Raw genomic sequence first — 72,089 nt, 5'->3', positions numbered from 1 at the left:
AAAAAAAGGGAAGAAAGCCTGAACAAAAAAATCAAGCCTAGTTTGTCTAGCCTTTTAGAGGGAACCTAGAATGGGTACCCTGGACCCAGTCCATGTCTCATGCTTCATGGCACAATACAAATAGTTGTAGAAAAGAAAGGGAGAGATATAGAAAGTTGGACATGATTAGCAGAGAGCAAAGAGATCCTGCAAGTGAACAGACTTCTTACCATTTACAATTGCAGAGGCAAAAATTGTCTAAATCTGAGAAAAGCATAAAAAATTAGGTGTTCTGGCTATCCAGGGAGCACAGGAGGCATTTCAGAGGGGCTTCATGGCTTGGGCATGACTCGTAGCACCCCGTTAAATGTGTAGGAGAGTCAGTCTGGTCAGTGAAGGACAGCTGACCAGACAGAAGCGATGACCCTACTTCCCCTAGAGCACTGTAGAGAGAAATGGCCAAGACCCCATAACCGAGCATCCTCGGGTTCAGAGGTGACCAGCCTTTCCGCTAAAGGACATAGGAGCTCTCTGACATGGTGCCACATCAGAACAGAGGTTGAGCAACAGAGAGCCATAGAGAGTAGTTTCACTCACCAGAGAAGAGAAGTGGTGTGGACGTGGATGTCAAGGCCAGCAATGGTATTGGTGAAAAGTCTTGCGTTGTGTCTCAATGCAGTTTAGTTCACAGAAAACAGGTGGTTAGGAAATTCTACCATTTCCAACTCAAAAACCCCATCTGAGTCACAGCATCATATGTAAGGAATATTAAATAGGTAGGTTTCATTCGGTAGCCTATGAAAAGTATACCACACACTATTAAGTCAGGAAAAGAAGTTTATTTACCGAACTGCTGCCCCCACCGTACATGGTGGAGAAGCAGGGCCAAAAAGGAAAGGAGGGATAGCAATTTGTATTTCTGTAGAAATTCATCCATCTCTGTTAGGTTTGCCTTCCTTTGTGAGTAGAGTCTGGAATTATTTCTTTATGATTGTTTGGATGTCTTGGATGTTTGTTGTAATTTTTCCTGTGGTAACTCTGATAATATTGATTTAGGTCTCCTCTCTTATTTTGTTAGTTACTCTTGCTATTGGTGCCTCAGTTTTATTGATTTTTTCTTAAAAACAGTTTTATGTTTTGTCAATTTTATTTATAATTTTCTCAGTCTCTATCTCATTAATTTCAGCTCTTATTTCGGTTATCTCTTTCTGTCTAGCAACTTTAGGTTTAATTGTTTTCTTGTTTCTGTAGCAGTTTTAGTTGTATCATAAGATTGTTTACTTGGTCTCTGTTTCTTGATATGTGCACTGAGAGCAATACATTTGCCCCTCAGGACTGCTTTCGCTGAGTCCCATAGGTTTCTTTGTGATGTTTCTTCATTTTCACTGAATTGTGGGAACTTTTTAATTTCTTCATTAACTTCTTCTCTGAACCATGTATTTTTCAACTTAGTGCAGTTTAATTTCCACGTGTTTAAGTTTTTTCTACTTTATGTCTTGTTATTGAGAACTAGTTTGATTCCACTATGGTCAGATAGAATACAGGGTATTATGTCAATCCTCTTGTATTTGCTTAAATTCCTTGTATGAACTAAGAAATTATCTATTGTAGAAAAAGTGAAGGGGCTGGCAAGAGTTAAACCCTGCTGGTGTGAATGCCTGTAATTGTAGCTACTCAGGAGGCTCAGATCTCTGTATTCAGGTTCAAAGCCAGACCAGGCAGGAGGGTTCATGACGCTTTTCTGGGGGTTTTCAGGACCACACCCTGCGTCATATCTGGGGTTGTTCACCATGGGCTGGGCTGGGATGCTTATGCAAGCCGGTATGGAGAGATGCTCCACCCCAACACGAGTCAGGTGTTAACCAGTGCTGCTGCCTCAGGCTGGGCTAGGCTGCTTATGTGGGTCAGTATGGAGAAACACAAACCGCCATGGGTCTGGAGTTGTTCACTGTAGCTGTCCCTGCAACAGTTATCACTGCCGCCCTGGGCTGGTCTGGGCTGATCCTGTGGGCTAGTGCCAAGAGGCATTGTGCCCAGAGTCTGGGTGGTTTGCCACTCCTGCCAGCTGCTGCTGCTGATCCAGGTTAGGCTATGCTATTTACACCAGCAGGACAGAGGTGCTACACTGCCAGTCTAGTGTTGTTTGCCACTGCTGACAGCTGCTGCTGCTCTTGACTGTGTTGGGCTGCTTGAACCAGCCAGGCATAGGTGCCATGCCAGGAGAGTGAGGGGAATCTTCATGCTGGCTCTGTCTTCTGAGATTTTGGTTTGTATTCTCTGGGCTGGCACTGGATTTGGGAGTCTTCTGTGAGCCTTGGAATGCTTGTGGGTGTGTGGTCCTCAGAGGGTCCAGAGCCAGGCCACTTAAGCAACCTGGCACAAAGCTCCACCACTTAAATTGCTTAGCGGGGAGCCCCATCACCAAAAAGGGGTGGTGCAAGGGTCTTCCCACTTTACTGTCTGTGCAGGTTTTTTCCCTTTCTTTTCTCACTTTCTGTATCTCTCTGAGTAATCGCCTTTTTTTTTTTTTTTTGTGGGTCACTTGCAGAAATGGAGCATTGAAATCCAAATTTTATTTCGTTGGGGAGAGCTGTGGTATATTCCTGCTGTTCCATCGCCATCTTGGCCCCTCCCCTTCAGGTGGAGTTTTTCTTAGATGGCTGGTGGGCCTTGGTTACCAAAGGATAGTTCCATAAAAGAATATGTTGTAAAGCCTGCAGATTGTAGTTAGACATTTCTGTTAATATAGCCTTCCCAAATTTAGGAACCAAAGGGGGTGGTCTACCCTAAATTATTTCAAAGGGATTAAATCCTTTAACATAAGGGCTACATCTTGCTCAAAAGAGAGCAAAGTGGAGGAGGCTCACCTAGCGATGGAAAGTCTCTGTATTTAATTTAGTTAGTTTCCTTTGAGGGCATATTCATTCTTTCTAATGCCTTGAACTCTGAGATCTATAAATGGATTGTAACTTCCAATTTATTCCTACAATGTTAGTTAATAATTGAAAACTTGTGCCATGAATGCAGGGCCATCTTTGGACCCCACAGCTAAGGGTAAGCCAAATCAAGGAATTATTACATGCCTCAGCTCAGCCTGAAAAAGTGTTCAGTATTACGAATAGATACCAATACCCATACTTTCCAGGCTTTACCTCTGTGAAGTCCACTTTTCCAAATTCACCATCTGAGGTTCCTCACATATGAATTCTTTCCATAGGTTCCAGCTTTTCAGCATTTACCTGTTGGAAATTGCCTACACACCTTACAAAGTATTGTCATGCTAAGGCCCCACTGGTTTTCAGAACAGTTTTAGGTAATGGCTTGGGAAATTTACCAGGGTGCAAATATCTACACGTAAACTGACAGAAACCTTGAGCCTGTATGGTTTTTTCACAAGTTCAGTGTTAACATTTGCACACTTATTACAACTGTTTTTGCTTCTTCCTTTAATTTTAACAACCAGTAGCTCTAGAAACCCCACTGGTTTTAGAGTGATCTCCCAAGCTACCTGATCAGCTAAGATGTTTCCCTGTATCTTAGGGTCTCTAGTTTCTTTAACTCCTGTACAGTACTCTGAACCTTGGACACTTCTTCCATTTTATTCTCCTCCTTTTCTCTCAAACTTGCTTTCAAAATCTCTCTCTCCTTCTCAATGTGCTCCTTAAACTGTAACTGTTTTGGCAGGGTCACAGGAGAGTTCCTTTGACTGGACAACTGCTGCTCCTTCTCACAACACGTTTGCTTGCTCTTCAACTGCTCCCTTAAGTTCACAAAGGTGCTATTGCGAGGTATTTTTCCCCACCTCCACCTATTCCATAGGGACACGATGCTTCTGCATTACATTTATGGCGAAGGTCTCAGCAGTCTTTTGGGGATTTTACTCTAGCAGTTTCTCTTTCTAGTTTTCCACTTCAGTGTATTTTTGTGACAGATCTTTCAACTGTTTGTTTAGCCCTTCTGTTTTTCTTCCTAATGCTCTTTCCCTTTCCCCAGCATTCTCTATCAGAGCATGTGGCCCTTTAACTTTTTCTGAAGAGTAACAATCTCTTTCTTGAGCTTGATATTTTTCTGTACACTTTTCTTGGCCTCATCTTCTATGACACAGCACTTACCCGTCTTCTCTACTAACTACTCTTTCCTTCTCTCTCTGTTGCTTTGAATTTCTGGTGACAACTTTCAAAGCTTATAATCGACATGTACTTCAGCCTTATACATTCTTAAATCAGGTCCAGCTCATTTTTCATGTCCACGATTTCTTAATGCAGCATGAGGATCTCTTCCTGGCCTCACATGAGGTTTGCAAGGATGACAGCATTGCTGTCTTGTGCTTCTGTCGGCCTGTGGTCCCCTAATTTGCTTCATATTCATCCAGGCTAATGTATTTGAATTTTATTTGATTCTGAGTGTTTTCTAGGTTCCTTTTGAGGATTTTCTTCTCATTTTTCACTCTCACAAGTTTATATCTTCAAATCTTTTCTTCATGTCAAATAATTCTCTCTTTTTCTCCAATGTGCTCTTCTATGTGCTTTTAACCTCTTGGTTGGTTTTGACTGGCACATAATGGAGATTCAGTCTGTTATAAGCCTGTGTTTTGAGATAGAAGTATATGAATTTTTCTTTTCCACATTTCTTCTTAAGTTCAGAGGGCTGCTTTTTAAATTGAACACAGTTTGAATTCAGAGCCCCAAGCTCCTTTGCATATCACTCCAGAGATATGAACACATTTTCCAGGTGTTTAATGTGATTACATAACCTGTCATTTTCTATCTTTCTCCTCCTTGGACATTCCTTTTCCCACTCATCTGGTCCTAGAGGTTCTCTACTGCCATTTGCAAATGAATTGTACTGTCTTTGCCAAGGGTTTCTTAATCCCTATTCTGGTGCTCCTATCAAAACTCAACCCCCTTTTTTATAGTCTTTTTTATGCAGGGTATCTCTGTTATCAAAAACCTACTGGGCAACCACTTCCAACTTAGAATACACCTTTCCCTAAAAAGCTAACTTTTGAAGCTTTTTTTTCTAATATCTAGGGCTGACTGGGTAACAAAGGCCATATTTAGGGTTCTTTGATTCTCCAGGGCTTCAAGATCTATAGGCCTATATGTAATATAGTCTTCTGGGGAAGTTCCAGAAAAGCATTAGGATACTCACTGAGGAACTGTACCATCTCACTCACCTTAGATTGATGACTTGGCTTTCTAGCAACTGAAGCATCCCTGCTAATCAAACTTAGCAATAATAGGAAGCACTTCCATACCTCGATCACTGTTAGTCTCAGCTTGGGTAAGCCTGTGGAAAGACTTTCTCCAAATGGTCTGGTTAATAGTGGGGCTACTGTGTGGTCCAAGGACTCTTTTCAAGTCACCGAGCAGGATTCACTCCCTTTTCTACCAGGTGAAAAGCACCTTTAAAATTTGCTGACACTCATTCCGGATGTGCTTGTGTGTGAAAATTACTGTCTCTAATGAAATAATGAGCCCCTGTTTTTTTTTCTTCTGTAAAGTATGGAGTTTGCTGTTTCCAGTTATACAGGTCACTACTTGTAAAGGGAACATATATTAAAAAGGGGGCCTGCCCCCCATCTCTTTCATGTTCCTGTCTCAAGGGTAATAATATTAACATACCACATTGTACCACCTCAGGCTGGTAAAAGTAACCCCTTTTGGTATGGGAGCACTTAACATTACAGGTGTTGATAGCAAAGAATAGGAGAGAGAGTACATCAATGCATCTTCTTCTGAGGGACTCTATAAACCTGCGGGAGAATATTTTTTGGATATAGGAACTTTAGGCCTTGTTCTCCCATCCTGAGAAAAGGAGTACACAGAGGTACATACAGGACACAGATAAAAGTATCAGCCTACACAAACAGACCAATAGCCACAGACACTTAACTTACATGTCCCATATCTCTCAATGTTGACCTCTACAGGAGGTCCCAGATGACAGAGAGAATGTCCCAGATTGCCTCTTGAGGAGGCTGCAGATGACCCCTGGAACATGTCACATATGTCCTCCCTATGAGACCCTAGATAATCTCTCATGGAGGTTCCAAATTGATCCCCAAGGAAGTGTCAGATGACCTCCAAAGGAGGTCCCAGATATCCTCTCAATGAGGCTGAGATTAACTCACGAATAGCTACCAGATGGCCACTCAGAGAGTCCATATATGAACCCCAGAGGAGGTTCCAGATAACTCTCTTGAGAAAGTCACAGATGATCTCCAGAGAAGGTCCTATATGGCTTCTCAATGAAGTCCCAGATTATGTCTGAAGACGGTCATACATTTCTCATCAAGGTAACCCAAGCTGACCTCCCAAAGAAGTTCCAGATGACCTCAGGAGGTGGTCCTAGATTGCTTCTAAAGGAAGCCCAAAGATTCAGGTCTCAGGCCTGAGGAAGCCCCAGATGACCTCTGGAGAAAGTCCAAGATGGCACCTGGAGAAGGCCCCAGATGACCTCCAAGGTAGGTTTCAGATGGCTGCTCAAGGAAGTCGCAGATGTACTCTTGATGAGGTTCCAGATGGATTCTCAAGGAAGCCCTACATGACGTTTCAAGGAGTTCCCAGAAGCTACAAATGACCTCCAGAGGGGGTCCCCAAAACAGGCTGGCAAGCTTTCCCAGATGCACCCTTAGAGGAACCTAAATGACTTGTCAATGTTGGTCCTCCGGAGGCAAACACTCGAGGTAGACTCTTAACCCTGAGGGTTGACACTTTCACCTATGGGGATTTTTCCCTGGGGCCAAGGTCTGATGCTATCCAAATTGATTATCTTGATGGGGTTTCTGAAAATTAGGAACTCTGTAGTTCAAGAGAATCCATCGAGACACATTTAATATAATAAATGTTCTCCAAACCACCAAACCCCAAAATTATGATATCCAAGGCTCCAAACATCAAAAGGCAAGCCTTTTTCTCCCTTCCCTTTGTCTCTCCTTGGATACAGAACTAAACATCCTTCGATGTCTTTCCATTGTTCCCTTCTACCAGTTCCTTCTTCTCTTCAGGTCTCTCCACTTTCCACAGGTCTGAACTGCTTTGCCTGGGTCGTCAGTTGCATCCTTCAACTCCTGCCCCCCTCAACTTCCTCTCCTCCAAGGTCTTTCCCCTTCTGCTATCACACCACTTCCTTCCTTCCCGGATTTTTCCCTTTTTCTCTTTCCTTTTATTGCTCTGAACAAGTACCCTATATAAAGTCTGTACCCCTTCTCTACACCAACTGCCTAACAATTTTCAACTGTCACATCCCAAGCTGCCCGCAGCCCAATCACTTCTTAACAGCTCAACATGTGGTGGTTAATGCACCAGCCCCTCCCACAGAATGCCCCACCTTCTTTGGTGGCATACTTTGTCCTCTCCAGCTAGCCAGGAGATGGTGCTTGGCTGATTATCGGACCCTATAGATTATTGGGGCCCTGCTGATTATTACAGTATCCTCCTTGTGAACTAGTAACAATTGAAATTGGAAATTTGATTGTAATATTACAAACTTGTTGTGACATCACAAACACATTTTGTCATCATTATCAGCACGACATCACAAACCCATTGTGATAATATTGCCATTGTGACATTCCATTGTGACATCTCCAATCTATTATGACCTCTTAGCTCCTTTGAAAAATCCATGCCCTTTTCAACAACACAGTCCCTTTGTGTACCCATACCCTTGTTGTTAACTGACAATTGAGATCAGACCTGCCATTATAACATCAAAAAGTGTTTGTGGCATCCTCAGTGTGACATCACATTTTCATTATGAGAGCATGAGCTCATTGTGATATCACCAAACTCAATGACATAATCGCATTATGACAACAATTCTCATTGTGACATCATAGACACATTGTGAATGCCTATTCTGTGATTTCATTGTATTTCAAGTGTGGCATGAGAGTTGATATCAGAAACACATTTTTGTGCCTATATAACCATTTTGACATCATAATCACTTTGTGATATCACAGTGCCATTGTGATATCACTAACACAATTTAATATCACAAACATCTCCTGTCTTCATAAATTTGTGACATGCTAATATTGTGATATCTTAGACCTTTTTGCCCTCATAATTTTTCAACATATTTCATGTATGACATGAGATACCAGAAATCCACTGACATCATGACCATTCTGACATCACACTGACAGATGTCATGATCATCATGTCACATTGTGACATCACAAAAATTTTGATGTCACAATTAGTTGGTGATGCCATACAGGTAAGGGGTCATAGTAGGTCTATGATGTCACAATTGGTTGGTGATTTCCAAATGGCATAAAGGTTCTCATTGTTCATGAAATCAGAATATATGGGTTCACGAATGGACTGTGGTATCTACAAAGGCATGTGTTGTTGCAAATATGTTGAAGTCGTAGGAGGATTATGATGCCACAGTGTGATGTTGTCTGTCAGTATGATGTCACAATGCTCATGATGTCACAGTGGATTTCTGATATCACAAATCAGAACTGAAAAATTATAAAGTTGAAAAAGTTTATGAGCTCATAAGGGGCCTAAAACATCACAATTGGAGCACGTCACAAGATTTATGAGGACAGTGTGGGTACACAGGCATCAAAAATGGCCCTGAGAGGAAGTTGAGTGGTCAGAGCCTGATTTGTTTAAGTTCAGTGTGTAAACAGCTTGTGGAATCTTAGGTGCATGATAAGGTGTGACCTTTGCGCAGTCTTTTGCTTTAAAAATGGCTTGCTCTGTGTTAATAAATGAGTCCCTACTTGACTTGAATCCTCACTGTGTCTGATTGTCTCTTAGGCTAAGGGAGGCTGGGGAATGGGCAAGTGGCCACACTTACCTTTCCTTGGTCCCTGTCCGTCTTTTGTGGGACAAAAGAAGACCTGACATCTGGCTCTGCACATGGGGCTTGAAAGGAAAAGATACCAGCTGAGGCTATGCGCTCTCTCAGAGTAAGTGAAACCTTAAGTATGGGTAATGCTATTTCACAGAAGAAGGAGGAGGAGGCAACATTAGGCTAAGAGGGAGTAAAGGAGGACTTGTTAAGTGAGAAGGAAATGGAATGAGTCAAATTTCACCAATAATGCACCGAAAAATGCTCAGTGGAAGTCAAAACGAGGGTGAAAGTTACCCTCTATGACTCAGGTGCCCTTGATGGTCCTAGGTCCCCACACTATTCCTCTGATTGGGGGGGAAGGTAAGGCGCCCTATGGGACCTGCAAGAGGGACCTGCAAGACCCGGACCACTACCAACCTTCCATAGAGGGGCCGAGGGCTGGGGAAGTAACCTACTTGGAGTCCTGACATTTAAGGGAAGTGCCACACAGGAGTCCGGACCTTAGGCCACAAGATTCACTTCCCCAAGCTTATCTGGTCAATCTGGCACCAGGAGGTAATATGCCCTTGGAATGGTATCCATGGGAAGCTAAAGATCTGAAAGAGATCCACAAAGCAATGGTGGAGAATGGCCTGAACTCTCCTTGGGCCCAGACCCTATTACATGACATCGTTTATCACCTGTGTGTCTGGGGGGATGTGGCCAAAGCCCTCCTCACCAGTTCTCAGTTTATTAAATGATGTGCCTTCTTTAATGAAGAATGCAGAGTGCGGGCGGAGAATAACTGGCAGGCTCAACCCGCAATACCTATTACTTATGCCATGTTAACAGGGACAGGGGAAAGGTACTCCACTGGCTTCCAACAGGCCACAATACCTGGCCCCTACCATGACCAGGTGAGACAGGCAGAACACTGAATCCCCTATAGCAAGAGTGAGACAAAAATATGGTGAGCCTCTAGCTGAGTTTGTAGACTGAGCCCAACAGAGTATTAACCACAAGCTGCTGGCAGGGAACCTCCAAGATCAGTTTGTAAAGTTGCTGGTTTGGGAAGGGGTGAATGCAGACCACTGCATAGCCTGTGCAGGATTTAGAGAGAGTTCCATGAGCAGATGGGTGGTGGCCTCGCAGGATGTGGGAATGCAACAATACCAGTCCCAATCATAGTCCCAATCATAACCTGGCCGGCTTGGGGCCCTGACCTGGTCCCAGCCCCTGGTCCTCTGCTCTGGGCCCGAGTGTCCACCACGCCACTGCCATCACTGCCTGGTGCACCTGGAACCACAGCCTACAGCTTCTCCCCAAAGCACACATGAGTGCTGCCCCATGGGCCAACACCTCACGAACTCCCTCTATGCACCCCTTTCTCCCCCCTCCCCCCCCACAGACCCAAACCAGCGACTATCACCTCTCCTCGTATGTCCTAACCACAACTCCCCAGCACCAAGCTGGCCAGCCCTGAGTCTGAGACAAATGCAACCCAGGACTGGGGGTGGGGGAGTGGATGTCGACTTGAGGAACCCACCCCCATCCCTAGTGGCCAGCGTCCCAGGAAACAGGGAGATGCAGGAATGGGTGAGAATGGGACGCCTGGAGCAATAGGAGTCACAGAGCTGCACGTCTGCACCCTTCCTCTCCCTGGTGGAAACCTGGTGGCTTTAGTCAGAGGTGAGGGGCAGCACCTCTACACCTGCCTTATTGGGTCTTTTCCTTTTTTCTGGGGGTGGGGGATGTTGGATGCAGAAGATAGCCCCCCACCTTGCTGTGTGAGCACTTGTCCTCTGTGCTCAGTTACCCTTTCACCACAGGAGGGTCCCTGAAAAACCCACTAGGGAGGTGATGGCACTGAGGGTCAGATAGAAGGTGAATATCTGGGAGGAACACACCCCTCCGACACATGTACACCCGGCCTGTCCTCCCCACCTTAGCTGTCAACACTACTCACAGGGTGATCACATTTCCCAGCTCTGCCAGCATCTGCTGGTGCTCCCAGTCCATCTGGTCTCCTTGGCCTTCCCACGAATCCATCCAGTCACCCAGAAGCATCTAGGCTGGAAGTAGGGAGTCTGTCCATATATGTAGCCTTCAGGACCCAATCAATTTCCCCAACACTGCCCCCACCCAGGATCAGACACTCCCTTGGGAACCCCATGACCCCCTGCTTGTTTTCAGTCTTGCCTCTGAGTAGTCACATGTCTGGGGATTCCTTCACCCTATGTCCTGGTCTAAGGTTCTGGTGAATGAGTAGTTGTTCCCAAGGGGAAGGGTCTGGCCCTGGAGAAGGGGAGAGGTGGGTCGTGATATGTCATTAGAGTAGTGCACCCCATGGGTGGGAGCCCTTGATTTTTACAAAGGAACAGTGTATGGGAACCTTTGTCCTTCAGCTTGAACATTGTCCCACATGAGGAACCAGCAAACTTAGGAGTGGCACTACTCTGAGTCTGTGTGTGTGTGTGTGTGTGTATGTGTGTGTGTGTGTGTGTGTGTGTGAGAGAGAGAGAGAGAGAGAGAGAGAGAGAGAGAGAGACAGAAAAACTTTTGTACAGCCTGCTGTGCTTAGGTGAGTGATCAGTTGGAAAATTGCAGGTGCTGCATGGAAGAGTCTTCTGTCACTGTTCTGGATGTGTGTGTGTGTGTGTGTGTGTGTGTGTGTGTGTGTGTGTGTGTGTGTGTGTGTGTGTGTGTGTGTGTTGGGAGAGCAGGGAGATGAGAGCAATGAAAATATATTTAAGTCACCATGTCTAAAAACAGCAAAAGCATTTTATTTCTCTATGTGTGTATGTGTTGTTGTTCTTTTTTCATGAATACCAAGTACAAGCCCAGCCACAATATTTGTTTTCTCCTTCACAGTTTCATGGCTCCTTTATGGAAGATTTCAGTAGACATTCCTTTCCTCCCTTTCCACCTCTCTCTTCCCCCTTTTCTGTAGCCCTACAGTAGCTGCTGGCCCTCGTGGTCCTCCGCTAGGAGACCTGTGTGAACCCTGGACTAGAGTGGACACCTGTTCTTCTGTCACCAGCCAGAAGTTTGGTGAGGTGTGTGTGACCACAGCCACATTCTTCCAGCCAGACACTCTGCTCTCATGTGTATAGTTGGAGGTAATTCATGGGTTAGGAATGTGTCTGCCAAACATAATTAGGGAATGAGATGGGGGAGAGGGCAGGGCAGGGGCTGTGAAGCTATGAGGTTTGGGGGGCTGACATATGTTTTGTGACATGGAAGATGGTTCACCATGACCAAGGATGAGGGGAGAACCTTATCTAGGGTCCTGTTATTGTATTATGTGATGAATTCTAACATTTTTACTGTGATTTTTATATTTTGTCTATTTTGAATATGCAATGTGATGTATTGATATACATCACATTGCTCAGTTTTCTGAAATTATGAGGAAAATACCTGCAAAGAAAATTTCTGGAGAGGAAACTGTTATATTGACTCATGGTTTAAGAGAATGCAGTTTAAGATAAGATGTCTCCATTGTTTTTAATTATATTTTTATTAAATAGTTGTTCAAAAGAATTTCCATTCCACAAATCAGTTTATAAGTACAATGGATCTTCACATAACTTTCCCACACCCTTCCAAACCTTACCCCATTCTCATTTTTTCTAGTTTCATACTATTTGCATTGAATATTATGCCTTCACTCTCTTCCATCATTACTCTCTTTATTCCTTCCCTTTGACTTCCGCTCACATCTTCCAAGTGATAGATTCCTGATATTCATTTTCTTGGATTAAAAGTTCAATTTTATAGGCAATTACACGTTTTAAATACTCCTCTGCAAATAGCATGCTTTGGTTAATACTGTTGTGTAAATGTAACCCCTCTGTACAGTATTTTCACAATAAAAAATTCTCAGTTTTATGGTCAATAAATTTTGAAAAGGATGGCATGAATTTATGAAATAAAAATATAATCTTAAATGGGTTTATTGGCACTATTGCCACCCTAGATTAAAAAAAAAAAGATCTTAGCCTACTACCTTAATCCTTATATAAAAATTTAAAATAAAAATTATTATTAAAATGTGAGATCTAAAATCTGATAAAACATAAACGTAAAAATTAATGATATTGGATCAGTAAAGGTTTCTAAAAAAATGACATGGAAAGCATTCGTGGGTAAAGAAAAGCAAGAATAAACTGGATAATATCAACTGATAACCTTTCATATTTCAAAGGACAACATAACAAAAGTGAAAACATATCTAACAGATAGAGGACACATATTTGTTAATGCTACAATCCTAATGCTACAATAATTCTGAGTCAAGTATTTTTATATCTTCTAATTCTATATAACTTTTTTCCCTAATAGGATATTTCTTTAAAGAACAGATGTAAATAGTAGGAGCATATGAAATAAGCTCCTCTTTATGATCCAAGTATAAATAAAAAGAAAACTCACTAGTAGGACCATAATATAAAAATATGACACAAAATATAGTCATGCAGTTGTGGAGAAATTGATATACTCCACATAGCAAATCAATTTGTATAATACTGCAATCATTAAAGCAAGCAAGTTTTCAAAGGGTCAAAGAGAATTGTATAGTTTCTATCCATTACACTCCTATGCATGGATTAAAGATAATTAAAGAAAAACTTGTTTGGACATGGAATTTAGTTCATTGACAGTGCACTTGAATACTATGTGTGAGACCCTGGAAATAATGCCTATAAACAAATTTTGAAAAGGCACAATATAGAGGATATATGCTGGGCAAATTCCTGTAACTGAATTTTATATCTATTTTAATGTCTGTTCTAAAATTTACAACATTTCTATTTGGAGAAATGCAAGTTTGTGAAAATTAAGCCTGGAAAACTTATGATTATACGATTCACTTCCAAAGCACTAAAATGTATACAATTAAAGGAGATAATATATTGCAAGTGAATTACTGTCAGCAAAAAACTATTGTTAAAAATACTTCACACAAAATACAGAATATCTAAAAATATGTTGTTGGTGGTGGCTTAAAAACTTCGTAAACTGTAACTTTTAAAACAAAGATATGATTTCTGTTCATTTTGAGGGTTTTATTGTCTGTTTATTTTGAGTTTATTCAGAAATAACTCAATCAAAAAGTGTATGTGATAATTGGAATACCTAGGAATTATGCATCACTTATAAATAATTGATAACCTTTTCTGGAAGAAACTTTTAGCAAATTACAGAAGACACAAATCTATGCATCTGCATTTTATGAAAACCATATGTTATTTGGTCAATCCAATTGTTTTTCTCTACTTTGCTAGTGAAAAAAAGTATTCTGAAGATAGGAGCCAATAGCAGTGAAAATAAACAAAATACACAATAGTCTTGAATTATTTGTGAAAATAACAATTGAAATAAAACAATTCCACTTTAGGGACTCCAATATTAGTATCTATGAAGATGTTCCTGAATGCCAACATCCAATGAATTTTTGGAATTTTAATTTTTTTGAACATATGAAAACTAGAACAAGAAAAGAAATATATTCTTAGAGCAAACCAGCTTGGAATATTTTTCTCAATTTTTTTGAGATTACATAAGAATTGTTACTCCTTTCCTTTGGAAACATTAAAAAATGTTTATCATTTATTATAATTCAAATACGAAGCAAGAGTAATTTTATATAATCATTACAAATATCATTCTATTACTACTGGAAAACAGAATAAGAAACCAGTCCCAATATATTACCTACCTATAATTATTCTTAATTCCTAATCATTACCTAAATGTCTTTAGCAATCTACATAGTCATGTCTTTAACACAGAGGTAAATTTCTATAATTTTTACTTAACATTTTCTAGGGGGATGTATTCATGTGTCTAAGAAATGTTCTCAGCAGTTAAAAGATGCTTTTGTGAAATTAATGTGATACATTTTGTTGTTGTTGTTGATGATGTTGTTGTTTGAAGGACTTGGCATTGTCCCTAAGCTTTTTTATGCTCAAGGTTATCAATCTACAACTTGAGGCACAGAGTTGATTCCTTTTCTCAGTGGTTAATTGGAGATAAGAATCTAACAAGTACTTTTCTGTCTGGGCTATTTTCAATCACAATTCTAAGATCTTATTACCCAGAATAGCTCGAATTATAAGAGTGAGTCACTGGCACTTCGTTTGATGTATTTTTTAATTTTAATTTTGTTTTAAGATCTTTGTTTCACTATAGTGTACGTCATTCTATACATCAATGTAGATAAGTGTATGTATTTCTGATGACAAATAATCTCTAAAAATGTATGTAATTCTACACATAACATATATATATATATATATATATATATATATTTCTGAGAACAGTCTCCCTCTAAAATACTTTGCTACTATATTGACCTTTTACGTTTCAAAGATATACAATCTATTTTTCTAAAAGTTTCCTAGAATAAAATAACTAATATTTCAATAGAAAGTCGAGCTGATTACTTTCAAGGGAATTTTAGATATAGATATGATATTGTAGTAACATTTACATTATATTACTTGAAAAAGTTCTGTCCAAACTCTTAAATATTTGTGTGTAGTGAGGGGAGAGAGGAAGTTAATTCATAATGGTAAGGAATTGGCAATGCTTCACAAATCTATTCCATAATTTGTTATAAGCACATAGTCAAGCTACCTGATATGGTTTAGTTTTTTTGTGTTTCTTTATTTGTTCAAAATTTTAATATGGATGTGTACACAGTGGTAACATTAAAATTATTAATCAAAAGAAAAATAATAGCATATCTGACTTTCAATACTTAGCAATTATGATGCTAATAGTAATTTTGATGAAGATGTTGATGATGACCACAGTGTAGCCTGATAATTATAATGTTGTGATTGAAACGGAAAAAAACTTTAGACATCTTTGAAGCTAGACTTCCCACATTGAATACATAGTTATAAACAGTGTTGCATTACATACAATAAGAAAAACAAGAGGAGAGTTTCAATACCAAGACATAAAATTACATAAACAGGTAGAGACAGTAAAAACCCTAATGTTATTTCTGCAGTCTCTTAATGTATACTCACTTTTCTTGATGGTATTGTTTTCTTATAAATAAAATTGTTTACTTCCAAATTTTGATGGACTAAGATATAGTTTTCAACCAAGTGTGATTAGTTCAAATAACACTCTCTTACAGGTAGTATATAATAACCAATGTTTCCAATAATTTGTTAAGAGTCTGTTCTTCAGTACAGCTGTAAAGATATGATACAATTTATATAGCACCACTTACATATCTGTAGTTACCATAAAAGGACATAATCTGTAGAGCCAGGGATTAAAATTTATTTTTATTTCTGCGTAAAAAAATTTGTGACTTTATACCAACAAACTGAATTTGACTCTTTCCTTATTTGTAAGCTAAGGTGGAAAATGTAAGGACTCTTCACTTTTCTTTTTTCTTGCTCCAGAAGTCAACAAATATTCTTCAATATTTCTGGTAGATAACATGCATTTACAGCTGAGAAATATAAGGCCAACACTCACTGTAGTGAACAAATAATGATACTAGAATTCGTATCTGAGCTCTTCACTCTGTGTGCTTAAAAGGAGAATAATTGGGTGATGGAGAGGAGCAATATGAAAAGACTATGGAGAAAAAAGCATACTTTGTAAATGGTTGTTTTAGGACTAGGTGACCAGTGATGAGTACTTGAAACAGGCTGGTGTCAGGTGCATAAAAAGGAGTACATAGAAATTGTATTAGTGGCAGAAACTGCGAAAATCTTGATCATTCATCTTATCTAATGGGAGGGAGTAGAAAGGTAAGAAGAAATCTGAAGTGCAAACACATCTCTGGCTGGCAACTGTGTTAGTTATATTCTTGGTGATAAGGACTACAGGTGGAAATGATGGATTTAGAGGGAAAAGCTCTCAGATAGTTCTAAAGTTTATGTTAAAAAGATGCAACGATAGGTCTATTTAGACATCACCAAAAATCCACGACCATTAATATGAAAAGTATAATATTATCGGAGTCATTATTAAAGGGAGTAGAAAAAGGAAAGTTCTGACACAAGTGTGAGCAATGTGAGCAGCAGTGTGGACAAGATAGGAAGAAAGAGATAAATAAGGAAACAAAAAAGTAATACACAAAGATAGGAAGAAAGAGATAAATAAGGAAACAAAAAAGTAATACACAAAGATTTACAGAAGTAAAGGAAGGAGAGAATTTGCAGGAAAATATTGAAAGAAATAGGCTATTTGGATTTGAAAAATAAAAGGAAATAGACAAGTTCAATAAGGACAGTGTTTTGGTGAGTCATATTGATAAAATTTTGAGATATGAATGCGAAGCCATAAAATTCTGGATCCATGAATTCAACAGATCCTGTTGATCTTAAATGCTGAGAACAAATGCTTTTATCCTGACCTTAGAGGAATTATACAGATATAACTCTCATGAACTTTCCTTAGAGGTATCCTGTGAATATTTTTGAAGACTTTGTTTAGCCAGGAGATTAGAGATTGAACTACAGCACAGATAAGCCTAATTTGTCCTACAGTTCCAATGAGTGACTCATGTATCCACATCAGTATGGGATTTTATTGAAATGAATTTAGATGTGTTTGGATATATTATCAGCCTAAGCATTACAGTGCAGGACAAGTAACAAGTATTAGGTTGAACATACAGCATTACTGATGTGAGTGAAGACTCCTTGAATTGATTCTTCTTGAGAACAGAAAATGCCTCAATAGCCATTGACAAATCATAACTGCCATATACTCTATTGAAATCTAATTACTGTTAGGTATATCTCCATGCTAAAAATAACCCTGTCAATCAACCTACCACAAATTCATATATGTAGGAAGTGCTCTTATAAACTTCAAGTTTTTATTCAATGGAAGAGTTCAGACATTACCCTCACCACTAGGATTAAATGCCTAAAATCATAAGACATTTTGTGTTAATGCCTTTCTTTCATTGTCTCATACACTTTGGCAAGTAGGGAAGGATTCTGATGTAACAATAATACAATGGTGATTTGAATTAACACAACATCTAGGATCTAGTGTTAATTTGGTTACTCACTAATTAGCTCCAAATTTTGTGGATATTTATATTTCTCCTGGGAAAACTAATGAGCTCCAAGCAAATGTCCCTAGGAAGCCTTTCAATTCTAATATCACTGTTTGCCTCAAAATGCTTTAAATTCTACACCCTGTAGTGTGGGCATAGGGTTATACTGTGGAACGTTTCTCCTCTGAGAGTGAGTACTACCCTATTGCTTAACATAAACAAAGTACCTTCATACATAGACTGGGTGTGTGCAAACAAGAAGTGATAGTTGAACAATGTTCTTAGTAGTTTATAAAGATGAAATGGAAATATAGCAACTATGAACTAAGGAATGTGCAAAAAAGACAAAGGCACAAAGTAGAAGGTGCCAAGGAAATTATGTACTCAGGTATGAGGGTGTGTTCAAAGTATAGTTTCAGATAATGTAGTTGGATATCTTGGGGGGAAAACTGCTGTAAAATATTCTGGGATAATTGTGCAAGTAGAAGCCCCTAAATCTGACTCTAATCAGTCACAACATCATCAATTTAGGGATTATTTTCCAAGTGCAAAATGAGAAAAAGGGGGTTCATCACAGTTAGTGTTCTGGTTGAAATAATGGCAATCACATAATATTTCTTATAACTCTTCATTTATTTTGGAGCATTAAAGTAGGAAACAGCCAAGTAAATATTTTGCATGTACTTAAATGAAGTGAGATGTATTTTATTGGTCTCTGTTTACCTGGGAAATTATAGATTGTGTCTTTATATACTCTAACTTGGAACAATGATATGTTTTCAGTTATTTCTTCTCTTCCCCTTCTTTTGCCCTTCCACTTACATAATTTTTATTTAAAAAGACATACTTGAGCTTGCATTTCTAAATTCTTTAAAATTATCTGTATTTCTTCATACGACTGGCAGCCTCCTAAATCTTTCTCAAGGGAATATTTTGTCACTAATATTTTTATCCTATATGATATCTTCCTGCCTAACTCAGTTCAAGAAATACATTAGGCTTATCCAGATATCTCAACACTTGTACCAACATACAATCTTACTTAGAAAACTGTCATTTTTAATGACCCTAATGATACTTACATGCAATCATGTTTTAAACTAATATGCTACTCAAAAGATGAACGAATCAATTAAACAAACAAATGGTGGAATTCTATGCTTCTAATTCATAAGGAAATGGAAAGACTTGGAAAAATGCTACTCAGAAAATAAGCAAGACACAAAGAAACAGATTCCATAGTTTCCCTCATGTGTAATAAGTAAGTAACGTCTAGGTTAGTCCTATCAGATGAGCAGAATTGCTCAATAGCTATGTATAGATGACCATATAAGAGGATGCTGAGCAAAATGAACTCCTAGATATGGAAACAGAGGTTTTCTTTGTGGTTGTTGTTCTTAAAGTACTATGTGATTTCTTTTTTTATTTTGTGTTTTCCCCTATGGTTTATCCCCTGCTGTATTTGATTTCAGTATCCTGTGTATTATATACACATTTATCTTAATTTGGCAATGGAAGAGGAAGAACAAAATGGTGAGACAAAGGACAAAGGGCAAACCAATGCAATAGCAATACTCACAAGACAACATGTAGGAAATTTACAACTTGTGAGGGGTATTAGGGTAAAGGAAAAGTGTGAGAAATATGAGGGAGGGCATAAGAAGTTTGACTTGTTTGATATTCACTACCTTACATTTACTGCAACCCCTTCTATATATTAAATTGAGAATAAAATTAAATATAAAAATAAGCTACGGAGTTCCACGAAGATGATGGAGGAGAAGCTGGAGTGTAAACAAGCTCTCACATAGTAAAACGAGTCATTTAGCAGGTCACAAGAACTTAACGGCTGCCTGACCTGCCAGACTCAGCTCCACCCAGGGAAAAGTCACCCAGCTCCGGTGCCAGCCCTAGGAGTGGCTTTCCTAATTGGGTAATCAGAGCCACAGGCAGCCTCTAGCAGCCTCGACAATCAATTGAAAATCAGTAAACAGAAACCCTGCGAATGGCTCCAGGCTGGGCTCTGTGAGTTTCTCACAAACTAGCATCCAGGAAAAGCTACTGTTTGTTGAAAGGCCTCAACTCTACCCAGAACCTTGCCTCATCCCTGCCTCAACCTTTTTTGTGATTCTCAAAGCAGATCTGCCTCCCATTGAACTAGCCTGGGAAGAGGGTCACAAAATCCTGGGTAAAGCAGAGCATTTTTCTGCCTGTTTGAACAAACTGACTTAAGAACCAACCAAGCCACAGGACCACAAACAGACCAGAGACTCCAACCAGAGGCTGGTTACAAACACAAGGGAGATACAGGGTTTTACCCACCCCTCCTAAAAAAATCGAAGAACTTTTTTCTTCTTCTTCTTCTTCTTCTTTTTTTTTTTTTTTTGTATCTTATATATAAAGAAAAATTTTCTTTTCTAAAACATTTTTTTTAATTTTTGCCTTTTTTGAAAAAAAATTGTTTTCCAGTAACTTTTTTTTCCTCTTATAATTTTTATTTTAGGGATACGTGAGTGTGTGTTTTTCTTTCTTTTTTTTGTTTTCTTTCTCTTTTTTTCTTTTTTAATTATCTTTTTGTTTTCTGTTTAGCTTTACTGAACTTCTGATCTTTTTTTCTTCCTTTCTCATCCTTTTCCCCTTTTCCTCTCTTTCATTCTTCTTTATGTGACTTAACTCTTGTCCTGCACATCCTCAGATAAACCCATAATTGACTATTAGACCCTATCCCTCATTGTGTACACAATCCTCAAATTTATTATTCAATTCAAAACCTCTGAGACTTAAATTCCTTAATAGCAGTACTACCTCTTTATAGCTATATAATATTTTAAGCATTATTATTTTTAAGTTTTTCACATCTCCTTTATATCCATCCCCTTCTCTCAATATATTCACATTCTTCTCTAAATAGATTTGAGAATAAGTGATTTGAGAATAAGTCATTTGAGAATAATGAATGAACACCAAATTAAGGAAGTAAAGAAATTCATACAAGATCTAAAACAAAGCTTCAACAAAGATTTTGAAGCCATTAAAGCTGACCAATTAGAAGGAAAAGAGATAAAAAAAAACAAAGTAGAAAGTCTTGACAGCAGGTTAGACCATGCAGAAGATCGAATCTGAGGGATTGAAGACAGCCTAGATATTATAAAGAAAGAACATACAATCATGCAAGACAAGTCCAAGAAATATGATAGATCTATCAAACACTTGGAAGACACAATCAGAAGGCCTAATCTAAGGGTAATGGGTGTAGAGGAGCACCTAGAAACAAAGTTCATGGTCTAGGAAATTTGTTTAACAGGATCCTAGCAGAGAACTTCCCAAACATACAAAAAGATAGGCCTATTCAGATACAAGAAGCTTTTAGAACCCCAAATAGACCAGACCAGAATAGGACATCCCACAGTCACATTATAATCCACACAGGATCAACTCAGACCAAGGAAAAGATCCTTAAAGCTGTCAAGGAAAAAAGATTAATCACCAATAAAGGGAAACCAATTAGAATCACCTCAGATTTCTCAGCAGAAACAATCAAAGCAAGAAGAGCCTGGAATGATGTATGCCATGACCTAAAAACAAACAACTATCAACCAAGAATACTGCACCCAGCTAAACTCTCCTTCATAACTGAAGGCCAAATAAAAACCTTCCATAGCAAAGAAAAAATAAAACAATACATCTCCACCAAACCAGCCCTACAAAAGATTCTTAAAGATGTCTTACACATAGAAAACCAACAAGACCACAATAAGGCCAAGAAACTGCACCCGAACTGAGAATCCAAGAACCATAGGAAGAACCCAGTTTTCGCAGCCCCCAAGAAGGTGGATAATATGGCAGGAACTCCCAAATACCTCTCACTCCTATCTCTTAACATTAATGGACTTAACGCTCCAATTAAACAACATAGACTGTATAGACTGTCTCCCTAGACCCTTCTATCTGCTGTGTTCAGGAGTCACATCTTGCTTGTAAAAACAATCACATTTTCAATGTTAAAGGCTGGAACAATATCTACCAAGCAAATGGTCCCCATAAAGAGGCGGGAGTTGCAATCCTAATATCAGATAAAATAGACTTCAAATTAAAATTCGTGAGAAGAGATAAAGAAGGTCACTATATACTAATTAAGGGATCTCTCCTTGGGGAGGATATTCCAATTCTAAATATCTATTCGCCAAAAAACGGAGGACCCAAATTTATCCAAGAAACACTACTTTCCCTCAAATCCCATATAGATCCAAAGACATTAATTGTTGGGGATTTTAACACACCACTCTCCCCACTAGATAAACCAACTCGGCAAAAACTCAACAGAGAAACCACAGATCTAAACAGCTGCACAGGACAACTAGATTTAACAGATATCTACCGAACATTTCACCCAGCAGCATCAGAATACACGATTTTCTCAGCAGCACATGGAACATTTTCTAAAATAGACCACATTAAAGGCCACAAAGCAAACTTGTCCAAATTCAGAAACATTGAACTTATACCTTGCAATCTCTCTGACCACAAGGGAATAAAATTAGAACTCAACACCAAAAGCCACTAAAGAAAGTCTGGTATCACATGGAGGCTGAACAACACACTGCTGAATCACGAGTGGGTCATGGAAGAGATTAGAAAGGAAATTAAAATGTTCATGCTATTCAAAAAAAAATGAACACGCAAATTACCAGCTCCTCTCGGACACAGCAAAGGCAGTACTCAGAGGCAATTTATAGCTCTGAGCTCCTACATCAACAAATTGGAGAGATCTGAAACCAACAATTTAATGACACATTTAAACCTCCTTATAAAAGAGCAGCAAGATAAACCCCAATCCAGTAGATGGAAAGAAATAATTAAAATTATATCAGAACTAAATGAATTAGAATCCAAAAAAAACTATAGAAAAAATCAACAAAACAAAGAGTTGGTTCTTCGAAAAATTAACAAAATTGACAGAAGCTTAGCAAATCTTCTCAGAAAAAGAAGAGAACACACCCAAATAGATAAACTCAGAGTTGAGAATGGAAACATCACCACGGAAACAACCACGATTCAGAACATTATAAGGGAATATTTCTCAAAACTTTATTCTAATAAGTTTGAGAACTTGACAGAAATGGACCTTTTCCTAGGAAATAGTGACATGACAAAACTAAACCAAGATGAGTTAAACCATCTTAACAGGCCCATATCAAGCACTGAAATAGAAACAGCAATAAGAGACCTCCCAGCTAAGAAAAGTCCAGGAACAGATGGTTTTACAGCAGAATTTTACAAGGCCTTCAAAGCAGAGCTCACACGAATACTCCTCCAACTCTTCAATGAAATTGAAAGAGAAAGTTCACTAACGAACACATTCTAAGAAGCCAGCATAACCCTCATCCAAAAACCAGGCAGGGACTCATAAAATGAAGAGAATTATAGACCCATTTCTTTGATGAACATTGATGCAAAACTTCTCAACAAAATTTTGGCCAATCGACTTCAACAATTCATCCAAAAAATCATACAACACGATCAAACAGAATTCATTTCAAGGATGCAAAGCTGGTTCATTATGCGCAAATCAATTAATATTATTCATCACATCAACAGGAGCAAGAATAAGAACCACATGGTTATCTCAATAGACGCAAAAAAAACATTCAACAAGATCCTACACCCCTTTATGATGAAGGTTTTGGAAAAATTAGGAATCCATGGAACATTCCTCAATACTATAAAGGCTGTATATGACAAACCTACAGCCAGCATTATATTTAATGATGAAAAACTAAAGCCATTCCCTCTTAACTCAGAAACACCACAAGGATGTCCACTCTCTCCACTTTTCTTCAACCTAGTATTAGAATGCCTAGCTACAGCAATAAGACAAGATGCAGACATAAAAGGGATCCAAATAGGGAAAGAAGAAATAAAACACTCCCTCTTTGCAGACGACATGATCTTGTATTTAAAGAATCCTATAGACTCCACTCCCAAATTACTCAAGCTGTTTAAAAACCTTAGCAAAGTAGCAGGGTATAAAATTAACCCCCCAAATCAATGGCTTTTCTGTATGCCAACAATGAGAAAAGTGTGGCTGAAATTAGGAAAGCAACTCCATTTGTAATAGCCCCACAAAAAATGAAATACCTAGGAATTAACTTAACCAAAGAAGTGAAGGACCTCTATGATGAAAACTTTAAAATCTTGAAAAAGGAAAGCAAAACAGAACTTAGAAAATGGCAAAACCTCCCATGCTCCTGGATTGGAAAGATTAACATCGTGAAAATGGCAATACTTCCCAAGGCTCTATACAAATTCAACACAATACCTATCAAAATTCAAACCTCAATCTTCAAGGAAATAGAAGAGGCAATCCAAAAATTCATATGGAACAATAAAAGACACCGAAGAACAAAAACGCTCCTCAATGGAAAGAACACTGCTGAGGAATATCAATACCAAATTTCAAACTCTACTATAAAGCTATAGTAATCAATACAGCTTGGTATTGGCATAAGACCAGACCTCAGGACCAATGGAATAGAATTGAAAACCCAGAAATGAACCTACAGACCTATAGCCATCTAATCTTCGATAAGGGAGCTAAAACAATAGAATGGAAGAAAGGCAGCCTCTTCAGTAAATGGTGCTGGCAAAATTTTGTTAACTACTTGTAGAAAACTAAAGCTAGATCCTTATATATCACCCTGCACCAGAATCAACTCCAAATGAATCAAAGACCTCGAAGTCAAAGCAGACACTCTGAAAACATTAGAGGATGGAATAGGAGAAACCCTAGGTCTCCTTGGCTCAGGCCGAAATTTTCTGAATAGAGACCCGGAAACACAACAAATCAAAGAAAGGCTGGGATTGCATGAAGTTGTAGAGCTTCTGCATGGCAAAGGACATAGCTCAAAAGATCAATAGAAAGCCAACAGACTGGGAAAAGATCTTCACTAGCCATACAACGGACAAAGGTCTCATATCTAAAATATACTTGGAACTCAAAAAATTAAATCCCTCAACAACAAATTCTCAACGAAACAACTGCCCAATAAATAAGTGGGCTAAAGTCTTGAAGAGAAACTTCTCTGAAGAAGAAAGAAGTATGGCCAATAGACACATGAAGAAATGCTCAACATCCCTAGCCATAAAAGAAATGCAAATCAAAACAACATTGAGATACCACCTCACTCCATTTAGAATGGCAAAAATCAAGTACTCTCACAACAAAAGATGCTGTAGGGGATGTGTACAGAAGGGAACCTTACTTCATTGATGGTGGGAGTGTAAACTTGTTCAACCACTTTGGAAATCAGTGTGGAGATTACTCTGTTCCCTTCTTCACTGCTAATTAAAGTTTAATTATGGTTCTTTAAATGATGACAAAACGTCATATTTTAACGTATATTTTCATTGAAACTGGTGAAAAAAAGAATGTCTCTGATTGCTTTTTAAATTGTTTTCATGTATTTTCCTTCACTATTTTCATTATTTCCTCTGTTCCGGTCTTCTAATCAGGAACACATGGTTACACAAAAAAATCTTCCTAAGATATAGGATGTTAGGTAGAAAAAAATAGATGTATAATTAAAGATTTTCATCTTTTAAGAGACTGAAAAGCTCAGAAGACATTTTGCTATTATTGACATGGTTAAGATGCCTTGAATGTTTCCATTGTTAAACTAAGTGTAATACATGTAAAATGTTACAGTTGTTCCAAACGATGATTATGGCTTATACTTTTCTGCTCCAATGTGATGAAACCTCTTATAAGGTTGGAGGGCATATCCATTTTTGGGGAGAAGTGTTAATGTTAGAATGTCAAGGGGGATTCCTAAAACAGCACTGCCTATCACGTATCACTTATTACATTTGTGTCATATATGTATATAAACCTACAAATATGAATTGAATGAGAAATGTGTGATTCACACAATTGATTCAATAACAACTAAAACCAGAAAACACTTCTATGTATTTATATAAACTAGTATATCTAGTGAGGATTTGAAAATTTTTAGAATATGTATTTTAACATTTATGTCAAAATATTGTTTATCTGTAACTGTTTATTTTTAATTATTGTCAGTTGTGGGGCTTGAAATCTGGACCTGGAACTGTCCCTCAGCTCTTCATCTCAAGATTAGTGTTCTACCACTTGAGCCACTGCCAGTTTTCTTTTGGCTCATTGGAGATAAGTTTATCAGGGACTTTCCTGCTTAGGCTGGCTTTGAACCATGATTCTCAGCTCTCAGACTCCTTAGTAGCTAGGGTTAAAAGCATGAGCCACTGGCGCCTACCTACATAAGTATTTTTTACATATTCATGAAGTATTAAGTGGTAATCCCCTTAATTTATATGTTGTGTAATGATCAAGCTACATCATATCTATTAATTTCTGCATGTAACATTCCTTTTTAGTGAGAATGCTCAAAAACTTATCTTCTGGCTGTGATGAAATAGCTATTCTTAACTATAATCGCCTTGCTAATTGTGGTATACAATTAATAGATTTATTTTAATCATAGAAGTCTGCTAATTAAAGTTTTATAAAACATGATTTGTAAAGTGAAAGAAATTCATGGTTCTATTACTTGTTTTAAGAGAACAATTATGAGGGCTGGGAATGTGGCTCAGTGGTAGAGCACTTGTCTTGCATGCCTAAGGGCATGGGTTCGATTCCTCAGCACCACATAAGCAAAAAGAAAAAAGCTGGAAGTGGCACTGTAGCTCAGTTGTAGAGTGCTAGCCTTGAGTTGAAGAGCTGAGGGACAGTGCCCAAGCCCAGAGTTCAGGCCCCATGACTGGTCCTATTAAAAAAAAATGCAAAAAGAAAAAAAATTATGCCTTTTATTTTCAATTATATTTCTGTGGGAATGTGTAATAGTTATTGATTTAACTGTTAAAATTGAATAACAATTACATTATATCTAGTTGATTCAAACTTGCATTTGAAAATTGCACACTTAACACAAATATACTTCCACTTTCCTCTATCACATAATTAAAATAACAGTAAAGCAAAGATTTGTGTTAGCCACTCATGTGTTGAATCCTAGAAACTCAGGAGGCTAAGACCTGAATACTTCAGTTCAATGTCAGCCCAAACAGACAAAAATATGAAAACTTATCTCCAATTATCCAGCCAGAACCAGAAGGTGAGAATGTTGCTCATGAATAGAATGTCATCAGCCATGAACAAAAACTTCAAGGAAGACCATTAAACATTGAGTTCCATCCCTAAAAATGGCATATACACATAAGACAACAACAAAAGGTAATATGGACATCAATAATGAAGACAAAGTAATAGAAAAGATTGTGAGAAATATGTAAACAGGTGGAATACAGAAATCAATTGACAGAATTTTGATTCAGGAGAGGGAAAAGTCTCAGTCTTATTTGTACAATCTCATTGTAGTCATTTGTGTTGAAACCTGGCTATTGGGTAATTTGTGAAAGAGTAGATTGGATTACCTGACAAATCAGACATTGCCTGTGACTATGCATCATCCCACTCTGCAAAATCTAAAATCATGCTTGTTAATTTAAATAAAACCTCATGTTAGAGACTGTTTGGTCCACACAGACTGGGTCCTTATATTGAGGCTTCAGACCAGTGCTTTTGTTTATAATCACTCCTGTTTTAACAGGTTGGGACAAAGAGAAGTGGTGGGTTTAATTTTAAAAGTGAAGCACGAGACAGAATTATTTTTGTTGCTAAGGTTCTAACCACTTTAGCTGATTTTTCAGGCCAAGCCATCTTTGAGCAATGATCGCTTAACTATGGCTTCCATAAATGTGAGAAAACAGGGAAATTACACTCTATCTAGCTTTCTTTGTTTTTGTAGTTTCTCATGAATTTTTATTTTTCAGAACTGGCCCTGATATCAGTCTTCTAAATCGCTGCCTTCTAATTAACAAGGTATATTTCATCTCAAGCTTGGACCCACAATATTTGTCAATGTAAACATTCAGTATTGACTTCTGTTTTCTAGATATGAGATTAGTATGGATCTTTATGCTGTTATAAAAACACAGATAAATCCCTTGAATACTTTTTCCAATTTATTAAAGTATTTCTAGTATGACATCACAAGTAGGACATTAATATGTCACAAGTACCTTATGCAGACCAGTTATTTTAATTGTTTTGTGCACATATTAAGTCCAATATAATTTTATCAAATCTATATGAATGTACAATATTTACAGATACGTTTATTTACCAAAAATAAGTCTGACCCATATTTCCCTTTTATAATTAAACCTACTACTTCTCTTTCTGCCATCCCAAACTTGTTTCATCCTGGCAACCAATATATTTTTTCTCTGACTTCTAGATCATGGAATAAATAAACTTTTAGGATTGCCTTCAAATCTATGGTAAATTATTCCCAGTTATTGTATGCCTTAATATTGTATTGTATTCACTCGAGTTGCCTTTTGGTTCTGTTATTAGAGAATATAGCACAATTCCTTTCCCATTCACCAAAAGAAAGCTTGAATTGATGTCCATTTCTTTGACTAGAGGAAATAATGCTGCTATAATCCTCTGTGTTTTGGCCTTTGAGTGAATGTTACATTTTATTTCTATGAGACAAAGCCTGAAGAGCTCAATTACTGTGCTATACAGTGGGCATTTGCTTATTTCATATTCTAGGAACCTGTAAAAATATTTTCAGAAGTGGCTTTCCGATTTGACATTTCTGCCAGCATCCATTTTCTCTGTTTCCTGATAGCATTTAGTATGGTCATTATTGTATTATGTGAAGTAATTCTCATACATGTTTTATGATGTCATTTAAGTTTTAATATGTATTTATTGGATGACTGATGATGTTTTTCTTGTGTTTATTTTTCACAAGATGTATTTTGCTGGTTTCTAATTGATGTTCTTTTAAATATTAGGTTTTGAGAATTTTATGTAGAATCTAGATTTGAGGCATTCTTAAGGTATAGGATTTGCAAATATTATATCCTTGACTATGGGTACACTTCATCATCATTATTATAATCATCATCATTACCATCATCACTATTACGATTACTACTATTAATTTTTAACATGCATGCTTAGTCTTGGGGCTTGAACTAAGGGTCCCTGAGATTTGTGGCAATTTGTTAACAATTTACCATTTCAGTCATGCCTCACTTCTGGCTTTTTGCTGATTAATCAGAGATAAGAATCTCAGGGACTTTATATTGTGGGTACTGGCTTCAAACAGCAATACTTAATCACAGCCTCCCAAGTAGCTAGGATGAGATAGATGAGCCACCTGCTCCCAACTTCTATTCCCTACTTGTATATGAGCTTTCACCGACCAATTTTTTTACACTTTTATTGAGTTCTAATATATCGTTTTCCTTGCCTATTATTTTAATGCCAAATTTAAGAATGCTTCATGTCCAAAATTGTCAAGACATCTTCCTTTGCTTTACATTTACATCACTCTTTTTGTTTTATATGGCACATTTTATAAAATTATATTGGATTTAATGTGCACAAAATAATTAAAACAACTGAAGTCTGCATAAAGTACCTGTGAAATATTAATGTCCTACTTGTCTGTCATACTATAAATATTTAAGAATCTGGAAAAAAGTATTCAAGGGATTTCTCTGTGTTTTTCTATAACAACATAAAGGTCTATCATAACCTCAATAATATTTAATGATATCTAGAAAACAGACGCCAATATTGAATGTTTATATTGAAAAATAATGTGGGTCCAAGCTTGAGATGAAAAATACCTTGCTAATTAGAAGGCAGATATTTAGAAGACTGATATCAGAGCCAGTTCTGAAAAAAAATGTGAGAAACTACAAAAACAAAGAAAGCTAGATATAGTGTAATTTCCCTGTTATCTCACGTTTGTGGAAGCCATAGGTAAGAGATTATTTCTCAAAGGATGCTTGGTCAAAAACTAAGACCTCATCTGAAAAATAATCTAAAGTGGTCAGAACCTTAGCAACTTCAAGCATGAATAGTGCCAAAGGAAATAAAAGAAGAAAACAGAAAAGGAACCGAAAGAATAGAAAAAGAAATCTGTTTCTTCTTCATTCTTGTAGTTTTATGTCTTTGGATACTAGAATTGAGAGTATATTTTTTTTTATTTTTTTTAGGATTCAGGCCTCTCCAATATGAAAGCATTTATTTCAAGTAATTATTTTATTATTACTATTTATTAACTTATTATAAGGCCTTCTTAGAGATTCAACCCATTTTATATATATGTCTTTATATATATGTCTATTCCTACAACTGAGCTGCACCCCAGCTTTCTTGTATAGTTTTGAAAATTGTTGATGAATTCTTCAATATATAGCTACTATAATTTTCGTCTTATCTTTTCTCTCCCACTATTCCCACTACATATTTTAGTTTATGAGGTGAAAACTTTCCCCAATTTTATCTTCTAAACATAGAATTTTGCTTTTGAGATTACAGGGAAGTGCATTATTTTCATGACATCTATTAAAATTATATACAGAGATATGTATTTCTCATGTATGATTGATTCTTAGAGTTCATGGCAATAAGCAATATTTTATATGGTCATATGCACATAAATATTGAGCCATTGTGATCTTCTCCAAAGAATAGCTTCCCTTGGTCTTGCCATGTAAATGCTTAGATTACTGTTAGTTAATCATGTCCAAATGTAATTAGTTGTCTTTTACAATTATTGGATTAAATTGTACATTTATGGACATATTCTAGTTATTAGAAATGAGGAAACCCATGCAACATATATTTAAATGTATGTGGCTTATTTCACTTAATATCATTTTTCCCAGTCTTTCTATTTCTGCAGGAATGGGGAAAAGCCATTCTTTCCAATGGAAGCACAGAATTCCATCAATACAACAGAATTGAGGATCCGGAAATGAAGCCACTCCTATAGGCACAAAATCTTTGATAAGGGACCCAGAAACACAGGATGGAAGAAAGACAGCCTCTTCAAAATTTGTGCTGGTAGAATTGGCTGTACACAGAAAACGGAAGTTAGATCTTTATATATCCCTCTACATTAGAATCGATTCCAAATGGATGGAAGACCTTAATGTAAGACCAAATACCTTGAGAATGTTACAGGAAGGGCTAGGAGAAAGATGAGGGCTCCTTGGCACAGGTCAAACTTCCAAAAATCAGAAACCAAAACGAATCAATGTAAGTCTGGGTAAATGAGATTAGGTCAAACCAAATCAATCATTTATCAGACTCAAAAGCCATGGAGAATAAAGATAGCACAGATTTATTAGGGAGAAAAACTACAGATGAGAGCCTCAGCCAATGGTAAATCCTTACTCCCTTTTCTAACTAGGTCATTTATAGTGGCATGAATATAAGTGTTTTCTGGTGGGGATTAGAAAGAAAACAACTAAAGCTAAGACATAGCATGTGAAATGAGTTATAGCTGGAGGAAAGTAAGGATTAAGGCGGGGTGGGGGGTCTAGTTCAATGCTTTGGCTTGGTACCAGCTAAGTAAGGTATACCTGCACAAGGGAAGGTCGGGGGGTTAAAGCAGGAGGGATTATTAACAAAAGCTCTGGTCTGAAGCTTCAAAATTAGGATCCTTGTCTATGTGAACCAAACAACCTCTAACATGAGGTTCTTTTTAAATTAACAAGCACGATTTTAGATTTTTGCCGAGTGGGATGGTGCATAGCCACAGGCAATATCTGTTAGGACAGGTAATCTAATCTACTCTTTCACAAGTTACCCAGTAGCCAGGTTTCAACACAATGACTACAATGAGATTACAAATGAGACTATGATTTTCCCTCTCCTAAATCAAAGTTCTGTCTAATGATTTCTGTCTTCCAGATGTTTACACAACCTTTCTCATGATTTTTTCTACTATTTTGTCCTCATTATTGATGTACATAATACATTTCTATTGTTGTGTTGTGTATATATGCCATTTGTAGGGCTTGAACTCAATGTTTAGTGGTCTCCCTTGAATTTTTTACTCATGGCTGATGACATTCTACTCCTTGAGCCACATCACCTTCTCCTTCTTGCTGGATAATTGGAGACAACTTTTCACATTTTTGTCTGTTTAAACTGACATTGAATCAAAATATTCAGGATTTAGAGGCCTGAGTTTCTAGGACTTTACACATGAACATCTAACACCAAGCTTTGCTTTACTGTTATTTTAATTATGTGGTAGAAGAAAGTGGAAGTATATTTAGGTTATGTGTGCATTTTTCAAATATGTTTGAATCAACTTGATATAAAGTAACTGTTATCAATTTTAACTGTTAAATTAATGAATATTACCCATTCCCAAAGAAATATAATTGAAAACAAAAGGCACAATTGTTTTCCTAAAACAAGTAATGGAACCATGAATTACTTCGACTTTAAAATGCATGTTTTATATAATTTTAATTAGCAGACTTCCATGAATAAAATAAATATATTAATTGTCTACCACAAGAAGCAAAGTGATTATAGTTAAGAATAGGTATTTCATCACCGCCAAAAGATAAGGTTTTGAGTAGTCTCACTAAAAAGAAATGTTACATTCAGAAACTAAGGGATATGATATAGCTTGATCATTACACAACATATAAATGTATGAGATTTCAACTCAATATTTCATAAATGTGTAAAAAATAATTATGTAGCTAGTGCCAGTGGTTCCTTCTTGTAATCCTTGCTACTAAGGAGTCTGAGAGCTGAGAATCATGGTTCAAGTCAGCCTAGGCAGGAAAGTCAGTGAGACTCCCCAATGAGCCACCAGAAAATTGGCAGTGGATCAAGTGGTAGAGCACTAGCTTTGAGCTGAAGAGCTGAGGGAGAGCTTCCAGGCCCGCATTTCAAGCCCTCATGAGTGATAAACATTAAAGATAAACAGACAAATAAACAAATATTTTGACGTAAATGTTAAAATATATATTCTAATTTTTTTAAATCCTTACCTGACATATTAGCTTATATAAATATAGAGGCATGTTTTCTCGTTTTAGTTGTCATTAAATAAACTGAGTAAATGACACATTTCTCACATAATTCATATTTATATGTTTATATGCTTATATGCCAGAAGTATAATTAATTGATAAGTGATAGGCAGTGCTGTTTTATGTACATCATACATGTGTACAAAGCCGGTGGCAACTTTTTCTAATTTTCAGAAACCATGATATGTGGTGGCCCTGTAGTTGCATCAGGAAAAGACTGTAATTCATTTAGTTTACTATACAAAATCTACTGTAACAAATTTCTACAAGTTACGTGGCCTATATAATCCATATTTATCATTTTACAGTTCTCAAGGACAGAAATCTAAAAGATGTCTCACTAGATTTAAATTGAGCCACCAACAGAGCTGAAATATTTTCAGATGATTCTAGTGGAAAAGACTTTTACTTCCTGTTCTGCTTTCAAGAAACTTCAGAATCTGTGATGTTGTCTTGTCCTTTATCTTCTAATTTAGCATTTTTACATCTTTCTGATTGTTCTTACCTAATAATGTCCCTTTCCAACTACAGCTGGAACTGTTAATTACCCATTTGAGTATACTTCCCTATCTGATAATTATTCAAATTTGTGTTCCTTGGGTAATAAAAGGTCATTTTTTTACAAACATGTATATATATATATATACATATATATATATATATATATATATGTATATATATATATATACATGTATATATATATGTATATATATATATATATATATATACACACACACACATATACTGCAAATCTACATTTGAGGGATTAGATATTTGGGGATGATAGATATGTTGGGAAGGTATTTTGTTGCCTACAACAATGAGTTTGTAGCAATCTTTCTACTATAACCTGTTATTCTTTCATTAAATTTGAACAACATATTTCTTCAGTGAAATATAACTAGAAAAAAAATTAGTCCCTGAAAGCAATTAATCCTGATTTAAATATTTTTATGTACTAAAAACCCTAAATCCCAGAGAGCAGCTCCTGAAGCAGTTCTGGCACTATCACTTTTTACACATTTTGCTTCAAATCTTCTCTTTTCAAGAGCATTTGGCTGCTATTATTTTGGAATTATGGTTAATATTTATTTGACTGCTATTTTTAAAGTATGCACCACCCAATCCTGGTTTTCTTTTTGTAACGTTTTTGTGTCTAATCTATTTCTGAAAGAAACACAGCTATTTGAATGACCTGAACTACTTATTGAAGAATCAGTGTGGAGAGGAAAAGAAGAAAAAAGATGTCTCTGTGTGTATGTTATGTTAAAAATGTACCTATAGAACTAGAAGTCAAGCAGTACTAAGGTGGAATGAACATTACTTGTTAACTATTTCCTGATTACTGTATTCACTTGAAAAAGAATACTTTTATTTTTTGTGAACATACTGTACAGAGGTGTTACAATTACTTGGGCAAGATAATGAGTACATTTCTTATCAAGCATTGCTGCCTCCTCCTTTGTTTACCCTTCACAAAAAATTAAAATTAAAATTAAAAAAATAAAATAAACAGACAACTAAAAAAATATGACACAGATAAGTCACTTTAAATGAAGAATTTTGCTAAATGTATTTTCAATGTCTTAATGTGAATTATGTGTAAAGAAATGAGGTTTGATATTAATACACATTAAAGTTTGTCAAATTTAATTTACAAATATTATTTCAATAAAAGTTTACTACATACAAAAAAAGAAAAAGAATACTTTCCTCTGTGTGGAAGCCACTTAGTGGCATATTAAATTATAAATACAAGGATTACAAAGCTTCTTGATTTCCTGTAGGAGGGACATCCCAATATCTCAAATAAGCTTCACATTAAAGCCAAAATGGTGCTGTCCCAGAGACAATGAGATGAACTTAATAGAGCTATAGCAGATTATCTTCTTTCAAATGGCTATGAAGAGGCTTATTCAGTTTTTAAAAAGGAAGCTGAATTAGATATGAATGAAGAATTAGATGAAAAGTGTGTTGTACTTTTGGAAAAAAATGGACATCTGTTATTATATTACAAAAGAAGGTTATGGAATTAGAATCAAATCTAAATGAAGCAAAAGACGAATTTACGTCAGAAACGAGATCCAAAAGAATGGATTCCCCATCCACCAGAAAAATATACATTGAGTTGTCACAGGAGTCCAGTCACTCGAGTCATTTTCCATCCTGTGTTCAGTGTCATGGTCTCTGCTTCAGAGGATGGTACAATTATGGTGTGGGATTATGAGACTGGAGATTCTGAAAGAACTCTTAAGGGACATACAGATTCTTTAAAGGATATTTCCTTTGACCACAGTGGCAAGATACTGGCTTCCTGTTCTGCAGATATGACCATTAAACTTTGCGATTTTCAAGGCTTTGAATGCATCAGAACCATACATGGCCGTGACCACAATGTCTTTTCAGTAGCCATCATGCCTAATGGAGATCATATAGTGTCTGCTTCACGGGATAAAACTATAAAAATGTGGGAAGTGCAAACTGGCTACTGTGTGAAGACATTTACAGGACACAGAGAATGGGTAGGTATGGTACGGCCAAATAAGGATGGCACTCTGATAGACAGCTGTTCCAATGACCAGACTGGTCGTGTGTGGGTCTTAGCAACAAAGGAGTGCAAAGCAGAGTTCCGAGAACATGAGCATGTGGTGAAATGCATTTCCTGGGCTCCAGAAAGTTCATATTCTTCCATCTCTGAAGCAACAGGATCTGAGACTAAAAAAAGTGGCAATCCCGGGCCATTCATGGAATCTGGATCCAGAGACAAAACTATTAAGATGTGGGATGTCAGTATTGGCATGTGACTTATGACTCTTGTGGGTCATGATAACTGGATACGTGGAGTTCTGTTCCATTCTGGGGAGAAATTTATTTTGATTTGTGCTGATGACAAGACAATGTGCATCAACACTGTTACCTCCTTGGATTTCCACAAGATGGCCTTCTATGTGGTGACTGGCAGTATAGATCAAATAGTAAAGGTGTGGGAGTGCCATTGATTCTCATTTGGCCCCTCTTCCCTTTTCCCCCTGGATGCACTCTGATGATACCATGGTCCCCCACTGAGCTCTGTTTAAATAAATATTGTCCTTTCATGTAAAAAATGTACCTATAACTAGTTATCTTAAAATAATATATTTGTAATTATGCTTAGATTCTGACAAAAATTTAGCCTCTCAACAAGTAATGTTAATGCAGTCTAATTTCATGCCTGCCGTAAGCACACAACAAATTAGTATTTCTTTAAAAATTATTTTTAAAAACTTTAAAAAATTACTATTTATTTAAAAAAACTTTTTTAAAAATTAGCCAAGGCAAGTGGTTTATTAGATATTTAGAGTCATGTTCAGACACTATGATGGAAGCTAGACAGGGAAAAATAATCATGATTTTATTCTTCCTCTAGACACTCTGATTTACTTCACCTATTTCTGAAAGAATGAAATTCTTGCTTTGAAGACTTTAGCTTGATATTTGCAATGTGTGATTCTTCCTTTATTAATTGGAGAATTTGGAGAAAGATGAGAATTCACACTAGAAAAAAGAGAAGAGGAAAAGAGAAATCTAGATATTTTATTCTTCCTCATCTCCATCACAAGGTCTGGATAATCATTGGGGATATTATATACAGTACTCTAGAGTAGAAAAAATAATCCCACAAGTGATCAAATGGTGAATGCTTATTTATAAAAAAGTGTAATAGCCTTATACAGGAAACGTTATCTATTTTTTAGTTCTTGCTTAATATTTGTTAAATTCTGGTCTGCTATATTCAACTATCGGTATACAAGGATGGGAAGAAACATATATCTTAATATCATATTCTAATATTAGCTTAGTTCTTGCTGTGTTATATGTATGTGACTGTATTTGAGTTTTGCCTCAATTTCACGCTATATTCTTCCAGTATTTAAGTTGAAAGAAGACTCCGTCTGGAGACATCTATTTTATAGCTAAGGGAAAACAAGTCAGCTGTTAGTCACAAACAATGAGATAGAATTCTTCTCCTAGAAATAGTCTTTCACCCCTTCTGGCTCATTTTTGTAAGCTGAAGTAAGTCACATGACCCATCTTGACATTGCAGAGTAGAGGTAAATCTCACCTACAGGGAGCTGATGCAGGACATAGTGTAATATGCCAAGATGTGCATCACTTGAGATAAAGATAAACATGAAGAGAACTTTAATATGATCAATCATACTTGCCATCACATGTCTCTGAAGGAAGGAAGCTATTATGTACCTTTGTGTCTGAAACTACTGAGATCTTCAAATGATGTCTTTTATGCTTGGATGTTACAGGAATTAGAGAAAATTTTGATACTGAGAGAGCATAAAATCTCAGAGAAAGCTGGAGTAATCATTTCAATACTAAATTTTGTTCTGCTAGGAAAAGAAACCATTTTATAGACAATCCTTTATTCTTTCTTACCTAGTATCTCTTTTTTTTCAGAAATAGATTTTGTTAATATATGTAACTATCCACCAGAATAAATGCCTTCATTTATCTGCATCTGATGCAGATAGCATAATCAATTAGATATAAATGGAAGTTCATCAGTAGCACTTTTTAAAAATGCAAAATTGTGGACAGAAGCCAATATACATATTTTTCCACCTTCACCTTCCACATCCTCCTTCTTCGTTCCTAGAAAACACACCCAATCAATAAAAAGGCTTAGATATTTGGCTCTTGACCTTGAAAGTGGAAGCAGAATGTTATGGATGTCAGAGATGAATGTTAATATCACATGGAACAGCCCTAAGAGTCCCACAGATCTTAACACTGTACTTCCTTAGTGATGAGATAGGAACGTAAGCCTTACTGGACTTAGTATGTTTTTCCATTTCTTTTCTACCACCTGCCCCAAATTATAATACATAGTAATGGAATGAAAAAGTAATGACATCTTAAGAAAGTCATTTAGGGCTCTGGGAATATGGCTTCATGTTACATTGATTGCCTAGCATGCATGACACCCTGGGTTCAATTCCTCAACACCAAATTAACAGAAAAAGAAACACTGGAAGTGGTGCTGTGGCTCAAGTGGTAGAGTGCTAGACTTGAGCAAAGAAAAAAATAGCTCAGGAACATTTCTCTGGCCCTGAGTTCAAGCCCCAGGACTGTCAAAAAAAAGTCATTTAGGTAGTAATTGCAATATAAAGAACCCATATTTAGAATATATAATTACTCTTTCCATAATGATACTTGACAAGAGCCCATAATTCATCTACTTTACTATAATAGAATAATGTGTTGAAAAAAAAATGTTTAGCTGATAGGTCAAGACAATTATTGCCAGGAATGTGCTTAGACATCAGGTGAAGTTTATTCCTGTAAATTCAAAGCATCCAGGCTTTTTGTCGTCACTTGTATTCAAAATGAGAAAGGTAGTCTAAGTAAGATTTGGAAATCTTTTCGGTAAGTCATGGCACAAAAAAGCCAGAGGCAATTAATATTAGCTTTATAATAAACTTCATCTAGATTTTCATGATTCAAAACAGAAATCTTGATACAGTTGATGTCACTTGGCTTTCTTACTATCTCAGTTCAAATCCAACCAAGGCAAGAGAATCTGTCAAATTCTTGTCTGTAATTAAACATCAAAAGAGCCAGAAGTGGAGAATTGGCTCAGGAAGTAGAGTACTGGTTTTGGGGGCAGTTGGACAGGGAAGACAGTATTGTTCAGGGGCATGGTCCAGCCTCTGAGTTCAAGCCCCAGAATCAGCACAAACTAAACAAACAAGCAACCATGCAAAAAAAAAAAAACCCGCATATATTTCTTTGATACCATCCTTAAAGTATTGTAAACAGTTTAATTCTGTGGAAACCCATACTGTTTTTTCTGATAAATGGATTTTTTTAATTGTGAAAATACCTTACAGAGGGGTTACAATTACATGGGAAAGATATTGAGTACATTTCTTATCAAGCATTATTTCCTTCTCCTTTGTTTCCCCTTCCATACCTTCCCTTGTCCCACCCCCAACCCCCCACTCAAAAGTTGTGAAGTTCATTTTTGACATAACGACTTGTATATCTTATTGTTGCAATTGGTCCACCTGTATCCTTATTTAAAAGATATGTTATTTCCTTTCCCCTCCAAAAATTATACCAACACCAAATACAGTGAAAACAGGGGTTATTCCGTGGTGAAGGGACATACAAAACAACAAAGAAATCAACTTATAAATATGTTCGAAACAATCATAAGAAAAAACATTTGAATCCTTATCTTGGGGTTCATTTCTCCTAACATCAACATTTCTGAACATTTCTGCTTGTATCAGACATATATTAATTATTGCAAATAAGGGAAACCATGGGACCTATGTTTCTCTGGGCCTGGCTAACTACACTTAATATGATTTTTTCCAAATCTTTCCATTTTCTCATAAATTGGGCAATATCATTCTTTCTGATGGAGGCATAGAATTCCATTGTGTATATATAACAAATTTTCTTTTTATTTTTTTGAGTCCCGTCGTGCTGACCCTCAGCATTTCAGCTCAATGCTAGCACGATACCACTTGAAACATAGCACCACTTCTGGCTTTTTTTTCTGCTTATGTGGTGCTGGGGAATCGAACCCAAGGCCTCATGCATACAAGGCAAGCGCCCTACCACTGAGCCACCTTCTCAGCCCCTATATACAACATTTTCTTGATACATTCATCTACTGAAGGGTATCTGGGTTGGTTTCATATCTTAGCTATGGTAAATAATGCTGCAATAAGCAAAGTTGTTCTGGTAGCTTTAGTATAATCTTGTTTGTGATCATTTGGGTAAATTCCCAAAAGTGCGATTGCTGGGTCAGAGGGGAGCTTTATGTGGAGTCTTTTGAGGAACCTCCATCCTAATTTCCAAAGTTGAACAAGTTTACACTCTCACCAACAATGCAGTATGGTTCCCTTCTGTCCACATCCCCTCTAGCATCTGTTGTTATTAGAGTTCTTGATTTTAGCCATTATGGTCAGGGGTGGGTGCTTCAACTCGGGGCTTGGGCACTGTCCTTCTGCACTTCAGCTAAAGGATACCACTCTACCAGGTGAGTCATAGCACTACTTGCAGTTTTCTGGTGATTAATTGGAGATAAGTGCCTCAGAAACGTTCTTATTCAAGCTGGATTTGAACTGCAATCCTCAGATCACAGCAACCTGAGTAGCTAAAATTATAGGAATGAGTCACCGGCACCTGGCTTAAGATCACATCTCTAACAATGTGCATTCAGGACATGTAATGTGTATGTTCATCTAACTTTATATTAATTCTAAAGTTAAAAATCTGAGCTACAGCTTAGACTTCATACTCACAAAAATATTTCTAGTTTAAACGTTGATACTTCTGGAAAAATAAAACCTAAGAATGTAAAGGAGTCTGGGAAGTTCAGTTTGCATCCAGCCTGGACTGAACAGTCTTTGAGACACTACCTATAATTAACCAGACAAAAGCTGGATTGGAAGAATAGCTCAAGTGATGGAATACCAGTCATGAGCAAGAGTGCTGAATAAGAGCTTGAGTCTTTTGCATACATACATACAAACATACACATACACACAGTCAATTATATGTGCACCTACACAAATTAAACAACTCTCAGAATGTGTAGAAAAGTTACAAAACAATAGAAACTATGTCCTGAGTAAGACTAGAATCAAGTAATAACTTTTAATGTTAGCAAGTCCTAAAGTGAACTTTCTTCAAAAAAGTTTGAGAATTTACATAGTTAGGGACGAGAAATTGTAAGAGAATCTAGTAATTATTATTAAAGGGATCAAATCCATGGAGGAATGAATCAGAGACCCTTGCAGGTAAATCTGAAAATGTTCATATCTTGTGTCAAATGTTAGAACATTTTTGCAAATAGTACATACACAGTCTAAGCAGTCAGTCTATTGGATAAGATCATTGGAGAAGTTCAGATTTTCTAGTCTGTATCTACATTAAATAAACCAACAAACTATGGCAGGGTAATGTGATACAAACCTGGAATTCTAGCACTCAGATATAGACAGGGGATTAGAGACTAGAATTACTTAGTGATACCTTCCCTGAAACAGGTAGTATAATTTTGTCTCAATAAAACAAACCAAACAAGAAAGGAATACACTGTTGGAAATTTGGGCTAATTTTGTCATTATGTTTAGAGAAGTCAAGTTTACTATTTAAATGCAACTCATGCATAGTCCTCAGTTGTGTTTAAAATACTGTCTTCATTACAGAATATAACTAGATGCAAAATGGCTCATGATTCCCATCCAAGAATTTGAGAAAGTAAGTAAGCATCATTCTATTGGATGCCAAAGAAATGATGAAAGATTACAAAAGCTTAAGCCTGGAGGAATAGCAAAGTTTGTCTAATATAGGACTTTGTAGACCTTGTTAAATTAGAATTTAGATTTAAAATAATATTTTGGTTTGTTTGTAATTTCACATTCTATAGGATACAACAAAATTCTTCTTACATAGAGGTTTGAATTGACAAATTCACAAATGATTCTGGCATTCTATTTGCCTAGAATATTCTTTCAAGAGAGTTGCAATTAGAACTTAGTAATCAGATAATTCCATCAGTTCATATATAAAATGGCAATGTGAATAATCTAGACAGAGTTGCCAACAAATGGATGATATCAATTTATAAATTTAGAAAAAACAATTATTTGAGGATTTAGTGAAACATGGGATGAAGAGAGAAATTGAGTGATATCTTGGTTCTTCTATTTATTCATAACACAGGAAGCAATTTCCTTAATTGTGTGCCTCTGTGTAAATCAGAAAAAATGCTAGGATTGGGGTTTGTTTTTATTTGGTTTTTGTTTTATTGGTTTGTCCTAGCGCTTGAACTCTGGGCCTGGACACTCTCTCTGAGCCTGTTTTTTACTCAAGGCTCATGCCCTACCACTTCAACCTCAGTGCCACTTGTATCTGGCTTTCTCTGAGAATATTATTGGAGATAAGAATCAAAGGAAACTTCCTGTCTAGGTAAGGTAAACTTGAAATGTAATCTTCCGATCTTAGCATCCTGAGTATCTACGATAATTAAAAAAGTGTAAGTATAAATAATATTTGCAAGTGTTCTGATCTCAAGAATACTACTGGTGGAGAAATGTTGCATCCCAGTGTATTGTGATATTTTTTCCTAGAACAAGAAGGGCATCACATTAACAGAGGCATAGAATTTTTCCAAATAGACATAAGCTATTCATGATATGAATTAAGGGAATTTTAAGGTGCACCTTACAAGTTGGAAACTGTTGGGCTAGGATGACTTTATGGTATAAATCTTGGGATTGATGGTCATAGAAATAAGAGCCTACCCCTGTTTTCACTGTATTTGGTGTTGGTATAATTTTTGGAGGGGAAAGGAAATAACATATCGTTTACATAAAGACACAGGTGGACCAATTGCAACAATGAGATATACAAAGTCGTTATGTCAAAAAATGAACTTTACAACTTTTGGGTGGGGGTTACAGGGTGGGACAAGGAAAGGGATGAGAAAGGGAAACAAAGGAGAAGGAAATAATGTTTGATAAGAAATGTACTCAATATTTTTCCCAAGTAAGTGTAACCCCTCTTTATGGTATTTTCACAATTAAAAATTTCAATTGATCAGAAATAAACAGTATAGTTTTCCATAGAATTAAACTGTTTTCAGTTTTAGTATGAGAAAGGACTAAATTTATTCTTTTTTCAAAATATTGGCAAGTATACTGTGAAAATATTGTCTAGTTTGACAATATTCAAGTTGATGAGCCTCTGATGAAGAAGGTGTAATTCAAATAAAATGCCAAATAGTATTGATTTTTAAAAAGTTACCACTTAAAGAATAATATTTACTATAACCATATAGTGAAATTATATTTTATGCAGCTTATTTTTTCAATTTGATCGTCAAAGTGATGTACAGTGGGGTTACAGTAACTGTAAGGTAGTTAATACATAACTTTTCAAACTTGTGACCCCTCCCTCATTTTGCTCAGTTTTCTTTCACCTCAATACTTCTCACAAGTTGTTATGTACATTTCCCATATATTGTCATGTGAGCATTGCTATTGCATTGGTTTTCTCTTTGTCCTTTGTCTCACCATTTTGTTTTTCCTCTTCCCACCCCTAATTATGGTAAATGTATACACAAAATACAGGGTACCAAAATCAAGTACAACAGGGGATAAACCATAGGGGGAAACCCCCCCAAAATAGAAATCACATACTACATTAAAAACAACAACTGCAAATACAAATCTGTTTTTCCATATCTTGGAGTTCATTTTGCTCAGCATCAGCTGATATGGTCAAATATATGCATAAAAAAGCCACTGAAAAAGAATAGCTGCATGGTCACTATATCATGAAAACAACATGTTAACTGTTTTTGATGGTAAAGGTGGAATTAGGATTGGTGAATTCACGATTGTGATAAAGGAATTTCAAAAAGATTTTACAATTATGACAGGTAACTTTCAATTGTTCAAAATATTTAACAACTTAGACTATAAAGAAAACTTAAAATTGCCTGGGAAAATAGGCTTTCATGCAAAGAAATCCAAGGAGACTTAGTGGAAAGAGCAATGTGGGTGAAGATGGCTCATTAAAAAAACCAACCAACCAACCAACAAATCACAGAAAACTTACTGTAAATCCTGTAGGTTCCCTTGAGAATGTCCTTACCCAGGAAATATACTCTCACTGTGTGAAACAATGTTGTAGTGGACTTTAAATTCAAAGTTCTTAAAAAAGTAAGACATCAAAACTTGTGAATTTACCTTTAATTACCAAACTGTAATTCTCTGAAAAAGATATTTTGGGTCAAAAAATTTAGAGAGAAAGTCTCCTCCACAATGAAAGAAGGTATTGGATTTACACTTTTCTGTTTGTAATACTTTCCACAATGTCTTTGCACATGAAGCACTGAAACAGAGAAAAACATCTGATTGAATAATTCAAACCAATGATTTCACATTTCTAAGTATCTCACAAAAATAATATCCTTATTAACATGAGATAGTGAACACTTCTCTTATTACATAAGCCAAAAAGTTTGGGATCAGAAAAGAGTTGAGCAAATGGAAAAGGTAAGAAAACTGTTCTTAGAAGCCCCTGCTAAGCGTATTGGCTTCAGCAGTGAAGGGAGGCCAACATTTTTTATATACATTGTCTTAATATTTTTGCTACCTAAAGTGATTTTACAGAGCATATTTGGCCCACTACGATGTAGAACAGATTGAAAGAAAACATGAAAATAAATTCCACATCCAAATGAGGCAACTTGAAAGAGTTTTAAATGAGAAACCATGAAGATGGAGCAGTGGGGGAGGACTTATAGTATTTCAGCTTCACTACACTTGAAGTCAAGAAGCTGTGATTAATTGGAAATCACGCAAGAGCTAAGAGGAGGGCATAGAAGTAGGACATAGAAGCATTGTCCTTTGTAACAGACTGTCATCAAGGTATGGATGATTTAACTCTATTCTCCTCCATACATCTTGTTGAGCAAATGCAAAACCAAGAGAAAGAGAGTCTATTGAATTAATTTTGCAAAGAATAACTTCACTGTTCCTGATATGGTATCTAAGGAGAGGTTTAAGAGAGAAGATAAAAAGTGGAGTATTCTTTGGTTTCCTCTAAGGATCTTTTTACAAAATATGTCTTTGAGGGTAGAAGTGATTGAACCAAAAAGCGGTGGAGTACTTATTTTTGTAGGCACTTTAGACACAAGAAGACTTTCAAGGTAAAAGAAAAAAATGTATAGCCAAATATTTGTGATCACATCTTCTTTGACTGGTTTTTTTTGGAGACAAAGTATTACATTAGAATTTGTCCTCATTAACATAGATGTTGGGTTTTTGTGGCACCTGAATGCAAGGGGGATGTTTAATAGACTTGCTTGGACATGTAAATAGCATGACAGAAAAAATGGCCAATGATATTTAGTGAATTATTTTGACCAATTACTTTGTCATAACAAAGAAGGAAAAATGTAATTCAAAATCAATTGACTTAAAATTATGAAGAAAGAGTATAAAGAGAAATGAGAGGAAACATTGAGGATTGTTTTCTCTCCATTGGAATAATGGGTTCTTGATCTTGTTTCTTCCTTTCTATCTTCACAAGCTATCAAATGTGTCTCAGGACTGGAGAATCCATTTAAGACAAAGAGAACTCACAGAAGAAAGGTAATATTTGCAGCAGATGTCAGTGATTTATATCCTTAGACAGTCTATTTAAATCTGTTCAAAATTCTCCCCTACCCCTAACAGCCCTTTTTGGACAGCTTAGTTTGCTTTTCCCAAGACTGCTTTTCATTAACTGCTTAAAATTTGAGATGTCATATTCATACTCTCTAGAGATTGCTGTTTGGTTGTGATTTTTGTGTGTTTTTGGTTTTTTTTTGTGTTATTTAAATGAATTTCAAAAGATTGTGCAAGTGTGTTACAATTAAATATGTCCACTTAATTGTTCATTGCTCCTGGATCAGAGTCACTTCTTCTATCATTCTCAACCAACTCCTTCTCCAAGATTTATTTCAGATTTATCACTTCCTTTATCATATGTGTACATTGAGTATTCTAATTTTATTTGTCCCTTGCTCCATTTTTCATTCATTCTATGTCTTTACTATTATTCCTCTCTGGTTTCAACTTCCTGATAGTCATTCTGCGAAACTGTCTGTTAATACTCTGAAAGGTTTATATACAAAACACGGAGTTTCAATCCTATATATACTTGAACTGGTGTCAGCTTATATTTAAATAACTCATTCATCTGCAATAACAATTTGAAGACAGGAGATGTAAAGCACCTAAACATGATTTAATTCTCATCCATTTGGACGATTCATCTTTAGTTAACAAGAAAGTTTAAGAATGGCTTAGAATGTATTCCTAACTATAAATTTTTATAAATGGCTTTGTACAATATTTGTGATTATTTTCTTTCACCTGAGATAAAATTTCTACTACCCATAAGTTTTGGAAAAAGAAGAAAACTAAAATTTACTACTATAGAGGAATAAATAAAAATAGAAGACAGATTTTGTGTTTGTCACATGCCTGATGAGTTCCCATATTCAATACATTAAGTCATATTTTTATATGTTAGACATATAGGGAAAACATAAAAAACGCAAATATCTGTGACTTTTTAAAATGTACCTTATTAAATGATGGAATTTATTAGCTAAAGTTTGGGTTTGAAATATGGGATACTGATCTATTTAACACATTTCTGTGAAGCACCTACTGAACAACACAAATGGTTTGTGATACGATTTCTACAATTTAATGAATGGTTGAACCTGTTTGTTAGTAGTGCTGAGTAAATAAATCAAGTCTATTGTAACCTGCTCTCTACACTTGAAAAACTTGTAATGTCACATCTACATGTCAAATGTTATTTTGCGAATGTGATTTTAAAAAGTTTATTTGAAAAGCAATACACTTTTAGGAGATTAAATGTAGGTTATCATTGGTTTGAGAATGACAACATTTTTATACCACAGAAGCAATTTTTACTGAAGTACCAGTGTTTTGAAGCACTGAAAATCTTCTCAATTAATGTTTTTCTGAATTACTTTTGACCTCTAAATAAAGTTTTCCTGGCCTCAGTAGACCAATTATGGATCTATCCTTCCAGGAACTATTTTTTTAACCACTTATACTGGACTGAAGTCTTTCATTAATCATTAGGGGAGGGTTATTAAAAATACTCTTGTGACACTTTGTTATCTCATTCACTCACATGGGCTGGTCATCTGTAAATTGAAAGTTTGAATTACAGTACTTTCTCTCCGATTTTGTGTTCTCATTTTAAGTTGCCTTGCATTTCACAATTGCTTACTGCTAATTCCTGCATCTCAAGGAATTAGGGCCCTGAAATATTATAAGAAATGAGAAATCGAGATGGCTGTTCAATTACTTTCATTTGGCATGTTGCATGGGCCTAGATGAGAAGACTTGCCCCTGTTATCTGATGATGCATGTAACTGGGACCAGGGATCCGAAGACCCAAGGGACCTGCAGAAGTATAATATCTTTTAGAGATCATATCAGCAAACTTTGGGTATAATGAGTAGGAATGCTTCAGAAATATGGGAAAAAACAGTTTGGGACCACGGAGTTAAAACAAAAAAAAGGCAGCAGAGTAAATCCCTAATAGATTAGAGGAAAACAACATTGTATTTTTTACATGTGAATTCAGTAAACCAAGAACACAGAAGGTAGTACAAGTTTACACTAAAGACATTGCATTGACACTTTTTATATTCTAATCAGCACATACAAATATAAAATATAGAACTATATATAATATAATAAAAAAGGGCACGTGTTTTGCATTGTTCTAATGTGGTTATGGTGTCAAAAGCAACTCTGTTTTAAATTATTATTCCCTTATCTCTACCTCAGTGTTTGGTAGAGTTAGACCTATAGCTTTGTCATTTGTAGATTTATAGCCTAGAGGCAAGAAGAAGCACTGTGATTAAAACATTACCAATTTAAGGCCTAATAACCAGGAGAAACATATGGACTTCTCCTGCAAATATGAAAATATTTGGTGATAGAAAGGCAGTCGTGTAAGTTCCTCCAGGACATTAGGTAATCATGCAAAGGGACAAATTTTCCACCTTCTTTGCGTTAGCTACTTTTGAAATGGTAGGTATAATGAACAATTATATTTTGATAAAATACCTTCTAGTCTGAACATTTCTGTCTGAAGGGTTCATCTCTCTATGATTCTTTGTAACTAATATTAGTTTTGTTCGAGTAAGACAATCTATGCTGTCAGGGTAAGATGTAATGGTTAGTCTGTTTCTAAATGGAAGAAGGATAAAGGGTAGATACACATTTGTGCCAGTAAGACCTCATTTGGGAAAATTTAAGCTTAAGAACTTTAGAAGTAGCTCTTAAGCAAGGATTACTTTGAATCCATTAGCTCCACAAATCTAACTCAGTTGTATAAATAAGTACTTGAAAAAGCCATCACCTTTGAACCTAGCTAGAAATGCTTCAAAGTATGATCAAATCTAAAATGAAAAAGAATTAAAATAGTCATTGACAAAAAATTGCAAATGTGAGCAATCGACCAAACCATATGATTTTTTCAACTATACGTAGAAATTTAGGGAAATAAGTTCAATAGCATTGTTAGGAACAATAATATTTCTTGTTACAAATATGCACCCAATGATATAAGCCTGTATAAAGGTTGCATAATTAACTACTTAAATTTAGAGGATACTACATGCTTCAGCAGCATATATACCCAAATTACAATACAGAGATTAACATGGCACTTGCACGAGGATGATATGAAAATTTGTGAAATATCCCATATTTTTTATTCTTCAGATGCAAGAAAAGAAAAACAGTAAGTAAAAAGTTGATTACAAAACTACAAGTAACAATACACGTAAATCATAGAATTTAATGTTAGTTTGACATCACTGTATTAAATCTTCACCTTAGAAAGGTCTTCACATAGCATAACCTTTACAAAACATTTAAAATTAGACAACATTTTCATTTTATCTCAAAGAAATAAAATACTATAAGGACCTAGGGAAAAAAGGGAATTTTAAACTGTTTCAATATTGAATGCAATCTGAAAGGACACATTTATTAATGTACCTATATTATAAAATGATGTAGAATTCAAAGTATTATATAGAATATAGAATATTATATAGAATATATAGAATATAGAATATTTTAAAATATACTTTTTCAGACAAGCACCAGAAATATCTTTAGTTTCTGTACTACTTATTTCAACAGATAAGTTAAAAATATTTCTGATTAAAAAAAATCACAAACTCTGTAGAAATCATTATAGATATATACAAACAACTCTTGAATATATTTTGGCATCAAAATCAGGCAATTCCCGTGGAAGAGTACCATTGAACCCATGAATTTTTACAGTAAGTTATTGTTATTACTTTGTATTGTGAAAATATTTTGTATGGACACAAAGGATGAGCTGGCATTTTTTAAATTTCAGAAACTTAAGCAAACCATTATGACTTAAGAGAACAATTTGTATAGCCTTCCACAACTTGGAAAAGGTAGTGATACATACTTAGTCTTTTGACAATATCAAATGCCATTTCTTCCAAGTTGTTCTTCAGACCTGGTTTTATATAATGGTTCAAGAGAAGGAGATCCAGAGTATCTTTGGTATCTCTGTTCCCAGCAGCAAATGCAAAGGAATCAAGAGGCTTTTTGCTTGGGCATTCTTATCTGCATCATGATGAAGTCATAAAGAAGACTCTCTGGTATTATTCCACTTAAAAGCACTGTGCATGGGTGTCCAGCCATCCACACTTACTGTAGGAATATCTGCCGCTTGTGCCACCAACTCACGGACAATGTGTAAATGTACATTGTAGGCTTCCCGATGAAGAGGGGTATGCTCATCGTCATCCCTAGTATTCACATGAGTGGCCTTTTTGGAAAGTATTCTCTGCTCTGTAGTAAGTAGATTATTTTCAGCAGCCCAAAGAAGAAATTTGCTTGGATCCTTTTCCAATTTTTTCATGCAATTGATACCATTCCTCACTTTTTCATCTTGTTCCTCGTCTTCATCAGAATTGTCGAACAAGACACGTTGAGTACCAGTGAGAATGAGGTGTCCATGTTTTTACAATAGTTCAAGTTGGTTGAACTGGTCAGAAAAATCCGGTGAATTTTCTGCATCTGTTTTATTTTAACCATGATTTATTTTCTCTTTTTCCATTTTTACTAATCTAAATTATTCTAACTGGACAGTAGAGAGAGCAGAGGAAAGATGTTCCTTTGTATTCAAAGGTACAGACTGAAAATGAGGACCAGTGGTGTCTTCATGTGCAGCTTATTCTAGGAATGATAAAATATGAAATAATGTCTTCTATTTAAATGGTTTGAGAAATGGCAGAGCAGAAAGTGAAATGATGAAACCAAAAATGTTAAAGAAAATTAAATTAGGATAATTATGGAGCAGTCATATTATCTATGAGAACCATGAAAGAGAGAGAGGAAGAGACACAGAGATGTGCAATGACCTAGCTAGCCACAAAATCCATGCCTCTGATCAAGTTATAGAGCAAACAATTTTATTTTAAAAAAGATGTAAATAGAATTTACGTATTTACTTGAAGTTAGTAAATACATTTTTAGTAGCCTACACAAAGACACATAGCTTTGACCAAATTACAGGCAAGTTTCTAAATCCTTGATAATTCTAATAATAGATAATTTGAATCACACTTTTATGTCGAATGAAGGAATAGGTCTAGACTAAGAAAGCAGCTAGAAAAGGCAGGCCAATTGTATCTGTGACAAAACTTTGTGGAAAATGGTATTGAGGTTTCTTTACTGGTGATCCACTTGCACTGGAAGCGTGAATCTTAACTATTGCGTGCTGATTCTGAATTATTGTTTTGATCATTATATACTCCAAGAAGAAAAGGTGAGATTTAATTGATAGCAAAGGACTACGAATACATTTCAACTTCTCATTAAGCAACTTCAATCATCAAAGTCACATGAAGACATTAGATAGGCCTATAGTTTTAGATGAAAACAAGAGTCTTTAAACAAACAAAGAATTTAAGTAGTCATACAAAGGACTTCTATTTTACTACAGCATTATAAATTTTTTCTAATGTTGGGTAACAATAAATAGAAAGCTCTTAAAGCTCATATGTTCAATAGTGAGTTCTTTTATACTATATCATGGTATTTTGTTATGTATGGTCTTAAGAAAAATTTAAATTCCAAACTTTTATTTCTGACTGGACAATATCTCTGAACATCTTGCTTCTATACTCTGTTTTAAATTGCTAACTAAGTATGTGCATTAGATAAGTATAGAGGAAAAAGTAGAAGCCACACCAGTGGTCCATATATTTAATACAAGCTGTATCAGAAAGAGGAAATCTGAGGATTGTGGTTTGAAACCAGACCAAGCAAAAAAAAAAAAAAAGTCCATTAGATTCTGATTTAAAAGTAACCAGCAAAAACTAGAAATGGAGCTGTGTTACAAGCAGTACAATGCTAGCCTTGAGGAAACTAAAACAAAAAAAAAGAAATTTAAGGACAGAAGCAGGCCCTGAGTTCAAGTGCTAGTATTAGCACCAAACAAATGAATTAATTAATTAGTGAATTAATTAATTAAAAATAAATTAAGTATTCACATGTGGAGAGGCAGGTAAAATGTAACACCCATGGTTACTGGATTGTTTATTTTGTAATAAGGCAAATTATCATTTGTACTAATCAGTGATATTTTATTTGAACTTTTTGTACAATAAAACCTGAATTTAGCATGCATGAATTTGTGAGTGTACATGTGTACACACGTGGTATGTGTATATGTGTGCATATGCTGTTCCATTGTTGCTTGCCAATGTGGACAGGGTGAAGCTGAAGAAAGATAACTTATGTTCCAATGTTTTTATTTATCAGTGTTCTGTCATATCATTTCAGTGGAACCACTCTTCTGTACACAATATTTGTCAAATAAAAACATCATCATAATCAAAGCATTTACAACATTAAGTTAGATAAAAAAGACTGCTTTCAGCTCTTATTAGATGTTAAATAAGAAGATACAGACATAATTAGGTAGTAAATTATTGTTGTAAGATGACTGTCAGTACAAAGTATGTATTTGACCTCTTAAATTGGTTATACTTTTAAGATATACTCATGGAGTGAATTTGACTGACTTGACCAAACAGATATTATTCTCTCGTTATTTCTGTGAAATTCAAGGTTGATTTCTGTTGAAAATAACTTACTTAATAAGATCATATTTATTGTCACTAAGAGATAATCAACCCCATATTTATTATGTTTGAATATCCCATCTTAGTGACTCACAATCAGCCTTGTGTATATGCTTGTTAGATATTCCTTTCAAAAACAAACAAACAAACAAACAAAAAGCATGTGTCATCTCCAGGTTGTGAATGTATTTGAAGTCGTTTTACTTCTTTTTTTGAACTTGAAAAATATTTTAATTTCACTTAATTTATAGTCACTGGTTTATATAAAAGTCATAATGACACTATAGAAATTTTACTAATAGTAATACATAATTTTCTTTCAAGTGAAATTTTATCAATATTGAGTGGCAGTTTTGATACTGTAGGTATCTCAAATAATTCTCTTTAAAAATATTTCAATCAAGTCCAGAGTAACATGAAACTCAAAATGCTAAGACAGACAGTAGTCACAACTGAAAATGATATTCTCTTTCCTTAAAAGTGTTTACGTAAATTTTTCCTAATAAATCCAAGTGAAATACTTTTACCTATAAGACAAATATATTTTGTACATGCAAAGTTATCTTCACTAATGGCTCCTTTGTGGGAGTAACTATCGCAACTTTAACAAATAAGGCTTTTGGAATATCTTTTCCAATATAAATAACATCCCAGAGGAAGTCTTGTAATTTCTAAAAAGACTTTGAATATTTTAGTATTATTTCATTTCATTGACTATAGAGATAAACACATTTCTGAAATATATATTGTTATGATCTGAAAATGTAAGTTGGTATATAGGCTTTTTAATGCATCATTTTAAGAAAATCCAGTTTTTTTTATTGTGAAAATACTGTACAGAGGGGTTACAATTACATGGACAATATAATGAGTACATTTCTTATCAAGCATCGTAGCCTCCTCCTTTGTTTCCCCTTCCCATCCCTTCCCATCCTCCCCCGGTCCCCCACCCAATCCTTCCCGCCCCCCCCACACCAAAGTTGTAAAGTTCGTTTTCTACATAACGACTTGTACATCTCATTGTTGAAATGGGTCCACTTGTATCCCTATTTAAACGATTTGTTTTTCCCCTTCCCCTCCAAAAATTATACCGACATCAAATACAGTGAAAGCCGGGGGTATACTGTGGGGGAGGGATAAAAGACCGCCCCCCCAAAAAAAAAGAAAATCCATTTTTTATGAAACTAAATGTAATAGAATAAAAGACTGTAATGAATTTGGTAAGCTAATTATTATTATAACTTTGTTCTCTACTGAAACAGTCCTTTGAATGTAGATGATGCAGTTAAATTATTTCCTTTGTATCTGTAATTCAGTTAATTTTAGAATCTTTGTAGCTATGATTGATTTGTAGTATAAATAAAGATTTTTAAAAATGATTAGGATTAATCTTGTGTTCTGTACTTTACCCCCCAGAAAATGTGTTATTTTCAAGCGTTAAAACTTTATAATTAATTATTCAGTATCATAAGAAATTTTAAAAAATGCAGTTGTATGGATGTCTTTTTAAAACAATTGCATTCACAAGTTGCGGAGTCTTTAATTCATGCTTAGGTCTTGGTGTCTATGATTTTTAACCTCTGGTTGCTAACGTTAATAATAGGTCGGATTCATTTTTGGGTATATGAAAGGTAAAATATTTATCTGGGGCCATTTTTTATATCAGTCTTGCTTTAATAGAATTTTAAAGTACATTAAGTACATAAAGTAACATTTCTCGCAAAATGTTGGGTATAAAATGCAATCAAAATACTTATAGTGGTAAACAACTTAGGTGAGCTACAATGTGGAAATGATTGGTCCATAAGAACTGCAGTCTGTTTCCATCAAGAATTGGGCAGGTCATTCTTTCAGTAAGACTGTGTTAAATAGAGATGGGGTCCCCAGGCATTGCAGTGTTGAGTCATGGGATAAAATATTATTTCTACTATTTTGAGCTAGAAATAAAGAACGTTATAGTTTAGCAATTCCTTTCAGCAGGGAAGAATAAAGTGATTATGAACTTGGAGTTTTCATATTACTGATACCTATTTTCTAACGAAGAAAAAATGAAATATTCTTAGAGTTTACACAATAATTCTGGGAAATTTTCCTAGAATTAGTAGACTAAGTGCTGGTATTGTAGTCATAAAATAGAATGAAGTTATTTGATACAGTGGGAGATGGGCCACAGGCTAACATTACCATGCGTGCAATGTTGTACTAGTAATTCCAACTCTGAAGACTTCAATATCATCATCTGAGAAATACCAATGGAAGTAGTTCCTCATTATGGGATTATTGTGAGGATTAAATTAGATACCATAGGTAAAGTACGTGGGAAAACAATCAATAGAATTTGATACATTCTACCTGTTTTTTATCATGTGATGAATTCTAACGTTTTTATTGTAATTTTTATATTGTGTCTCTGTATGATATGCAATGTGATGTAGTGATATTAATTGAATTGGTCAAGTTTCTGTCATTAGGAGGGAAATAGCTCAAAGAACATTTCTGAGGAGGAAACTATTATATTGACTCATGGTTTAAGAGAACACAGTTTAAGATCAGATGTCTCTATTGTTTTTCATTTTAATTTTATTATCTTAAGTAGTTGTACAAAGGAATTTCCATTCAACAAATCAGTTTTTAAGTACAATCTTTACATAACTTTCCCACACCCTTCCAAACCTCACCCCACTTTAATTTTGTTCTAATTTCATACTATCTACATTGAATAATATGCCCTCACCCTCTTCTTCCATAATGCTCTTTATTGCTTCCCTATGACTTCCCCTCACATCCTCCAAGTGATAATTTCCTGGTATTCATTTTGTTGGATTAAAAGTTAAATTTTATAAGAAATTACACCTTTTAACTACTCCTCTGCAAATAGCATGCTTTGGTTAATACTGTTGTGTAAAATTGCATAAAGTTCTAGCTTCCAAATACCGACAGAACATGGGTTTTGTGTGTTTGGATCTGACTTAGTTTACTTAATGTACTTTTAGATCTATCCCTTTTTTGCAAATAATGTAACAGTCTTCATAATGGATGGGTGCAATCCAATTTTGTATATGTGCCACACTTTTTCCAACCATCCCTCCACCAAAAGGCATCTGGGCTATTTCCATAACTTGGCTATGGTGAATTGTGCAGCAGTGAACATGGATTTGAAAGTGATTTTACTGTAACATTTTGGAAGAATTCATCACTATCTTTCTGGCAGCAATCCTTTAGCCAGTTTTCCAGAATAATCATATCGCTCCCTCTATCTCCATCACAACTTTCTGTAATTCCTCAAAAATGCACTGCACCTTACATTTCTCAGTAAGCTAAAACCACACTGAGCCCATATTCTTTCAATACATTTTTATTTATTTATTTATTTTAATTTTTTATTGTGAAAATACCGTACAGAGGGGTTACAATTACATGGGCAAAGTAATGAGTAAATTTTTATCAGGCATTGTAGCCTCCTCCTTTGTTTCCTCTTCTCATCCATTCCCATCTCTTCCTCACCTCCGCCCTGCCCAGCCAAAGTTGTAAAGTTCGTTTTGCAACATTATGGCTTGTACATCTCATTGTTGCATTGGGCCCACCTGTATCCCTATTGAACGGTTTGTTTTTCCCCTCCACAAGTTATATGAACATCAAATACAATGAAAGCAGGGGGAGAGACATACAAAGCAACAAAAAATCATCTTATAAATATGTTAGAAACAATCTCAAGAAAGAAAAAAAAAACCGTCACACCTGAGGGTTGATAGTGCCTGGGCCCTATCTCTAAGCTTCTGTGCCCAAGGCTAGTTGTCTATCACTTGAACCATTGCTCCACTTCTGGTTTTTTGGATGTAATCGCATGTATTTTCAAGATTGGACTGGCTTTGAAGAGTGGTCTTCAGGTCTCATCATCCCAAGTAGCCAGCTAAGGTTATTTAGCCTCTGAATAGCTAGTTAAAATTCTTCCTGTACTCTATGCTTCACTGCAGTTTTATTTTTTTCCCTGAGGTATTCACAAGCCTAACTCATATAGATATCTAATTGCTTTAAAAAAAACTGCTACTGCTTGGCACCAGTTGCTCCAATCTCTACTCTTAACTATGTAGGAGGCTTGAGAACAGAACCAACGCCAAAAGTTTAGTGGGCTTCTTCTCAATCTATAGCTGGGTTCATTGGATCAGTTCCACCATCTTGCACTATCTGGAGGCTAAGATTGGAAGGACTGAAGAATCCAGGCCAGCCAAGGTATGAAGCTAGACAAGTTGGTGTGAACTCTGATGTCATTGATGATGGGAAGGCTAAAAGGACAGATCAGGTGCATGTTCTTGTCAAAAGGGAACCCCTATACTAAAATTAACCACTGATATGACGCCAGCCTAGCAAGAACAATACCCCAAGTTGAAATCCCCACAATTTCCCACGACCAAAATAAGTATATATATTAACATCCAAAAAGTTAATACAATCTGTTCGTTGCTCTAATGATATCTTTATCTGATTTTCATATGATGTGACAGAATAGATTCCTTACTAAATTTAAGATATTTTTAAAAACACCTAGAAAATTCTTTCTCTCTTATTAAGTGTAAACGAATGGCAAATTGCCCCATTTCTTACATATTTGAATACTACTGTAAATTCACCTTATGATTATTATAATTAGTAAGATATTCTGATTTATTACTTTACTTTGTAACAGTTTTTAATTTTTTTTCTTCTTTTCTGAAGTTGAAGCATTTAAATAATATCATCAAATCATATTCTCTGGGTACATAGGCCAGTTATTTACAAAGTATTTTACCAATGGCTTCAATGAATTCTTAATTGTTATGTTATTTCGTTTATTTTTAATTTCAATTTAATTTTATTGTAAAAGTAATGTGCAGAGGAGTTACAATGAAATAAGTATGATAATGAGTACATTTCTTATGGAAGGAACATTGTAATCCCCTCCATCGATTTTTACTTATATATATTTGGCGTATTGTGTTTTCAAAATGTGAAAAATATGACTGACTATCAAATATATAGAAAATTAACCCTCAAAAATCAATGGCTTTTCTGTATGCCAAAAATGAGGAAAGTGTGACTGAAATTAGGAAAGCAACTCCATTTGTAATAGCCCCACAAAAAATAAAATACCTAGGAATTAACTTAACCAAAGAAGAGAAGGACCTCTATGACGAAAACTTTAAAATCTTGAAAAAGGAAATCAAAACAGAACTTAGAAAATGGCAAAACCTTCCATGCTCCTGGATTGGAAAGATTAACATCGTGAAAATGGCAATACTTCCCAAGGCTATCTACAAATTCAATGCAATACCTATCAAAATTCCAACCTCATTCTTCAAGGAAATAGAAGAGGCAATCTAAAAATTCATATGGAACAATAAAAGACCCCGAATAGCAAAAACGCTCCTCAATGGAAAGAACACTGCTGGAGGAATATCAATACCAAATTTCAAACTCTACTATAAAACCATAGTAATCAAAACAGCTTGGTACTAGCATAAGAACATACCTCAGGACCAATGGAATAGAATTGAAAATCAAGAAATGAACCAACAGACCTATAGCCATCAAATCTTCGATAAGGGAGCTAAAACAATAGAATGGAAGAAAGACAGCCTCTTCAGTAAATGGTGCTGGCAAAATTGGTTAACTGCTTGTAGAAAACTAAAGCTAGATCCTTATATATCACCCTGCACCAGAATCAACTCCAAATGGATCAAAGACCTCGAAGTCAAAGCAGACACTCTGAAAACATTACAGGATGGAATAGGAGAAACCCTAGGTCTCCTTGGCGCAGGCCGAAATTTTCAGAATAGAGACCTGGAAGCACAACAAATCAAAGAAAGGTTGGACAAATGGGATTGCATGAAGTTGCAGAGTTTCTGCATGGCAAAGATCATAGCTAGCAAGATCAATAGAAAGCCCACGGATTGAGAGAAGATCTTCATTAGCCATACAACAGACAAGGGTCTCATATCTAAAATATTCTTGGAACTCAAATAATTAATTCCCTCAACAACAAATCCTCAAAGAAACAACTGCCCAATAAATAAGTGGGCTAAAGACTTGAAGAGAAACTTCTCTGAAGAAGAAAAAGGATGGCCAATAGACACAAGAAGAAATGCTCAACCTCCCTAGCCATAAAAGAAATGCAAATCAAAACAACATTGAGATACCACCTCACCCCAGTTAGAATGGCTATAATCAAGAACTCTAACCACAACAGATGCTGGAGGGGAGGTGGACAGAAGGGAACTATACTTCATTGTTGGTGGGAATGTAAACTTGTTCAACCACTTTGGAAAGCAGTATGGAGGTTCCTCAAAAGACTTCACATAGAGCTCCCCTATGACCCAGCAATCCCACTTTTGGGCATTTACCCAAATGTTTACAAACAAGACCACACTAAAGCTACCAGCACAGCTATGTTTATTGTAGCATTATTTACCATAGCTAAGATATGGAACCAACCCAGATGCCCCTCAGTACATGAATGGATCAAGAAAATGTGGTATATATACTCAATGGAATTCTATGCCTCCATCAGAAAGAATGACATTGCCCCATTTGTTAGGAAATGGAAAATCTTGGAAAAAATTATATTAAGTGAAGTTAGCCAGGCCCAAAGAAACATAGGTCCCATGGTTTCCCTTATTTGCAATATCTATTATATGAATGAGTCAACTGGAAAAGGTCAGATAATGTGATGTTAGGAAAATGAACCCTTAGATATGTATTTTAAAGCTTTTTTATTTCACGCACTTGTTTCTAACGCATTTATAACATTATCTCTTTGTTGCTTTGTATGTCCCTCCCCCACAGTATAACCCCTGCTTTCACTATATTTTATGTTAGTATAACTTGTGGGGGAGATGGGGAAAAACAAGTCATTTAAGGATACAGGTGGACCTGTTGCAACAATGAGAAGTACAAGTTGTAATGTCCAAAACGAGCTTTACAATGTTGGTGAAGGGGGCGGGGGGGAGTAAGGGGAAAGATTGGGGGGGGGGGGAGGCTGGGAAGGGATGTGAAGAGTAAACAAAGGAGGAGGCTGCAATGCTTGATAAGAAATATACGCATTATCTTGCCCATGTAATTGTAACCCCTCTGTACTGTATGTTCACAAAAATATAAAATTAAATTAAATTTTAAAAAAACATATAGATATCGCTATAGAATATTGGTTCACTTGCTCACTAAATTCGTGTGTAAATTCAAGGAATACAGGTCAGTCAGACTAATCTCGTAAAATGGTTTAGCTTGAGCCCTCATTCTAGATTTTAATCTTATTACCATGCATAGTAGTGAAGACAACATAGCTATTCTATAAGAACAGACACATAGAAGAATGTAACAGAATTGTCAAAAAAATTGTATTGTCAATAGATTTGTCAATATTGTCAATAGAATTTGAAAAGGATGTCATGAGCTTATGAAATAAAAATAAAAATTGGATGTACTGGCACTATTGCCTCTCTAGATTTAAAAAATGATCTTAGCCTAATATTTCAATCCTTATACAAAATTTAAAATAAAAAATGATTATCAAAAATGTGAGATGTGAAAACTTATAAAAATAAATGTAAACATTAATGACATTGCACCAGTAAAGCTTTCTAAAAATTTGACATTGAAAGCATTAGTGGCAAAAAAAAGCAAGACTAAACAGGATAATATCAACTGATAACCTTTCATAATTCAGAGGAGACTATAACAGAAGTGAAAACATATCCAACAGAGAGAGGGCACATATCTGTTAATACTACAATGTTAATACTACAATGATCCTGAGTCTTAAGTATTTTTGTATCTTCTAAATCTATATACAATTTTTCCTGAATAGGATATTTCTTTAAAGAACATATGTAAATTAATAGTCAATAGGAGGAGCATTAAATTCCTCTTTAGTATATAAGAAAAAAGAAAAAGAAAATTCACTAGTATTACCATAATATAAAAATACCACACAAAATATAGTAATGAATTTGTGGAGAAATTTATATCCCCCACATAGCGGATCAATTTGTATAATACTGCAATCATTTCAATAAGCAACTTTTCAAGTCTTCAAAAGGTCAAAGAGAATTGTATATGATCTAGACATTACACTTCTAGGTATGTAGAAGTAAAATACTTGTTTGGACAGGAAATGTAGTTCATTGACAGTGCAGTTGAATAGTATGTGTGAGACCCTGGAAATAAAACCCCAAAAATAAATTTTAAAAAGACACACTGGATAAATTCCTGTAAGTGAATTTATATCTACTTTAATGTCTGTTCTAAATTTTACAGAATTTCTATTTGAAGAAATGCAAGTTTGTTAAATTTAGGCTTGGAAAATCTATGAAGGTACAATTCACTTCCAAAGCACTAAAATATATACAATAAAAGGAGATATGGGAAGGAAATGGGAAGGGGAAACATCAAGGAGGCAACAATGCTTGATAAGAAATGTACTCATTATCTTACCCATGTAATTGTAACTTCTCTGTACGATATTCTCACAATAAAAATAAAAGAACAGCAACAAAAATAAAAAATAAAATAAAATAAAAAAATAAAAAGGAGATAATATATTGCATGTGAATTACATGTTAACAAGGAAAAAAAAGGTATTGTTAAATATTCTTCACACAAAATGCAGTATATCAAAAAAGATGTTTTCGATGTTGGCTAAAAACTCTTTGTAAATGACAGCTTTTAGAACAAAGATGTGATTAGTGTTCATTTTGAGTTTATACAGAGATAATTCAATCAAAATGTGTCTGTGATACCTGGAGTACCTAGGAATAATGTTTCACTTATAAGTAATTGATAACCTTTTCTAGAAGAAACATTAACAAATGACAGAAGACACAAATCTGTGCATCTGAATTTATGAAAGCCATACGTTTCATGCTCAATCCAATTGCTTTTCTCTACGTTGCTAGGAAAAAAAAATGTATTCTCAAGATTACAGCCAATAGCAATGAAAAGAAACAAAATACACAATAATCTTGATTTATTTGTGAAAATAACAAATGAAATAAAACAATTTTACTTAAGGGACTCCAATATTAGTATATATGAAGGTGTTCCTAAATGCCAACTTCCATGGAATTTTTGGAATTTTAATTTCTATAAACATCATAAAACTAGAATAAGAAAACAAATTTAGTGTTGGAGCGAACCACCTGGAATAATTTTATTAATTGTTTTGAAATTACAAAATAATTGATACCATTAAAGAAAATGATCTTTCTTTTGGAAATCAGTTAAAAATTTGTATCACTTGTTATAATTCAAATACCAATCCAGAGTAATTTTATGTAATCATTACAAATATCATTTTATTACTATCATAAAATAGAATAAAAGCCACTCTCAATATATTACCTACCTATCATTATTCTTAATTCCTAATGACTACTTCAATATTTTAGACAATCTAAATAGTCATGTCTTTAACATATACATAAATATTCTATGCTTTTTACTTAACATTTTCCAGGGGCATGTATTCATGTTCCTAAGAAATGTTCACAGCAGTTAAAAGATGCTTTTGTGAAGTTAATGGGATACATTGTGTTGTTGTTGTTTGCAAGGACTGGAAATAGTTCGTAAGCCTTTTATGCTCAAAGAGAGCACTCTACCACTTGAGGCATAGAGCTAATTCCTGTTTTTAGTGGTTAATTGGAGATAAGACTCTAACAAGTACTTTTATGCCTGGGCTAGTTTTGAATACAATTCAAAGATCTTAACATCCAGAATAGCTAGAATTATAGGTGTCAGTCACTGGCACTTGATTTGCTGTATATATATATGAAGGCAGACAACCTCTAAAATATTATGCTACTCTTTTTGACCTTTTTAATTTTAGAGGTATTCAGTTTATTTTTCTAAAAGTTTCCTAGAAAAAAGTAATTAAAATTTCAATAGAACTTCAAGGGAATTTTAGAGATACACATGATATTTTAGTAACATGTACAGTATATTTCTTGAAAAAATTCTGTTCAAAAAATATTTGTGTGTAATGACAGGGAGAGGGGAAGTTAATTTGTACGGGTTAGGAAATTGCAATGCTTCAAAATTCTATTCAAAAATTTGTTGTAAGAATATAGTCAAGCTACCTGATATGGTATATTTTTTTGTTTATTTGTTCAAAATTTTAGAACATAGTCAAGATACCTGATATGGTATAGTTTTTTGTTTATTTGTTCAAAATTTTAATATGGATACATGCCCAGTGGTAACATTAAAATTATTAATCATATGACAAATAATAGCAAAACCATAAACATATATCAAACTTTCAATAACTAACACTAATGATGCTAATAATAATTCTGATGAAGATGATGATGAATACAGGGTACCCTCATAATGACAATGTTGTGATTGAAAAGGAAAAACTTTAGACATCTTTGAAACTAGATTCCCCACATTGAATACAGGGTAACTGTATGTAATATAGTTACATACAATAAGAATCACAAGAGGGCAGTTTCGGTATCAAGAAATACAATCACATAAACTGGTAGAGATAGTAAACCTTAAGGTTCTCATGTAGTCTTTCTAATGTATACTCACTTTTCCTGGTGGTATTGTTTACTTATAAATAAAATTATTTATTTCCACATTTTGATGGACTAAGATGTAATTTTCACCTTAGTGTGATTAGTTCAAATAACATTTTCATATTGATACTATTCAAGAACCAAAGTTTTCCAATGATATATTAAGAGTATGTTCTTCAATACTGCTGTAAACATATGATAGAATTTACATAATACCACTTACATATCTATAGTTGCCTTAAAAGGACACAGGCCTTAGAGAAAGGAGATAAATTAATTTTTATGTCTCCGAAAACAATTTGTGAATTTATACCAACAAACTGAATTTGATTCTTTCCTTATTTGTAAGCTAAGGTGGAAAATGTAAGGACTCTACTTTTCTTTTTTCTTGCTCTAGAAGTCAACAAATATATTCTTCAATATTTCTGGTAGATTACATCCATTTACAGATGAGAAATATAAGGTCAACAGTCAATGTAGTGAGTAAATAATGACACTAGAATTTGTGTGAGAGAGGAAGTGGTGCTGTAGCTCAAGTGTTAGAGAGCTTGACTTGAGCAGAAGAACTGGGGAACAGTGCTCAGGCCCAGAGTTCAAGGCCCACGACCGACAGAAAAAAAAAGAATTTGTGTCTGAGCTCTTCGCTCTGTGTGCTTACAAAGAGAGTAATTTAGTGATGAAGAGGATCAATATGAAAAGACTATGATGAAAAAAAGCATACTTTTTGTAAATGGTTGTTTTAGGACAAGGTGACCAGTGATGAGTACATGAAACAGGCTGTTTCAGGGCATAAATAGCAATATATAGAAATCATATTAGTGACAGAAACTGAGAAAATCTTCACCATTCATCTAATCGAATGGGTGGTAGTAGAAGGGTAAAAGAAATCTAAAGTGTTCTACATCTCTGGCCAGACAACTGTGTTAGTGATATTCTTGGTGATAAGGACTACAAGTGGTAATGGAGGATTTAGGTGAAAAAAAACTCTGATAGTTCTAAAGTTTATATTAAACAGATGCAGAGGTAGGTCTGTTTAGGCATCACCAAAATATACACGACCATGAGTATGCAAAATAATAATAAAATTAGGGAGACATTATTAAAGGGAAGAGGAAAAGGAAAGTTCTGACACAAGTGTGAGCAATGTGAGAACCAGTGTCGACAAGATAGGAAGAAAGAGATAAGGAAACAAGAAAGTAACAAAAAACAGATTTAAAGAAGTAAACAAAGGAAAGAATTTGCAGGAAGAAAAGGTCAAAACTGTTACAGAGATATTGAAGGAAATATGCTATTTAGATATGAAAACTAAAGGACATAGACAAGTTCAATAAGAACAGTGTTTTAGTGAACTGGTAGACATGAAACTCATATTGATAAAATTTTGAGAAATGAATGTGAAGCCATAAAATTCTCGATCCATGAATTCAACAGATCCTGTTGATTTTAAATGTTGGAAACAAATGCTTTTATCTTGACCTGAGGAGAATTATATAGATATAACTTTCATGAACTTTCCTTAGAGGTATTCTGTGAATATTTTTGAAGACTTTGTTTAGCCAGGAGATTATAGGTTGAACTACAGAACAGACAAAACTAATTTGTCCTATAGTTAAAATGAGCAACCATTTTATCCACATCAGTTTGGGATTTCATTGAAATATCTTTAAATAAGTTTTGGTATCTTATCAGCCTATTCATTATATATGTAGTACAAGTAACACCAAGTATTAGATTGAACATACAGCTTTACTGATGTTACTAAAGACTCCACGAATTGATTCTTCTTTATAATAGAAATGCCTCAATAAGCATTGACACATCATAACTGCCATATACTCTAAGTCTAGTTCTTGTTAGGGATATCTCCATGCTGAAGTAACCCTTTCAGTCAACCTTTCATAAATTCTTATATGTAGGAAGTGCTCTTATAAACATCAAGATTTTATCGAATGGAATTTCTCAGTCATTACCCTCAGTACTAGGATTAAATGCCTAAAAAGATAAGACATTTTTCTTTAATAACTTTCTTTCATTTTCACATACATATTTGCAAGTAGGGAAGGATTCTGATGTAACAATAATACAGTGGTGACTTGTAATAACACAATATCTAGGATCTAGTGTTAATTCGGATACTTACTAATCAGCTCCAAATTTTGTGGATATTTATATTTCTCCTCTGTAAACTAATGAGCTCTAAGAAAATGTCCCTAAGGAGCCTTGCAATTCCAACATCACTGTTTGTCTCAAAATGCTTTAAATTCTACATCCTTTAATGTGGGCATAGGGTTATACTCTCGAACTTTTCTCCGCAGAGAGTGTGTACTACCCTATTGCTTAACATGGCAAAAGTACCTTCATACATAGACTGGACGTGTGCAAATAAGAAGTGGTAGTTGAACAATGTTATGAGCAGTTTGTACAGATGAAATGGAAATAGAGCAACTATGAACTCAAAAAGAATGTGCAAAAAAGACAGAGGCCCAAAGTAGAATGTGCCAAAAGGAAATGCTGAAGTTTATAAGTCTTCATATATTTTGGAGAAAAAGCCAAGTAAACATTCTGCATGTACCTACATTAAGTGAGCGGTATTATATTGGTCTCTCATTTACTTGGAAGTTATATATTATGTCTTTTTATACTTTAACTGGGGACAATGATCTGCTGTCAGTTATTTTCTTCTCCCCTTCTTTTGTACTTCCACTTACATAAGTTTTATATAAAAAGACATACTTGAGCTTGCATATTTAAATTCTTCAAAATTATCTGAAATACATCATACTTCTGGCAGCCTCCAATATCTTTCTCAAGTGAATATTTTGTCACTACCATTTTATCCTATATGATAATGGATATCTTCCTGCCTAATTCAGTGCAAGATATACATTAGAATCATCCAGATATCTCGACATTTGGACGATGATAAAATCCTATCTTACTTAGAAATCATGATTTTAGAATATCGGGTGAAGTGGCATCTGTCATTTTGAATGACCATAAGTGATACTTACATGCAATCATGTTTAAACCAATATTCCACTCAGTAGATGGACGAATAGACAAAATGATATATATGCATATATATGTACACACACACACACACACACACACACACACACACACACACACACACACACAAACGGTGGAATTCTATGCTTCCAATTCATAAGGAAATGGAAAGACTTTGAAAAATCCTACTAAGTAAAATAAGCAAGACACAAAGAAACAAATTCCGTGGTTTCCCTCATTTATAATAACTAGGAAATATATAGGATAGTCATAGCAGATGAGGAGAATTCCTCAATAGCTATGTATATATGACCATATAAAATGATGCTGAGCAAAATAAACTCCTAGATATGGAAAGAGAGGTTTTTCTTTGTGGTTGGTGTTTTTAATGTTCTATGTTATTTCTTTTTTTTTTCTTTTCTGTTTTCCCCTACTGTATTTGATTTCAGTATCCTGCGTATTTTATATACATTTATCTTAATTTGTCAAGGGATGAGGAACAATAAAACTGTGCGATAATGGACAAAGGGCAAACTAATGCAATGGCAATGCTCACAAGACAACAGGTTGTAAATTTTTTGGTTTGTTTTGAGACGAAATTATACTACCTGGTTCAGGGAAGGTATCTCTATATAATTCCACTCTCTAATATCCTGTCTTAGTCTGAGTGCTAGAATTCTAGGCTTGTATAACATTGTCTTGCCCAAGTTGTTTGGTTTATTTAATCTAGATACAGACTAACAATTCTGAACTTCTCTGATAATATTTTCCACTAAACTGATGGCTCCGACTGTTTATGTACTATTTTCAAAGATGTACTAATATTTGACACAGGATATGAACATTTTCACATACACTTGTAGGAGTCTCTGATTCATTCCTCCATGGATTGATCCCTTTAATAATGATTACTTGACTTTCTTACTATCTGGTACCTATCTATGTAATATTCTCAAGCTTTTTTGAAGAAAGTTCACGTTAGGACTTTCTAATATTAAAAATGATTACTTGTTTTTACTCTTACTCAGGACACATTTTCTACTATTTTCTAACTTTTCTATACATTCTGAGAGTTGTTTCATATGTGTGTTTGCACACTTCAGTTCCTCTGTGTGTATGTGCATGGTTGTATGTATGTATGCGAAAACCTCAAGCTCTTATTCAGCAATCTGGCTCATAAATAGTATCCATCACTTGAGCTATTCCAATTCAGCTTTTGTCGGCTTAATTATAGATAGCGTCTCAAAGACCGTTCTGCCCACGCTGGATGTACACTGAACTTCTCAGACTCCTTTCCATTCTTAGGCTTTATTTTCCCATGAGTATCAACTTATAAACTAGAAACATTTTTGTAATTGTAAAGTCTAACCTGTAGCCCAGATTTTTAACTCAAGAATTCATATAAAGGTAGATGAACATACATTTTGCATATCCTGAGTCTATTCTGTTAGAAATGTGATCTTAAGCCAGGTGGGTGCTGGTGGCTCAAGCCTATAATCCTAGCGACTCAGGAGGCTGAGATCTGAGAATTGCAGTTCAAATTCAACATGAGTAGGAAAGTTTCTGAGGCAATTATCCCCAATTAACCACCAGAAAAATGGAAGTGCCTCTGTAGCATAAGTGATAGAGTGCTAGCCTTGAGCAGAAGACAGGAGGGACAGTGCCCAGGCCCAGAGATCAAGCCCCACTACATCAAAAAAAAAAAAAAAAGAAAGAAAGAAAGAAAAAGATTTGTGATCTTAGCCATCAGTTCATTTCTAGTATAATTCCCACTCTCTCAACATGGCCTCTTTTCCAGTTAAGTCCATGCTCTTATATCTGACTTGCTTTGGAACCAGAATTATTCTTCCATTCTACTTTTTACAAATTTTCATGATTAGCTACTATGATTTAGAGCTGGTAGATGGAAGAGAGTAAACTCATCCCTTATGTTCCACTTAGTAGTAATGCTTTCTCTATATCACTCCCATAGATCTATATGCTGGCCTTGGATTTATAGTTTCAAAGTTGTCTTATTTTCAGAGTCTTCTATAATGTATTGAACCATTATACTTAAACACAGAACTTTTCTTTATCCTATTATTCCTATTGTTTTTCTACTGTTAACTTATGTAAACTTGGTAAATAATGCACAACACACACACTCACAAAAACAATATTTCTGAGAACTTTCTTCACACTTAAAATTTGTCTTAATTTAAGGAGCAGTTAGGAAATTTGAACTTGATGTACTCCAAGTTAATGATTTTTTCATATTTTTATTGTAAAAATGGTGTACAAATGGGTTAGAGTTACATAAGTATATTAATGAATACATTATCTATCGAGCATTGTTACGACCTCTTTTGTTTTCCCCTGCCAACTCTTTTCTCCCTACCTCCTCAATTCCCAATAAAAATATGAAAAAATCATTATCTTGGAGTACATCAAGTTCAAATTTCCTAAGTGCTCCGCTCCACAAGTTGTAAAGTTCGTTCTCTACATAGTGTCTTGTACATTTCATTGTTACAATGGGTCACACTGTATCCTTGTTTCAGCATTTTATTTCCCTTCTACTCCCCACATTAGAAAAATATATAGGCAAGTTTGCAGGCCCCCGAAATCAAATACAGTGAAAACAGGGGTGATACCGTGGATGAAGAAAATAGTAGGGAAACAAAATAGCACATAATACAGGTTAGATACATTAAAAAAATAGAAAGAAAAAAAAAGCAGGCTGTGTCCATATCTTGGGGTTCGTTTTACATAACATCATCTTAAATGAACATATGTACATGCATAAATTCCATATTTTCTCTTACTAAGCTGTCTCTGAAACGCATGTTACCTCACGTCCAAAGATGTCTTTGTGCTATTTCAATGACGCCAAAAAACATTTATTTTACCTCAAGAAACCATAGCTTGTTACTAGAAGGAACTGTTACTGCAAGTGGAAACTAATCCCAAGAGAGGAATTGAACATAGAGAAATGACAAAGTTCAAGTTAATTTGTGCTGTCCTTTTTAGTGTACAAGCAAAGAATCCAAGGCTTGAAGGAAACTCTGTACCTGACTTGTTCGAGTGTGTTCTATACTGACATAAAACCAAGTCGTTATGTCGAACAATAAACTTTACAACATTGGTGGGGGGAAAAGGGGGAAGGAAGATTCGGTGGGGAAGGGGGGAGGATGGGAAGGGACGGGAAGGGGAAACAAAGGAGGAGGTTACAATGCTCGATAAGAAATGTACTCATTATCTTGCAAATGTAATTGTAACCCCTCTGTACAGTATTTTCCCAAGAAAAAACTTGTCTGTGAACTTCTAGTTGAGAGTATCACTAAAGGAAACAAAATGCCATTTGAAGGCCAGCATAGAAAAAAAGTAAATAACTGTTTTAAAAAGTGTTCTACTGGAAAGGAACAAAGACATGGAGGTTTTAAAATATGTTATTCATGAATATTTCACTCCTGAAATAATTCTCTTGTTGCAGGAGTCAGTTATCAATTCCTTTAGTCTGGTCCTGAGTTCTCCATAGCAATAAGGATTGAAAAAGGCAGGATCCAGTGAGTATGATCAGCAAAAGCAGCCTCTTCCTTCTCAAACCAGTCCTTTAAGGATGGTCCCAAAGAAATATGTGGATTTTTTTGTTTGTTTGTTTAGTTTTTGCTCAGAGGCAGGTCCCTGAACAGTTGTCTTTCCTGCCAACTTGCCCCCAAGCTAGTATTCTACTGTTTCATCCAAAACTACACTTCTGATTTTTTGGTGTTTAATTACAGATAAGAGTTCGACAGACTTTCTTGCCTGGTTGGCTTTGAACTAATATAATAAGAAAGCCAAGTGTCATCAACTGTATGGACTTCTCTTTTGAACCAAGAAATATTAGGTGAAGTTTATTATAAGGCTAATATTTGGCAATTCTTAAAATAAGAATATGTCCAGCAAAGAAGCCATAAGTTAAATAACTCGGCAAAAGTAGATGCACTGAGTCCTTTTGGAATTATTTTTTCTGCTTGGGAAGAGTACTATTGCTTTCATTGTTCCTTTTGGGTAAACTTAAATTCATATTTGCACATTTTTTAATGGTCGTGGGGCTTGCACTCTGATCCGGGGTGCTGTCCCTCAGCTCCCATTGTCTGTTCTACCAGCTGATTTATTTTCCTTTAGCTATAATAGTAGCATATTTCCAGAGGGAGCCTTCTTTCAACTTATACACTGGAAGAATATAGCATGTGATACTGAAGCAAAACTCAAATACAGCCACATACATATAACACAGCAAGAATTAAGCTAATAATAGAATATGATATTAAGATGATAGTTTCTTACCATTCTTGTATACCTTTATGATAGTTGACTATAGCACACCAGAATTTAACAAATTCCAAGCAAGAACTAAACAAATAGGTAACATTTCCTGTTTGAAGCTATTTTATTTTTTATAAATTAGCATTCTCCATGAGATCACTGGTGGGGTTATCTATTTCTATAGATGCGTTTAATCACTGTAGAGCACTGTATCTAATATCCGCAGACCTTGTGATTGAGATGAGGAAGAACAAAATATCTAGATTTGTCTCTTTTCTTCTTATCCTTTTTCTAGTGTGAATTCGCATCCTTTTTCCAAATTCTCCTATTAATATGGAAAGAATAACACATTGTGGATAGCAAGAATTTCATTCTTTCAGATATAGATGAAATAAATCAGAATGGCTCAAGGAAGAGTATAAACATGATATTTTTCACTTCTGGTTTCCAACATAGAGTCTGAACATGACTCTAAATATCAAATAAACCACTTGAATGGTTATTTTTTTTTAATGTAGTTTTTATAATAAATAATAATTTTAAAATTAAAAAATATTACTAAATAGTCATTTCTTGTTTGCTTTTGGGAGGCATGAAATAAGAGTGCATTAACACTGTTGAGAGGCTAAATTTTATCAGAATCTAAACATAATTAAAAGTACATGATTTTAAGATAAACAGCGTGTAGGTACATTTTTAACGTGACATACACACAAAGACATCTTCTTTCTTCTTTTCCTCTCCACATTGATTCAACTTCAATAAGCAGTGCATGTCATTTAAATAGCTGTGTTTCTTTCATAAATAGATTAGACATAAAAGAAAAAAGAGAACGAGCATTGGGGGTACATTCGTTAAAAAAAAAGCATTCAAATAAATACAACCGCTAATTTCAAAATAATAACAATCAAATGCTCTTGAAAAGAAAAGATATTAATCAGAATGTATATGGGAAGGGATGGGAAGGGGAAACAAAGAGTAGGCAACAATGTTTCATAAAAAATGTGTTCGTAGGGCAGGGAAGGTGGCTCAGTGGTAGAGCGTTTGCCTTGCATGCATGAGGCCCTGGGTTCAATTTCTCAGCACCACACAAGCAAAAAGAAAAAATCCGGAAGTGGTGGTGTGGCTCAAGTGGTAGAGCGCTAGCCTTGAGCTGAAGAACTGCGGGACAGCACCTAGGCCCAGAGTTTAGGCCCCACCACTGGACCCCCCCCCCTAAAATAAAAGAGAAATGTACTCGTTATCTTGCCCATGTAATTGTAACTCCTCTGTACAGTATTTTCTCAATAAAAAAAAAAGGGGGGGGGATAGTGCGAGAACTGCTTCAGGTGCTGCTTTCTGGCATTCAGAATTTCTAGCATATGACAAATGTTTTAATCAGGATTAATTGCTGTCAGGGACTAAATTGTATTCTAGTTTTATTTCATTGAAGAAATATGTTGTTCAAAATTACTGAAAAGATAGCAGGTTATAGTAGAAAGAATGCTACACACTCAATGTGGTAGGCAGTAAAATACCTTCTGAAAATATCTATCGTTCCCAATTAGCTAATCCATCAAATGTAGATTTGCTATATACATATATGTTTGTAAAATAATCACCTTTCATTACCCAAGGAACACAAATTTGAATAATTATCAGATGGAGGAAGTATATTTACATTTGTACTTAAAAGTCCCAGCTGTATTTGGAAAATTGCATGATAAGGTAAGAACCATCAGAAAGATGTAAAGATGCTACTTTAGAAGATAAAGGAAAAGACAACAACCCAGATTCTTAATTTGTGGCAAACAAAACAGAAAGTAAATGCCTTTTCCACTGGAATCATCTGAAAAGTATTTCAGCTCTCTCGGTGGCTCGCTTTTAATCTAGTGAGACTTCTTTTTGATTTCTGTCCTTTAGAAATGTAAAATGATAAATATGGATTATTCAAGCCAATTAACTTGGAGAAATTTGTTACAGGAGATTTGGTTTAGTAAACTAACTCAAATACAGCGTTTTCCTTATGCAACTACATGGATACCACATGCCCTAGTTTCTGAGAATAAGAAAAAATTGCCACTGGCATTGTACACATGTATGATGCACATACTACTAAGTGGCTTGCATTAATGAAGTCTTGAAATTCTAAATAATATTAAATAAGAAGCTCCTTATCTTTATTTTCACATTTATGGATCCATGAATACCAAGTTATATAGAAGGTGAGGGTAAGAATATGGAAATAAAATATGTCTCTGAATATTATAAAGATAAGTTATGTCATTTTGAGTTACATTTTCTAAAGTAATAAAAGATACGGTAAAACAGGAAAAGAAATTCAATTTTCTATTAGGGAATTAGAGAATCCAGTAAAGATAGAGCAATCCCAGGATGGTATAGAATGTTATAGGCTCACTCTATGGTGAAAAAGAAGATAACAAAAATGGGTCCCGTAAAACAATGGGAAACAAAATCTACACCTACAGATTGTGAGACAGCTAGAAAATAGTTTCCCCTATGCGAAGTCTTTGATATTTTAGGTTTGTTTACACAGCAACTTTCCTCTCTTAGGAAATGACTCTTTATTAATACTCAAGGGTTTGCAGCTTATAACGCAGCAATAAATAATGCTTCTAAATGTAAACAAGCATGATACTAAGTGTACCCAAGGCTACTTCCATTGCTATAACTGATACAT

General features: G+C 35.3%; 3 pseudogenes; 2 read left to right on the top strand and 1 right to left on the bottom strand.

Moving 5' to 3' along the window:
• The first annotated feature begins 34,626 nt into the window (after window positions 1–34,626).
• Window positions 34,627–35,793, top strand: LOC122121601 (annotated as a pseudogene).
• Window positions 35,794–48,037: 12,244 nt separating this feature from the next.
• LOC122121621 lies at window positions 48,038–48,134 on the top strand (annotated as a pseudogene).
• A 678-nt stretch (window positions 48,135–48,812) lies between these two features.
• Window positions 48,813–49,531, bottom strand: LOC122121598 (annotated as a pseudogene).
• Between the last annotated feature and the right edge of the window lie 22,558 nt (window positions 49,532–72,089).

Source organism: Dipodomys spectabilis, unplaced genomic scaffold (assembly GCF_019054845.1).
Source record: "Dipodomys spectabilis isolate Male_0828 unplaced genomic scaffold, ASM1905484v1 ptg000191l, whole genome shotgun sequence".
Classification (NCBI taxonomy): Eukaryota; Metazoa; Chordata; class Mammalia; order Rodentia; family Heteromyidae; genus Dipodomys; species Dipodomys spectabilis.
Note: the sequence above shows the minus strand (reverse complement) of the source record. Positions and strands in the feature narration are given on the sequence as shown.